This window comes from Schistocerca gregaria, chromosome 1 (genome assembly GCF_023897955.1).
Source record: "Schistocerca gregaria isolate iqSchGreg1 chromosome 1, iqSchGreg1.2, whole genome shotgun sequence".
Classification (NCBI taxonomy): Eukaryota; Metazoa; Arthropoda; class Insecta; order Orthoptera; family Acrididae; genus Schistocerca; species Schistocerca gregaria.
The window spans coordinates 661885306-661957394 of NC_064920.1; the positions used below are offsets into that span (position 1 = coordinate 661885306).

The window sequence follows — 72089 nt, forward strand, 5'->3', positions numbered from 1 at the left end:
AGTTTTATGAATTTTTGCGTGCAATGCAGTCTAGAAATGAACAATTTTAAAATCTACAAATCAGTAAAAACGTAGCACAAGTTATTAGTTATCCACTATGTAAGGTTCATACAAACAGAATATAAGTGGCTCAATCAAAATGCCTTTACCTCAAATTCTTATGATGTAAATCCTCTTGACTTTTAAATTTTGTGTTACAATTTTTGAATACTTTCTTCATTAGGTTTACAGTTATTGTTGTTTTTCAATTACGTTTGTCCCATTAAAGTTTGTTACATGCTTGTTATGGCAGATGTACACAGAACAAAAAGAATGAAATTCTAATGACATAAAATAAATGTTTTACAACAAAGGTCCTGGAAAAAAGATTGTCAGTGGAAATGTGCCTTCAAGAGGATGTAAATTACATCAAAGGATAGTTCCTCCACTTATGCGACATTTAAGGATGTGAGTAATTAAAAAGTTTTGCATACACATTTCGCCAAGTAATGAAATCATATTCCAACAGTGATGGTCTTAATTTTCATTATCTGCCTAGTTGCCAATAAAATAAAATTTAATTATTAGAATCTTAAATAACTTCATTTCTCTTTTCTCATCACAGGGTGTTCTGGCCAATGTTTGTGGACGGTTTCCACCATTGTCCATTGACTGACCCTGAAATTTGGATACAATTCCCAAACTGTGACAGTGTAGGAAAAGAAAGAAAATTAAATAAGTGGACTTTGTCCCTAGAAAGATAAGTTCTTTCTTTGATGCAAAACGTTCAAGACCCTACATGAAGCTCTAAGTGTTTCATCATTGAACAACGGCGATTGTAACCTGTTGATGCAAAATGTTCAACATGCAACATGAAGCTCAAATTGTTTCATCATGGAACAATGATGATCGCAATCCTGTTGAAATTGGCCTCCAGTGAAATAATGAATAACACTTTTGATTAGTTGAGAATACAGGAAAATGAGTTTCAGATATGTGTACTAAATAAAACAGCTCTACAAATTAAGTAATTACTCAAAAATGGCTTATACGTGAGCAACACTTACAATATATTACCAACCAAGATGGAGACAGAGAATCAAATGATACAAATCTTGTTGTGACAGAATCACAATAGTAATCTTCTTTTGTTTTCAACATTACATGATAAAGACCTGCAAACAGCACCTTAGAATACGCAAATTAATCTCTTTACATTATGTAATTTAGTGTTATTGTGTATACAGATATCCCTCTGATGTGGTTGAACTAACAGTATGGCCATCTAAGCTTACAGACACCACATCCAGAATAAAATTTATCGAAGAATCTCAGGTCCATTCAGCGTAGATAGAGGGATCAGACAAGGAGATGGTTTCTCATTGTTTGTATTCAATATTGTCTTGGATAAAATTATCAAACAATGGGAAGAAAAAGTAAAAGAATTCAGTTGGGTAGAATGTGTGCCTAACAAGATAATCATAAAATGGCTGGCAATGTATTTGCATATGGCCTGGCAACATTCAGCAACAGTAGACAAGAAGCACTAGAATACTTACATGAAGTCTCTGTGAAAACAGGTCTACAGATATTGTACGAGAAAATGCAACATATGCAAAGAAAGAACAATAACCAAGGCATGTACACAAAATATGGAAAGGTTAACAGAGTGGAAAAATTCAAATAACTTGGGGAATATATACAAATAGGAGGAGTAAACAAGGCATTCAGCATACAAAGAACAGAAAACTTCAGAAAGTACACAAACTGACATGGGTGCACTACAATAATAAAAGATTTCAAGACAGGCTAAACTCAGGCACTACAGTTCAGTTGTACTACCAGAAGCTCTCTCCATATCAGAAATGGCCACAGTCAGAGCATAAGGCATCACAGAGACACAAAAAGCGAAATGTAAAATCCTCAGAATATTTTTGAGCACTAACTGGAGATGGTACACGGTTGAAGAGACCTACCAAAGAATTATCTAAACTCACAGGCATGATCAGAAAATGCTCACTAATATTCTATGCTCACATACATAGATTGAACAACAACAGACTCACAAAAAGGACTTTCGATATACTAAACAGTTCAGTTAAAAAAACAACTGGTTTCAAGAAATAGAAGGAGACGTAAATCAAGCAAGGATCACTATTGAAATGACAAATGAAAGAGAAAAATTCAGAAACAAAACTATGAACACGAAAAGATATAGAAGAAAGGAAGAAAACAGGCACAATAGGAACAGAGTCGAGGAAACAGGAATGCAGCTAAAGAATGAAGAGATTCTGGGAAGACAAAAAGAAGGAAATGAAGAAAAAAATGAATAATCATGTAACACTGAAGTGAAACACATTTATGGAGGAAAAAATGTAGAACTACCAAAGATATAAAAATATATGTGGTGATTTCAATTTCTTGAGGGGAAGGGGGAGAGGAGGAAGGGGATGGTCATGATTCCCATGGAACTCTCTTGGCTCTGGTGCCGGATAATGGGGCCCCAACACTTGATCAATATTCTAAGACAGGACACATGAATGGTTGTAAATAACATCTGTGGTAGACTATCTGTATTTTTCCAGTCTTCTGCTAATGAACTGAAGTTGCCACCTGCCTTACTTTCAACTGAACATGTGTGGCTATAAATTGCCTGCACAAGTTGATCGACTGTGAATTATTAATAGATGTTCACATCTCAGTCCATACTCCGATCTCCTATAAAAAAAGTAGGCATAGGCAAAGGAAAATAAAGTTTGCAGGAAAAAATATAAAAACTATCAGAGAATAAATCTACATTAGATGGAAATATCTCTTGAATGGAGCTCAATATACGTACCATGGGACTAACAGATCCTTAAGAGACCTTTCTCTGACATATCAAAGTCTTCATCAGGACTGAAAGACGATAGACGTCGTAACTTACATCGCTTCCATTATTCAGTGGAATACGAATGAATTCAGTGCTATTGAAGAATAATCTCAGTTTCTTCTCAAGGCCATAATTTAATTCGTTTTTACAGGAGACACATTATGCAAATACCAAAACATCCGTGCATAGGGCTACAATATGCGCTGAAGGAATGACATTGATGGTCACAGGGCCAAAGGTAGGATTTACTACTGAGGACGTTCTCCTCACTAGTAGCATTTACAAATACAAATGTTTTATTCTACCGATGAGCATTTTTACATGCAACTGATGTCGTTGGTATTAACACAATAATAAGAACAACAATAATAATATAAACTTCAACATGACAAATGTTATGAACTACAATATAATAATCCAAGATGGATATAATACATATTTGTGCAAATGTAAATAATAGCAAGACGTTTCCTAACATATCACTTACAAGATAAATGAACTACATAGTTCAGTGAATGACAAATAAATAATCAAACAGATAATTAACAATAAGTACATGAAACAGTAATAAAATAGTTGCACAGTGTGGCACAGTATAGTTTGCAGTTAATTTATAGTTGATTCTCGTAAGGAAAGTTGATCATGTGTCACATACACAGGGAACTCTTGAGCTGAGTAAATAACTTTACTTTTCATCCACCTCAAAAGACAAGTTTTAAATTTATACCGGCACTGTGTAGGCATTTTCAGGTAATTTGTAGAAGTAGACAGGACCAAGATATTTGTAAACGTTGTGTGTCTTTGAAAGCCTAACATATGGCATATTAATTGCATGTGCACTTCTTATTTTATGATCATGAACTGTTCTCCTTAAGTCACATTTACTCAGATTCTCTTTAACGTAGACAGTGCAATTGTAAATTTACAGGCTTGGCACTGTCATTATATTTAGTTTCTTAAAATAATCTCCATATTATTCATAAGGGCTAAGTCCTGCTATGCACCTTATGGCTTTCTTTTGCTATTTAAACACTAATTTTGAGCCTACAGAATTGCCCCATAGTAGTATTCCATAGCTCAGGTGCGAATGGAAGAATGTAAAATATGCATATAACAGAAGTTCTTTGCTGACACTGCTCCTCAGCTTGTATAGCAGACATATGACAGATGCCAATTTGTCACATACCATCCCTGTGTGGGCATCCCAGCTCAGCTTTTGATCTACATAAAATTCTAATAATTTTACTGTTTTGTTACCATGACTGGGAGCATTCAGAGTGAATACAATAGCTTCAATTTTACTATCATTCTTCTGCAGTATATTTGCCTCAAACCAAATCGTGCACCTCTCCATTGCCACTGCCATTTTTTGTGGCACATTTTCACAATTGGTATCACATGTGATGAGTGTTGTGTCATCAGTAGTAGCACTGCATCATGTAATACCACTGTGGGTCAATCATTTATATAAATAATGAAAACGAAAGGTCCAAGAACAGCTCCTTGAGGTACACCCTTTACAGCTGGTAGACAATCTGACATTTGATTATTTACCTTATAGAGCATTCTCTCTCACTCCATAGTTGTAGAGCTATTTAATGAGACTACTGTGGGAGACCATATTAAGGTCAAACAGTGTTGTACAGATGATATATTTGTTTTCAAAGCAATTGTATATTCTTGCTATCATACTCCCAATTACTTTGTCTGTAGAAAGGCTGGATCTGAAACCATACTGTGTGGAGGTGAGTATATCATTATCTTCAAAATAATTACTCATCTGTTTATGCATGCAGTAATCTACTAGTTATGATATTGTGGGTGTAAGTGATGTTTGTCGATAGTTACCTGGAGATGCTATATCTCCTTTCTTATGTGCTGGTTTAACTACAAATATTTTAATCATTTTGGATCATTACCTTCATTTAAAATTTTGATGAAAATTTTAATCAGTGAGGTTGCAATTTGATTTTTGATACATTTGATAACATAATGAGAGACCATTGTAATTCTCTGCTCTAGAATTACTGAGCTTAGCTACTGATTTATTGACCATCTTCTCAGTTACACAAGTCCATTGAAAGTTGTCTGGATGCTTACTGTTCATTTTTGGCAGCAGTGCCTCTACTTCGCTCAAATTCTCCATTATGCTGTTATCTGACTGAGGACTGACAAAATGTGCATTTAGAATATCAGGTGGAGTTGGTGTCTGGAATACTTTATCATCACAGTTACTTTCTGTTTTAATAATTTCCCATTTACCAACATGTTACAAGCAGTTTCTATCAGAATATATACATCACTAAAACAATGGTATGGCCATTTATACCTAACATTTCATTGCACTATAGGCTTGACCTGAGGTTCTCTGAGAACCTCCTCAGACAACTTCCCCTTGCATGATATACTTTATCATCACAGTTACTTTCTGTTTTAATAATTTCCCATTTACCAACATATTACAAGCAGTTTCTGTCAGAATATATACATCACTAAAATAATGGTATGGCCATTTATACCTGACATTTCATTGCACTATAGGCTTGACCTGAGGTTCTCTGAGAACCTCCTCAGACAACTTCCCTTGCATTACTCTTCTCTGGCGATTTTAACGCACACATGCTATTTAACCCCGTCATCAGAGTTGCGTTGTGAAAGCCTCATATGCAAAACAGACATCTGCTTACTGAACAGTGCACAAGGATTTTGGCATTGCAGTGGAGTAGGTATCACCAGTTGGTATCTTTCTCCTTACCTGCTCTTGTGGCTACAGACAAGTGGGAGGTTAATAACGATTTACATTCTAAGGACGACTTACCAACATGGATTCCATTCCTGAAGAGCAGTGCCTGACTATGCCTTTGTCAATGCTTGGTAGGTTGGACTTCACATCGTGCAGCCTCTCAGCTGTCTATCAACAATGAGACAGCATGCAAGACATGGTCACATTACCAGAGCAATTTATGAATTTTCTGAAGCATCCATCACAATATCATCCAGTCACCATAGAAGACCATCTGTCTTGTGGAGGCACTTGACTATTAGAGACAGACCAGACTCACTGTGGAAGTACAGATCCATCCCACCAGCATAACTACTCTCAGTCATTTGAACTGCAAGAGCACAGTTGTGCACTGTCTTAAGAGTAAGAAAAGATATTTAAAAGAAGTCCTTAATTCCATTAATCATTCTACACCCCTGCACAAATTTCGGATTCAACAAACAAGGATATCAAGCTGCAGTAGTACACTTCCTCTCTTAGGGAATGGTATCTGGCTGAGTATGCCAAGATATGGGTCATGCATTGGCAAAAAAAATATTATACCTGCCTCAGTCAGATATCATCACTGTTCCACTCATTGTTGAATCATAGAAGTGAGAAAGTTTTTCTCCACCAGCAAGAAAACATTCAACCGCTCATTCTTCCACATAGGAATTGAAATCTGTTACTCTTCATATTAAGAGAAACAGCCAGAGAACCGGAATAAATTCATTTTTTCAAATTGAGTCATCTGGACGCTAAAGATTCATTTATCACTTACGTAGGCAGTAAGGTGTACAATAATGAAGTCTATGTTGGCTAGCAGCTAAAACAGCCAGACACTCTAATCAATGGAACTGAAAAGGCATTAGAATACCTTAGAGAGCGATTCTTCTTGAAAACCTAAGAGACGGTCGTATTTTTTTTTTTTGCTTTTTCTTTTTCTTTTATCTTTAATGCCAACCTGGAATACTAGTATTGCTTGTTGCATATAAAATGATCATGTAAGCAGATAACCCATGTGTTGTTGAAATTCCTTGTTACAGACGTTATCCCCCACTGTATAATATGTGCACTAGTGATTGTAATAATAATTTAAAATTATGACTGAAATATACATTCCTTGTTGTGCAAAATCGCCAAACAAAATTGATAGTGTGTAATAATATCATAAAGGAAAATGTGTGAGAAAGAAGAATATAGGCTTTCCTTGGAATTAAGTATAAGCTTTTGATTTTAGTGGTAATGTTTATTCGTTTTAAGTACAATCAATAATCTTCTTACAGTATTGTCATGTTCCTCTTGCTAAAAAGCATCATTTCAGAATTTACTTTCTGAAAATCACGTCTATTTTGAATTAAAACAATCGACATTTTTGCTGTGCCATACTCAATACTTCACAAAAGAAATTTTGCATTGAGAAATTACATTCTCAATTGTCTGATTGTGAGTATTCCTCGATGTAAGTATGTTGTATATCAGTGCACACTCAGATGCGAGTGTTAATCCAGTGACTGTAAGTAGAGAGGGCGAGTTTCACACAAGGTTTTAAGGAAGAAATCTCTGTTTTGGCCTCAACAAGATAGCAACTACACATATGATTTTGAGCATGTGTAATTTACCCAAAATGGAGGCTTTGCGTACAAGTGCATTGCTTCCTGGATTCAGTTCTGGTCTTTTGCGCTGTTTAGCAGATGACAAGCAGCTGATGCCATCCCTCTTTCATAATGTATTGTGGTGTAGGTGTGCTGTAAGGTGATTTATGAGCAATAATGTCTGCTGACTCCAAAGAAAGCATGATGAAATTTATAGATGATTACAGTTAGAGAGAGGTCATATGGTATGACACTTCTAAAGATTATTTAAATAAAAATGTGAGATGTGATTCCATGAGTGTCAAACATTACATAAAACGTCACCAATCATATTACTGTAATGAATCAGCATGGGGATGTAGTAAGGAGAGTATTCATGACACGAGTCATGGAGCTGTGATACTAGTACGAAAGGTACTTCAAGTACTATCCTCTCCTGCAGATCCTGCCTCCTCTGCACAGAGTACGAGATCTGTCCTTACCCACCCATCTGACATTGAGTGGCATGCCAATGGCATATCTAGGCATCCTGTACTGAGTGGACAGGGACCAAGGAGGACTTAGAATGTTGTATCAACCTCCCTAACCAAAAAGTTTCAACTGCTGTCTTTCGCTGAAATTGAGCCAGTGGGACTCACCCCACGTGTTTTGGTGAAACCTGTTTTATCTGGTGTCGACAGTTCAGACACACAATGAATGACGATAACACTTACAGAAATGGCAGCAAGTGACAAGAAAGGACACTATGTGCAGTCAGTGTGTATGTCTGTGGGCCTAATTCAACATATTTGAGAGGCTTTTCTTACAGCCATTGAGGGAACAGGATGCATGCAGCTGCAGATTATGGTACATGTTGAGACAAATGATGCCTGTCTTCTGGGCTCCGAGGTCATACTTGGGTCATTCCAATGACTGCCAGCGAATGTTGAGAAGACCATCCCTCTACATGGAGTTTCGGCGAAGCTCATAACTTGCAGCACTTCCCTCAGAAATGAGCACGATCCTTTGCTTCTGAGTTGAGTAAAGACTGAAGCAGAGACTTCAAACGTTCTGGGACAAGCTAGACTGTGACTTCCTGGACTTGAGCCACTGGATTAAGAACTGTACGGTCCCCCTAAATGGGTGAACTGTGCACGACACATTGGAGGCTGTTACTCAGGTAGCTGACTGTGAGTGGCATGCACACAAGTGTTTTTTAGATTATGTGGACCTCCATCCAATCCTGATAATGATAGCTGTAGGAAACGCAGAAGTGTCAGTGTAAGATCAAAATAAATGCCTCCCACAACTGAAAATGAAGTTCTGATTGTGGAAGAACAATACACAGTGATAGAAGTACATGGTACAAGTCTTGGCAGCTGAAAACAGAAATTGCAGGTGACGGTCCATGACAGTGCCTTTTGAATGGCGTGCTGCAGTCGATGTTCGGTAACATCCATACTAAAGAAGCAATAGCAAAAGCAAATATCTTCAGTATAAAGGGGAGGGTGATACTGAAGATTCCACGGCTGTCCCTAGACCATTGAGGGCCACTAGAAAGAGAGGCACACTTAATACAGAGCCCTGTGGGACCCTATTCCCTTGAATATGGGGGTACTATGGGAAGTACCAAAAGGAACCCAGAAAGTTTGGTGCAACAAGAAGTTACGGATGAAAATCAGAAGCGGGCTCCTGAGACCCCACTCATGTAAGGTAGCAAGGATATGATGTCGCCAAGTGATCTCATAGGCCTTTTGGGGATCAAAGAAGACAGCAATGAGATGTTGACGTCGGTCAAAGACTGTCTGGACGGCAGATTCTAGGCAAAATAAATTATCAGCAATGGCACGGTCATAGTGAAAACTACTGTGTGACGAAGCCAGAAGGCCCCCAGACTCAAAGAGTCAATGCAGCTGCTGGCTGACTGTTCATTCGAGCAACTTACAGAGAACATTGGTGAGACTAACTGGGTGTTAGCTGTCTATCTTTAGGTGATTCTTACCCAGTTTCAGTACCAGGGCTATGGTGCTCTCTCATCATTGAGTTCGGAACTCTCCCTTGCTCCAGATATGGTTGAAGATGGAAAGGAGGTGACACTAATGATCCACTGATAGGTGTCTGACCATTTGGATGTGGATGCTGTTTGGCCCTGGGGCTGTATCAGGGTACGCCTAGGGCACTAAAGAATTCCCACTCACTAAATGGGGCATTATAGGACTCCAGGTGCCGTGTATTGAAGGATAGCTACAATCACTACATCTACTCTTTAAGAACACAAAAGGCAGGCTGATAGTACTAAGATGCAGAGACCTGAGTATAATGTAGAGGAAAAGTTTGGCTACAACGTTTGTGTCAGTGAAAACAGCATCATTGAAAGAAATACCAGGTACACCTGGAGGGGATTAGTATACACCAGGTGTCTGATCTTTGGCCAGAGCTGTGAAGGTGTCATATGTGGCCCGAGGGTTGAAACATACCATTTCAGCATTATTGCTTCTGTCGTTTTATTAGGTGGCGGACCCAGACATGAGATGTTTTAAGGGGATAGGATGTCAAATTGGCTGACTTGGAGCAGAAGAGGCACCACATGACATTTTAATTTCCACTGCCTATAATTTTACAAATAAATTCATAAAAATTTGTCAGCATGGCCAAGAAGGATTCAGGATTCACACTCATAGCAGTGGAAGTTCAAAAACATAAAGAAATATTTCTTTACATGAGAAATTTTATCGTTTTTTTTCACTTACTACTGGCTGCATTTGTTGCTATATTCACACTTTTCTTCATAAGGAAGAGAGATTCTTTGATGAATTTTGCACAGCATACAAACCATACTTACAGGTGTATGAAACTCTAGAACTTATTTAATATGAATGAATGAATGAGCGCTTACATTTTAAACTTAAAGTTTAGAAAAAATATAGTTAATTATCTCAATTTTTACCACAGTTTTTAATAAACTTGTGAAATTCTAAAGTTTTGCATCAAGGAGTTTGTGTTTAATAAGCATACCAAGTTTGATTGTAATAGAATGTTTATTTTGGATGTAACATGTTCCAAGTACAAAAATTTGTGTTTTGCAGAAAATGGCTGTTAAAGTTTCTGCTTGTATTTGGCATTCTTTTATAACTGTCCAGCATTATAAGCAGGTTCTTTTTCATTTTCTAAATCAGTTTTATTCTTTTCCACATTCCTATGGTGCACTCTTCTTGATTTTATCACCTCCAGAAATGATTGATCTGCTTTCACTACATGCTCTGTGTCTATCGCATACAAAGCTATGATGCAGTTCACTTCGAGCTTAATTCCTGTTTTCTCTAAAACATATTTCCTGCTTTGCTCACTATCATTAAAACATGAAACTGCATCATAAACACCAATAGCAAGTGCAGTTCTTCTCACAAAAATGGTATTTGGCAATCTTTTCCATACACATTGGTTAAAACTTTCATTTGGGATTTGGGTACCGCCATGAAGACATTTCATCAATAAGTTTTCATTTGCAAGGTTCCTGAATATAGGTTTGATGGCTTCCTTACAGCAGTTGGTAGAGAATTCCTGTGACGATATTCTTCACCTCTAGCCACTGACCTTCAGTAGCTACACTGTGATTCACTTCCTCTTGGGCCTAAATTGTGGACAGAGATATTGTCTGTGGACATTTTATGGAAGTATAAGGTCCAAACTGCTTGTTTCATATTTTCAAGTGTGATGTGTTCTTTCTTGTTGCCAAGCCATAACATGTCTGTAGCTTGTCAGTTTCTGCATCTGTCAGTCACCTCTCACTTTTATTCCCTTCTCATCAGGTAACTTTTTTCCTGAGAAATCTTGTCTCAGCCTTTTAAGTCTAGTGCCACGTCTTTTCTATATATGCCCCATACATTCTAACATCTGCACAATAGTCTCAGCTCCATATGTAGACATTTTTGAAACTCAAGGAAAGCTTTACTATCACCACCACCAAGGTACTTCACATATCGCAGGCCACGGGAGGCAACAGATATGGTAAACAAGCTGACAACTCCCTGCACGTCCATACCACCACTTGAGCCTTTATAGTTCATATTACATTCATGATCTGGAATCCCTTTCACACAACTGTGACAAAATTTGCTTAACACTTCAACATATGGTACTTTGCCAGTGTCCACAGATGTTGTTGTAACATCATCATTCAATGAAGTCTGCCCTCTTTTTTGCCAGGTACCATCAAAAGCGGTCACTATGTCCCTGTCACCATCATTTTCGATAATAGATTCTTCTGCAGTACTTTTCATTGATGATTCTGCAACTTCTTTTACAGGCCCGTCTCTCAAATTTTGTTAGAGGAGGTGGAAGATTCATCACTGCACAAAGTGTTCTTGCTGCCTTCTGTCCTCTACCAATACAGTGCATGCCATATGCTACCCTCAAATACACATCATAACCTTTGTTTACGATTTTAGATTTAATGCAGACCGCACCAATGTTGCATTTACTCCATATCCCAAAAGTTTGTAGCAAGGACTTTCCTGGCACTCTCATCTTCAATTACAGAAACACACTGCATACCAAAGCAATGCTTGCACATAACATTGTCCAATATTAACTGTGACAGTATGTTAACATCGACAATAATATTACATGAAACTTCAGGTATGACGTAATGGATAGGAAGAAATTACAGTGATACAGGCTTGAAAGACGAACAGAGCAAGCCAGAATACCAAAATTGATACTGGAGTGGGAACCAGAGGGGAGGAGGAGAAGAGAACGACCTATGACCACCTGGCTCCAAAATGTACAGGACACAATGAGGAGAATGGACGCAGAGGAAGAGAACACACAAGATCGAAACACCTGAAGCAATATTTTGAAAATATAGTTTAAGAAGGTTTATTCTTCATACAGTAATTTTCGAGTCAATTATTATGATGTTGGAGATACGCCTCTGTAATGAGAGAAAGTTCAAAATAATAAAAAAAAAATCTGATTCACAGACTCCATTTTCATGAGCACCAAAAACAAGTTTCCTTCTAAAAGCACTCAGCAATGATTTGTTTACCGGCTCTGAGAGGTTGCATTCTTGAGCTACTGGTGTAACATTTATTGTAGCACCCTTTGCTGGGTATCTGTTGCCCTGGTGACGTTGTTTACGGTTGAAGCAATAAACTCTAGGCATCTTGTGCAATAATACGCCACAAACGAACACAAAACAGCACAGCCAAATGAAAAACGTTTCTAAATTCTCAACACCATACTGCAGGGATTAAAAACAGAGAACAAACAAAATGAGAGATCAAAACATTGCTTGTAGATATCAGCAGAGAAAGTATCGATATCAATAGTCCTTTGTTTCAAGTACGACAATCTCTGGCGCAAATATAAACATTCGAATACTACAGAGCGAAGTACACTTACATATTACACAAGAATGCTGTCCAAAGGGGGTGTGGCGCTGCATCTTGGTACACTTAAGATCAAATAATGAGCCTTATAATGTCTCAAGTATGTATGTTTTAAACATCAAACTATTCAGGGAGATGTGTGCTACAAAATAGGTATATTTTTGAAAATCTATTTTTTAAAATTTTTGATGTCCTTCCCCCCCCCCCCCCTCCCAAAGGCAATGAGGTGCTCAGTCGATCGCACTGGAGTGTCGGCCTGTGATCTCGCAGTATCTGAAGGAATGAAGGAATAGCAGATCACTAAGTCGCCTGCTGATAGAATGGCTGCCATGTCAATGCTTTCATGTAGTGAGGTGCTCCGAATGACTGTGGAGGTGAAAACATACCAGCCAGCATCTGGGTGGGTGCCCAAAGGAGTGACACAGAGGGAGGGACAGGAAGATTAGGGAGTGCTCGCTAACACACAGGTCATTTTAAAGAGACAGAGATCTGCCATAAGGTTTTGACGTCTTTATCACCACCAGTAGTCGTTATTCCACCCCACAGAGTGTTACAGACACTGAAGTCACCAAAGATTAGGAAAGGTGGGGGAGCTGAGATATTAATTCAGACTATATGTTCTGAGGCACTCCACCATCAGGAGGGAGAAAAACATAACAGATGGTAAAATCTTGAAATTCCCTTACTCGGGTAGCCACAGCCTCCAAAGTTGTATTAAGAGATGCAAGTTCATTGTATACAGAATCCAGAACATATGTGGACGCTCCACCCGACACTGTATCACAATCGGCATGATTCTTAAAATAAACCTAGTAGTCATGAACAGCACGGGTCTGCGTTGCTGGAAATAAAGTTTCTGGAGGGCAATGCAGAAAGCAGGAGATGAACTGAAGAGATGTCACAGCTGAGCCAGATGGTGGAAAAACCATTACAATTCCACTGGAGACTAGTGCTGTCAGTGTACTGTGAGAGCAGGAAGGGAGCAAGGAGGCAGGTAATGTCCCAGGGTCACTTGGTGCCACCAGTTGAGAGGTGATGTTATCAACATACATAGGATCTGAGAAATGTTGTGTGTTGTGATCTATAGCCTCAGGGGCACTGGGATGGCTGCTACAGCCACAGAGCCAGAATGTATGGTTTCTGATGGCGAGGGGACCACTGGAATTTCCTTCATCTTATAGGACTTCTTTTTGTCTTTCATTTCCTTAAGGATTTGGGTGACTGGGAGGGATCCGCTGAATTAGTTTCAGGGACTGAATAAGAATATGAAGCCCTACAACCAGGGGACTGTGATGCCTTCCATCAATAGCTGGTATCCAGTTGCAGACTGGCAGAATCCTTGGATGGTCGTAGTCCTAGGGACCCCTTCCTGGTGTGAGAAGCTGGAAGAGAGTGAAGCGTTTCCAGTGAGAGTGAAACAGGGTTGGGGACGAGCCATTGTTCCCAAGGTGGGTGTGGGGAAGGGAGGAAGCTGCAGGTGGAGATCCCCAAACCCTCAAGGGGGCATGCATAATCGGGCAGCTCTGAAGACTTGTTGTAGGATGAACAATGGAGGAGAGTACCATCAGCAGAGAAGGTGACATTTTCATAGCTTGAGTGTGTGATATTGTCATGCATACAGAATGTAGAAGCTCATACTTCTACTTGGCCTCAGTTTGTCCAGAGTCTTATATTGCTGGATTTTTTCTCCCTGAAAGACAACACTAACTGTTGAGTAGGGAGAATGATGCTTTCCACAGCTGATGTGGACAGAGGGAAGAGTGCAAGCAATGTCTGTGTGCAATGATCATCCACAATCCCTACAGATTGGGCTGCCTTCACAATGTGAACATATGGGTCAGAATTTCATACATTTGAAGAACAGCATAGGGGGGTGGACCCTACAGTTTCATTTCACATTGGTAAGCCATAATCCTGACCATCAAAGGCCAAGATGGTTATTTGGCCCCTTAGGGACATGACGGACAAAATGTACATCTTGTTGCTCAAAGTTGGTGCATTGTTCAACATACGACTGCAAGAGTGAGTCACAATGGAAAATGATGCCTGGAACTTGTCCTCAGTAGCCTCTACAAAGAACGAAGACTTTGTGACCAAAACAGAATCCCCATCTCTCCTTGTAGAAACAAGGGAGTACTTCTCTGTTTGTTGTTTAGCCTAACATTCCTCCCACAGGGTAGCCAATGAAGGAAACATTTTGCAGTCATATCTATCTGCATTGAGAGAGTTCTTTCCTTCTGATGAGACTGCTAGGGCCATATGACCACCAGCAGGAGAAAGCTTCATCTGCTCATGTACAACTCATCATCCATGGTGCCATCTTCTCTGAACAGGGGCACTTCCTATGGATGCTACCCAGCCTCAGCAATGGCTACCTGGCCAGTAATCTGTTGCTTTGACCCCCTGTACTCCAGTCATGATGGGCACATGCTTCTTGGACTACATTCGGTGGTTTCAGCTCAGTCACCAACAATGCGACCCCTGCGTGGTCAGGAGGCTACCACCATGCAGATAGTTGATAACTCTCCCGCAACAGGATGGCTACCATGCTGGGTTTTGGGCATACCAACTAACTGGAAAGGAAGGGTGCACAGGTGGAATGGCACAAAAGTGCAATAGGCACCACAATGGGCGACTTTCCCTGCAGAATTTGCACTTCAGAAAATTTTGGGAAAATGATGGCATGTCAAACCAAACATTGAGAACCGCGTATTTATTAATGAAAAAGCGTAGAGAGCACTTGACGTGGAATGGAAAACTAGGATCCTAAACCATGCAGCAGGTCCAAACAGTGTCTGCACCACAAAGATCATCTGATGGGAAGGATGAAGGGGAAAGGGATAGTGGAAGTATAGGCTTCCAGTACACATAGAGCAATAGTGCTGCAAAAGGCTGGCAGGCCATTGTAGCCAAGCATGTATCCACAAAAAGAGTTGTGAGACCCCTAGGGGTCACATGACTGCAATTGACTGCACATGATAGAAAGTGTGAATACACCTTGACATGATCATGCCATGACATGATGGTGCCATGAGAGCCAGTGTGAACTGGCCACTATTCAAGATCCCTAGATCAACGAATACAATAAGATTCTAAAATCTTGGAACAGTGGCTTTTCTGCAAATTATATTTACATGCCAGCTGTTGGTTAGGTTGACATAGCAGACAGCATTTTCATCTTCCATTTCTTTTATAAATGTGTTTATAGTACCTTATTTAAGGCTCCATAAATAATAATGTGCACATGTATGAGCGAAAATCTGTGCATGCAGTATATCGCTGCAAATGTGGTATGTTCACATGACCGAAGTTCCAATCCACAGATCGCCTGCCATCTGTCGGGGCAGAAAAGAAATTTCAGTAGCAAGCGACCACACTCTCATATAGTGATCTCAAAGTTTATTTCAGTTATTCAGAAATGGCAGCTATTCTATTACGGTCTGTGTTCAGAACTTGTGTTGTAAAAAACAACAAGCAAAAGAATGTCAGAAACAGCAAAATCACAATGTTCTACATAGTGGCCACCTTAGCAAAGGTCGTTTTTACACATAATTTTACTTCACAAGCTGTGGGGCGAACTCGACGACTGAGATGGAGGATGGATTTGGAATCGTATAATTATCTTCCGACACTCATAACTCTCAGTATAATATTTAGAAAAAAACTTGTGTAAGGGGAACAATTTCTCCACATGAGTGGCTGATGGTGATGTTAAAATACCTGCCAATAGGACCTATAAGGATCTAGAATTTGCTATGCAGTTTCGAAATAAGCTTAGAGTGAAATCATACCCAACACACATGAGATATTTACGCTATCCTTTAGGACGATTTCATGAAGGCAAGTAAAGTATTGTGCCTCCGTTCTGAAAAGTTACAGATGACATTTTTACAATTTGAGATGTGTTTGAGGTACACTATATTCTCAGTCGTTATATACGTGGCCAATGAGCTATAGTTCAGGTAGTTTCGAAATCGAGATTATCAGTTCCCTGACTGAAGTCAACCAGAAACTTTTGCACTGGAATATTAAATCTCATTCAGAACTCTAGACAAGGACTCATAATATATCTGGAAAGTTTTACCTGTAGTATTTGTGATAGCGAATTCTACAGTTTACCTCCAAATCACTCTTGTTATGAACCAAAAATCACATGAGGAAGTAAAAAAGTGTAATAATAACTATGTTCCTTAAGGCACTGTTTCAAGATGTTCCACTGTCAGCTTAACGCAATATCCTGACTGCACTCTTAATTCAGATCAAATACAGAGCTTTTTTTTCTATACTGTCACACCTCACATTAGACTATGGCATAGAACAGCACTGAGTGAAATTATGCTAGCTGTCCCCAGGCACCAGATCAAACAGATTTCGTTACTTTGCTTAGGTTCTTGCGGTAAACAGCCCGCAACGAATGTTTTCTTTTTAAATGTTATACCGTTTCCCTGTTTGCCATAGGGTCAACCGCTCGTGATTTCCCTGTTAAAGAATTTTAAACAGCTGCCTTCTTATCCATATCGCTGTATTCCCTACTTTTAATTTTCCACGTACATGTATGACTCCTATAATTTTCGACAAATTCGACAATGAACTATCTAGAACACTAATGTGTATCTGCCTCTTTAAAATTCACTTTGCAAACATAGAAGAGAAACACCTGAGTTAACAAACAGCTAACTCAAACGTGTTTTAGCGACAGATTTGCAACTGTCTACTGTCCAGACACTCCAATATCTCTATGCAGATGTGATTTGAATCCACAGATTTGAGCAAATTCCGCTCAAACCTTAAATTTCAGCGTCCATATGTGCAGACGTCTATATGCGCAGATGTGTTGTGCACAGACAATGGCGCAGACAGACCGTTGTATTCGGACGGGCACTAAAAAATTGATGTCTGTGGAAACCCTACGATTTACTATAGAAACACTCTGTTTCGATGATTGAAAGAAAGAATAAAAATCTTCGGAAAAATAAATCGTCATGTCGATGTACTTCGTCGTGTTCATATTTATAGGATAAATGTTTATTTTTACTCCACGCTTGTAATTACGGGAAGTTAGGAACAACGAGAATTTCTGTGGGAAAATCTGTATAGCCATTAACTTTGATTTCGCTATTGTCAAAGACCTTAGTTTGTTGTTATCGTTGCCAGGAATTGGGGAAGTTGTTGTATGTTGTTGTTGCAGTGATTTGCGTGATTGTATCTGACAGATCATTTTAAGAACATATTGAGTTTAAAAAATGGCGACGTTAGCATTGATGCAGCGGAGGGCAAATGTGAGTAGCAAGTTCCGTGAGAAACTTGTATCAATTAATGTTTTTCCATGTGTGTTTCAGTTTGAGTGTGCTGTTTTCGTGCGTAAAGTGAGTGTTTCATTAAGATATTTTGTTAATATATTAGCGATTATTATGTTATACGTGACCGCATATTATTGTGTTCGTCGTTTTCAGCCTTGTGAGAACATTGTTGCTTAGCTCACTTGTGACTTCGCTCGCCTCATATTGGATAATAATGATGAAGTCTTTTTCTCATTGACTTTTAATAAAGTATCACTTGCAAATGATCTTGGAAATTACTTTCACCGTTTAATGTTTTTTCGAGCTGATGGCACCTCCATGGAACTGGTCAGCATAATGAAGACCTAGCTGAGTAAATAACGAAGTTGCACCACTCAGTGGGGTTGGAAGCAGAGATCATTTTTAGATGGTTTATTTTTCTTCTGCCGACAAGTGCTAATCATCACTGATAAGATGGTAGACGCTTTTAATGCAGAAGGTAGTAACACACAAAGAATGAACGATGCCTATTCCAGGGCTGTGCTGTTACTTTGTTACAGAAATGTCAAACTTTGAAGATAGCTTGTACATTTATTTAGAAAATCTGTTTACATGACTAACAAAGTTATTATTCCAGGTGCCATTTGTTTTAGACCTTGAACAATTAGAGACTGACTCGATGGTCATCCTTATTTCTATTTCTTTTTCACCCTGTCACTGTGAATTTGCACATCATGTTTCATCTCAGAATCAAAGCACTGCCATATGCATATACGTCCATTTACATAGTTGACAAAGTGACTATCAGAATATATCAGATGCTAAACTTGTCGCAAATGACTAGGTCGTACTGCACTGTGAACTCACAGTATTGTTTACTTTCGCCACACGCCCAGCATGAAACACAGAAATGGGCTAAAGTAACGAATTGGACCAACCCCCTTCCCTTGAATTTTGAATGAGGTGATAAGACTGGTCTGTAGCACAGCCCGAGATTTCGGTTAGGCTGGAAAGTGACAGTTTGGTTGTGAGTTTGCAAAGCCAACAAATGCGAAAGCAGAAAATGTGTTTGTGGTAACAAATTGACCAGTGCTGAAGTGTAATATTTATAGCTGCACCATACTGAAAAATGTAAGGTAGTATTGTATGTAACATTTCACACATAAATGTGGGGAAGCAATTAACATCAAGCATGTTGTGGGGATTGGTCCTTAAACTTTGGACTGCTTTTTAGTGCTGTGTGGTGCACATGTACATTTTTTAACAGCTACATGTGATTTTAATTGGCCTCTGATATCATAATTTTGTTGCATTATTGTTACTAGCCGTAAGTTATCACTGCCAGATAAATATAGGGATCTTCCAGAGTTCTTCATACATTAAGGTCTTCAACATTTTGCAACAAATTTGTCTTGCTGTTTGCCCCCTGCATGTCAGTCTGTTTTCCATTTGGTTGTCCTCTAGATTTTTTCCTAATCAAAAAGATTCCAACACAGAAGCTCCTTATTCCTTATCCCATCCTGTAATGTTGCTGTATTGGCAGCTCACTTCCAGTTCAGTTTGTTTAAACAGTCTCTATCTAATAATCAATTTCTGTATTGTCTCCTATCATTTTCTGTGTGGTTTTTGTTCCTTCCTGTTATGCTCAACCTGCTTACATTATTTCCATTGCTCAGTGGGCAGCCCTCAATTTTTGAGATGTTTGAGCACATAATGCCCATATTTAGCTTTAGTTTATGAGTTGATATTGTCAGTATACACTGGTTGTAGACTTTCTTACATTCAAAATTTACCTGTGCTTTTGAATACTATGCAGAATTTCCCAAATAAACTTCAAACCATTTTTATTCACATGTTTATTTCTTTTAAGTGTGTGTGTGTGTGCGCGCGCGCTCGCTTTCAACTACCTTAAGTGTAGTATACAGATTTGTCAACTATTTTGATAACTACATGATTAACTGTTGCTATTCTGCTATTGGCATACAGTTTGTTTATTATTTTTGTCATCCTGTAGTTGATATTAAGGCCTGATGTCATATTTGCTTTCTTCAGTTCTTCCATCCTTTGCTGAATGTCTTCTGGATCTGAAAAAAAAAGGTCATCTGCAAATTGAAGATGGTTCGTGTAAGATCCATGTATGTGAATTCCTACCTCATCCCATTTCTCTTTCAAAGCTGCAGAAAATAGTTGTGGTGAAATGGAGTTCCCTTGTGTAACTCCTTTCTTAGGTTGGCTGGTTGGTTTGGGGGATTGGACTTAACAGCGAGGGTCATCGATTAGGAGGAAAAGGGAGGGAACCATCATGGCATTTACCTGAAGCGATATAGGGAAATCATGAAAAAGATAAATCAGGATGGCCAGACGCAGGGTCGAACCATTTCTTCCTGAATGCAAATCCAGTGTGCGTACCACCTTGTTCAGTCTCCTTTCTTAATTCTGACACTTTCATCCACTACATATAATCAGATGAAAGCTTTAGCTTTGTTGCATAACATTCTGTTGCTTGGTTCTTTTCATATATGCTAGTATACATCTTTTTGAATTTGTCCCTGTGCATGCTCTTTGCAATTGCAGTGAGGTGGCATTTGGTTTAAGACATAAGGGCATTGCCTGAACAATTCCTTGGTAGAAGCTGTAAAATTATGAGATATATTTGCTTATTAGTTCTCAGCACTGTTAGTTCCTTCCTTGGGGAGGAGAAAGGGATAGGTTGTGGAAGGTTAAAGAGTAAGAGCAGGATACTCACACCCTAGGATGAGGGACCCACTTGTTCTGAGAATGAGGGGCAATGAAGCTCTTTATTAGGACAGGATAGTGTCAGTTACTTTTATATATGTGTAACAGCGGCACTAAATTTTTTGCCTCTTGAAGGTATGTATTGATAAACAATTTTATATAGAAAATAAAACTGATAACCATTTGATTTATGAAATATTGGAAGTGCTATACCAGCGTGAAACTTGAAACAAAAAGGACTATCCTGCCTTTAATTAAAAATCCTGTGTGGAATCACTGGCAGTTAAAAGGTGGGTGCTGTCGTGATTGGTGAGGCAAAATATGAGAAAATTCTGACAACAGACTTCCTTTACTGCAATAATATGTCTTGTGGAACAAATTTAGCCAGTACATAAAGCAGTGCACAATATTCAGAACACATATTTTCTCTCAGAATGACAAGCAGAGATAGTTGTCATTGTGTTTTATCAGTGGAAAAGACAAAAAAAGAAAAATGAAGTTTCATTTGCAGCAGAGTGAAAACGTCATTCTGGAACACCCCCAGGCTATAGCAACAGGAGTGCTAGTTCTGCAAGTTTCGCAGAAAAGCTTCTGTGAAATTTGGAAGGTAGGAGACGAGGTACTGGCGGAAGTAAGGCTGTGAGGGCGGGTTGTGAGTTGTGCTTGGGTAGCTCAGTTGGTAGAGCATTTGCCCATGAAAGGCATAGTTCCTGAGTTCGAGTCTCAGTGCAGCACACGGTTGTGATCTTGCAGGAAGTTTCATAATAGAACCAAGCAGTTTAAAGACTGTTGCAAAGTTTATAATGAGTCAGGTGGTTTTATACAGTTCAACATACCTCTATTTAAATTTGCCCCAATTTTGAAGTGGTTACCCCAGACAAATTACTAAAATTTTTAAAATATCAAATCATTTCATTCTTAAAAGGGTCAATCCATGAAAGGAAATGATGTGAAAAATTCAGGTTGTCTGGGGTAACCACTTCAAAATTGGGGCAAATTTAAATAGAGGTATGTTGAACTGTATAAAACCACCTGACTCATTATAAACTTTGCAACAGTCTTTAAACTGCTTGGTTTCTATTATGAAACTTCCTGCAAGATCTAAACTTTAAAATCACCCTATCTCAAAATCTATTGACATGCAGCCCTAAAATTTGTACCATTTTATTACAATTTCCTACAAGCTTTAGATGTATGTGCTAATTTGTAGTATTCATAACAAGCTGAATTTTTCCAGAATAAATTATTTCTAATTTTGAAAATTTCAAAAATGGAATTAATTTTTTGTTTAAAAATGTGCATTAGAGTATTTGTTAATGTGTGTGCCAAATTTAATGATGGTGTTCCAATGGGAACTTATTAAAATATATTTTGTTTTACTGGTAAGCGCAGCACCTGGTGCATAGTCTGTAGGGAATTGGACTTGCTACTAAGATGTGGTAAGTCAAAAACCTCTTAAGGCTGCAAATCATTATCTTTTGTTTACTGACAGTCAGTTTAATACAGTATTAGAATTATTCACTTACATTTAATTTCACATTTGGCTTTCCCACATTAACTGTGAAAAAATTTTAACATACATAATAATAATACATGCCCAAAAGACATTTCACTAATTGACTTACTTATACCTTAATTTTACGAATACATTAATATCATTATTATTGATTAAATGATTATGTAGCTGTTATTATTTAACTGTGTGGTAATTGAGTGCCTTGAGAAGAGAATTTTTTTTACTCATCTTTGACAAGAAAGATGTGACCCATTAGCAGTCTTATTTGACTCTCAGATTATGTATTACATTTTTCTTTCAAATGACATAACCTTATTCTCCCAAGCAGCAGTGTCAGATTATTGATGTAACAATACCTCCTCCTCCTCCCCCGCCCTACCCCCACTGCCCCCTCCCCCGGGGGCTCGCTGTTCTTTGGCAGGTTTGTGCTTGGCTACCAGAGGCCCCCAGCCTTTGCAGCATCTTTTCCCTTCCTTGCTACATGTTTGTCCTATTGCTATTCTTTTTCCTTTCCCTTGGGCGATATGTGTGGGGTGTTTTTGAAATTAGTTCTGCATTTTCAGTAGCCAGTATCAGAAAAGTCTCTCCCTCTTTCTCATTCCTTTCTTCTTTCTTTGTTCCCATTCTCCTGTCCTTCCTCTGCTTCGGCATTTGAGGTTCCTCTTTTTCGTCTTCTCCTCTGTGTGCTTCTGAAGGCCGACCCATGCATCTGAAATGGAACAGGTATCTGAGTAACGCATAACTCCCAGCCCCGAGTCGACAGTTAGGGCTCGCATCTACTCCCTGGTACAGGCTAGACCCAGGGAGGGGTGATTGCCTGAGCTACTACCTTCCCAAATTGTTGATTGGTTCCTCCATCAGGTGTTTGGAAGTATGACCTGGGTTGTGTGCAACACCTGCTTGGGGGGGGGGGGGGGGGGGGTGTCCCAGTTGGAAGTTGGAAGGAGTGTGCCATTGGAGGTAATGGCAATCGGGGTATTTTCTCGCAGTGAACCAATCACCAGCAGAATCAATATCTACTAAAAATAAGCAGAATGAGGCTAACGATTCAGACCCTCCCACAGGGTGTATACGACTCGGAACAACCGGGAAATCCGTGAAAAGCCCGGGAAGTTTTTCATCCGGGAGAAACCCGTTAATTTTTCGAAATCCCGGGAATTTTTCATTGTTTTAGCTTTCAGTTAAATTTTTGTAATTTTGACTTTTAAGAATCGATTCTCTAGCAAAGAATGCCACTCTATCCTGCTACTGGACAATGATACTGTAGCAATATAATATAAATGAGAGGAAAAAAATAAAACTTTAGTGGCAAAGGAAATGCGCAGTTTACAACAACAAAACAGCATGCACGCACAAGCGTCTGCAAATAGCAAAAATATGTCAAAGATTGTAGGGCGAAGACTATGTCATTCTTCGTAACAATAAACCACTTGCTATGAGCATGACGTCACAACTGTTCACATTAGGTTTGTTTGACCAATTATCAGTTGCCACTACCTTCTCTCGCTTCCTGCTACTTGGAGTTTGGCTGTTAGCTGTATTGGCAGTAGCAGCAAGCAGCCAAATGCAAATGAGAAAAATTTTTCTCACTCGCCCTAGCTGCCAGATTCGCGCATGCGCAGAGTTGTCTGAGTTGTAGTGGGAAGGGGGTTAGTCTCCAAGTGACCTACAGCTCCCACGTTAAATGAAAATAAAATGGATTTCTGTGGCCGGGAGCTATCAAGTGAATTAAAATACATTCACATACCTATAGAGGGCAAAAATATAGTATTAGTTTCAGTTTTCTGATTTTATTTTATTTCCAAGTTAGTAGCAGTCAAGCATTAATCGCCTTGCAGGTTAATGAAGTTATTTTTGCAAGTTTGCTAAAGAATTTTGGCTTTATTAATCTTTCCACTGAGGCAATCATTTCATTTGAAACGATGTGTTTCATTCTATAGTATTGGCTAATTCCAACTGTTAGCTGAATTTCAAATGGAATTTCAAGTGCACATTATAATCTTTTGCCATGTATAGCATTCTGCCATAATAAAGAACCAAAAATGAGTTCGTAGAATATGAAAGCTTAGCTTTTCTTGTGCATATACGGTACTGTGTTCATTAATGTAAACTGTTAACTTTTCCTCTTGTGTGTTCGCGCCATGTAACCAGTGATCTTGCTATTGGCTTACTATAACAGCCTTCCCGTGTCGCCGAGCGGTTCTAGGCTCTGCAGTGTGGAACTGCGCGACCGCTATGGTCACAGGTTCGAATCCTGCCTCGGGCATGGATGTATTTGAGGTCCTTAGGTTAGTTAGGTTTAAGTAGTTCTAAGTTGAGTGGACTGATGACCTCAGATGTTATGTTCCATAGTGCTCAGAGCCATTTGAACCATTTGACTATAACACATGTCCTATGCTCTGAATATCTACTGTCATCGGCTGGTGAGATCTCGTGGCTTGAGATATGACTGGCTTACTAAAGGACATCGCAACCTCAGTTTCAATGCTCCGGAAACTAACATGCTGTGTTTGGTGCAATTCGAATTTATACTTTCTCTATATGAAAAAATGCAGCGTATATGTTGCTGCAAATCAAAGGTCTTTCCAAAACTTCTCTCTCTCTCTCTCTCTCTCTCTCTCTCTCTCTCTCTCTCTCTCTCTCTCTCTCTCCCCCCCCCCCCCCCCCCCAGAAAGTTTTACGCGACTGTATAAAACGTTAACCATTCAAAGGATTGATAAGTTTTACAGTTGCGAGGGAAAATCTACAGAAAACCTACTGTCTCTTAGCACAGGAAAAGTGTATTTTCGCCCAGGAAAAAGCATATTTTTTAAACTAGATATCCGGGAGAAATCCGGGAATTTTTTTTCCTTGTCCCCGCATACATCCTGCTCCCAGCTGAACATGGTTGCTTGTGGTTTCACATACAAAGCAGTCAGTCCTTTGCTACAGTAAATCCATTTATTATTTAGAAAGGTGGTGATGCAGTTGCTGGCCCTTTGAAATCCTGCTGTTGTTAACACGATGGTACTTTGCTATTGGAGACTACTTCTGATTCTCTAACAGAACTGCTAGCAGCTTCACGCCTCCAAGGCTATCCTGTTTATGTTGAGGCCCATCAAATGCTGAATTTTTCCTGTGGTGTTATTTGCACTAGGATACTTGATGGTCTGAGCGAGGCAGAAATCCAAACTTACCTCTCTGATCAGGTTGCCATTGCAGTCCATCAGGTGATGAGAAAGGTAGATGCATCCTTAATACACACACACACTCTTTTTGTCACTTTTGATAGAACGGTGCTTCCATTAGAGATCAAAGCAGGCCATGAAGTTATAACTGTCCGACCATACACTCCGAACTGCTACCAGTGTCATCGTCGTTACAGCCGCAATAAGTATCCTGTCAATCCCCTCCTCCCGCACACCATTATCCCATGTTATCTTGATGAATGAGCCATCCAAGAGATATGGGTGAAGGAAAAAGTGCCTTACCCAGTTGTTCACAATTTGCGGCTAGTTGGAAACCCTGTGGTTTACAGTACTGTGCTTGCTACGTCCCACTCCACAAATGACATGGCCATGCAGACATGCGAACTCAAATACGGCACTGTGGTTATAAAATCACCCAGTGTCATGGTAGCATCCCCATCTCCTTTTATAACTTTGCAACAAGTCACCAAACTTTCGACTCAAGGTGCAAAGTCATCTGCTACACGACTGGCAGGCTGGAAAGGAGAAAAGGTGTACTCCCACAAAGACTTCTTACATCCCTACAGCCAACAAACATCTGAGTCTTCCTCTGCCAAATTGAAAGGCTCCAAGAAATCAAGAAAAGGCGAGTGGTCTTCTCCTTTGCCGACTTGGAGATTCTCTCCAATGGTGACACCATCTGATAACTTTGCCCGGCTGACCACCATGTCGCCAGTGCCCACCACTAGCCGTTTTTCTGCCCTGGACTCCATAGATCGACAGAAGGAGAATTCCGACGCCTCAGTAGATTGCATGGAGCAGGATCCTCCAGCCTCTGTACCCTGCAGTAATGAGTTTTTGAAGGCTGGCACTCAGCAGCCGCTGAGGTGGCACGCCTTCGTTTTTTCACTGCTCCCCTTTCCTCAACATGACTCTCCTCCAATGGAATGTTCATGGCCTTCAATCCAACAAAGATGACTTACAGCCACTCTTGGAATAGCAGCATCCACTTGTTCTCAGGCTCCAGGAAACAAAATTGCATCCTCAAGACTGTTTTGAGCTCTCGCATTTCCTCCTGATCTGCTTTGACCTTCTGCCCACTCCCCCTCCCCCAAGAACAGCATTCCATCTCATGGGGGAGTTGTGCTGCTTATCCAGGATGATGATCATAGTCATCTCATCTCCCTAACTACCAAGCTTCAAGCTCTTGCAGCTGCATTTTCCTTCCTCACCTGACATTTTCCCTTTGTACTGTTTACATCCCTCCATAATTCGGTGTCACCAGGGCAGACTTCCTCCAGCTTATTGGGCAGCTCCCTCACCCCTTTTTTGCTATTCAGTGGCTAATGCACACCATCCCCGTTGTGGTTCTCCCAGAACCTGTCCACGAGGTGCCCTCTTGGCTGACCTCAATTGATTTAACCTCATCTGCCTTAACCCGGGAGCACTCACTTTCCTTTCAGACTCCAAGCACACCTATTCCCTTTGGACCTCTCCTTCTGCACTGCCCAGCTTGCCAATCATCTCGAGTGGTTCATTCTCTTAAGTACTCGAGTAACCATTTCCTGTGTGCTATCCATTTGCTGACTACTATCCACCTTCATGCACACCCAAATGACAGCTCTCTACAGCTGACTGGAGGCTTCACTCCTCCCTGGTGACCTTTGATGAACAACATTTCCTCAGTTGTGATGACCAGGCAAAATATTGTACAAACGTTATCCTTACTGCCGCAGAACGTTCCGCTCCTCACACTTTCTTTTCACTGTGCTGTGTTCTGGTCCCTTGGTGGCCTGAGGCGTGCCGTGATGCAATTTGCACACGGTGATGTGTTCTCCATGATTTTATCCGTCATCCTACTGTGGCAACCTGCATTCATTCTTAGGGTTATCAGATTGCTAACTGCATTTCCTTCACTAGTTCTTTAAACAGTTTCACTCCCTCGTACGTCAAGTGGGCTAACCTGTGTCAGCTCTCTGGGACCAAGATCCATTCCCCAGTTTATGGCTTGACAGTAGCAGATGATGTCATGGTGGACTCTCTTGCTGTCTCCATCACCTTGGGCCACTGTTTTGCAGAGATTTTGAGCTCCACCCAATATTATCCCGCCTTTCTCCATCATAAACAAGTGGAGGAGGCTCGAGCGATACCCTTATCTTCTCAGAATTGTGAGTGTTACAATGTCACCTTTACTCTGAGGGAGCTAGATTATGCTCTCACTTCATCACAATTCTCTGCCTCATGGCTGGATGATGTTCACATTCATATGTTGCAGAACCTGTTTCTTGTGGACAAACATTTTCTCCTTTGTACGCACAATTGCATCTGGGCAGAAAGCACGTTTCCCAGACGCTCGCATAAAGCCACTTTCATACCCATACCTAGGCCTGGTAAGTACAAACACCTTGGTAGAGCACTTGCCCGCGAAAGGCAAAGGTCCCGAGTTCGAGTCTCGGTCCGGCACACAGTTTTAATCTGCCAGGAAGTTTCATATCAGCGCACACTCCGATGCAGAGTGAAAATCCCATTCTGGAAACCTTCCTTTTAGTCACCACCCCATTTCTCTCACTAGCTGTGTTTGCATGGTGATGGAATGTATGATTCATGCCCGGCTGGTGTGGTGGCTTGAGTCTTACAATTTACTAACTCACTTTGTCACCCCCCTGCGGGTTCGGGGGTAAGAATAAGCCCGCAGTATTCCTGCCTGTCGTAAGAGGCGACTAAAAGGAATCTCCCAAGTTTCGGCCTTATGTGATGGTCCTCACTTGGGTTTGACCTGCCATTTTCAAAATTTCCGTTGTTAGTGCGTGCCATTTGGGGAAGGACGCCTTACGTGGTGTTTTTCTATTGGTCCATCGTGCACCTCCATCTTGCATGCTATCTATTGTCGTGTGGAGGGATTTACACCCCATGTCTTCTGGGTTGCCTCCTCATCTTGTGCGCAATCCCCTTCTTAGCGCCCAAGACAACTGTGGACCCTTTCAACACCTAAAATCCAGCACGGTAGCCAGTCCGTTGTGGTGGGGTCGTCATGTACCCTCTTGGTGGTAGCCCCCTGACCACGCAGGGATCGCACTACAGATGCCAGAGCTGTTTCCTCCCTATGCATGCCAAGGAGTATGTGCCCATCTTGTCTGGGGCACAGGGACTCCGGGCAATGGGATATCGGCCAGGTACCCGTTGCTTTGGCTGGGTGGCACCCTTGGGGAGAGCCCTCATTCGGAGTAGGTGGCATCTGGGCGGATGTGGCGCAATGAAGCGCAATAAATCTCACCAAGCTGGTGGTCGCACAGCCACCAGCGTCTCTAAGCGAGGCAGAATTGAATTCGATGCTGCACAATATGATCCTCAGTCGTTCCCCTCGTTGGCTGCGCCATGGGAGGGACGCAGATCTAGTGCCAAGCAGGAGCCTTATGTACCACAATACCTTGTCTGCAGCAGGACTGATGGTGACTCCTTTCTTTCGACAAAGCCTATGTTTTTTGTGGAACACCTGGAGGATAAGTTTGGGGAAGTGGCGGGGTTGTCTAAAATGAGGAATGGGTCCATCCTCCTCAAGACGTCCTCCCCAGCCCAGTCACAGGCGTTGCTCTTGTGTGATAAGCTGGGAGACGTCCCTGTTACCGTCACTCCCCACAGTAGCTTAAATATGGTCCAGGGGATTATTTACCATCGCGACCTCTTGTTACAGTCCAATGACGAGCTGAGAGCTGACTTGGAACGACGTGGTGTGCATTTTGTCCATCGTGTTTACAGAGTACCCAAGACCAACAGGGTGGCCACCGGTGCCTTTATCTTGGCCTTCGAGGGTGCTGTATTGCCTGAGAAGGTCAAGGTAATGTTTTACCATTGTGACGTCAAGCCATACGTCCCTCCCCCGATGCGGTGCTTCCAGTGCTGGAAGTTTGGGCATATGTCCTCCCGTTGCCCATCCAGCACCACATGTCGAGATTGCGGATGCCCCTCTCATCCTGATTCTCCATGTGCGCCTCCGCCTGTCTGTGTCAACTGTGGGGAACATCACTCTCCATGCTCGCCGGACTGCCCCGTTCTTCATAAGGAGCGGAAGATTATGGAATTTAAGACCCTAGACCGGCTTACTTATCGCGAGGCAAAACTGAAATTTGAAAGGTTGCATCCTGTCCCTCTTCAAACTTCTTATGCTGCAGCCACGTTATCGTCGCCCTCGCGGGCGGCAGTTGTCGCCTCCTCTGTGCCGCCTTCAGTAGGCCCTCAGGGCCGTACATCTCTGTCTGCCCCCCTCGTGTCTGGGGGCAAGCGTTCCTCTGTTGCCCCCTTAGCAGTTGGGGGCAAACCCCCTTCTGTCACTCCCCCCGCACATGCTTCGGGAGTGACATCTGTTCCAAAACCAGGGGGCTCGATCCCTCCCCCTCCTCCTCTGCCGGCGTCGTCTCTGCCGGCTCCTCTCTCGCAGAAGGGGTCCCTCGGGGCCCTCCCTTCTTCCGTTTCTTCTGCTACCCCGCCGGATGTCAGCCAGTGGCTGAAGGTTCCTCCACCTGCTGGTCGTAGGGCTTCTGCGTCGTCGTCAGCCTCTGACGCTCCTTCAGAGAAACTCTCCCAGCCCTCTAAGCCAAAGGACAGACGCGAGAAGAAAGAACGGAACGTGTCCAAGAAGAAGGACGCTCCGGCAGTTTCAGTACCGCCTGCTGTCAATAGTTCTGGCTCTGGGGATGCGGTGGAGATCCTCGCCTCTGCCACGGATCTCGCCCTCACGGAACCCTCGGGGACCTCTCCTATGGACACAGCTGACTCTCGCCCAATGGCGGCCGTTGACTCTGCGGCATCGTCTGCCTCTTAGTCGCCTTCACGCCCTCCCAGTCCCTTCCTGCTTCCATTCTCCAGTGGAATTGCGGCGGTTATTTCCGCCACCTGCCTGAGCTCCGGATGCTTCTAAGTGTTTCCCCTGTTCTCTGCATTGCTCTTCAGGAAACTTGGTTTCCAGCAATGCGGACCCCTGGCCTTCGCGGTTATCGGGGATACTATAAGAACTGCGCTGACTGTCAATGAGCTTCAGGTGGAGTTTGCCTCTTTGTTCACCACTCTGTCTGTAGCTCGCCAGTACCCCTTCTGACGCCTTTAGAGGCAGTCACTGTCAGGATTGAGCTCTCGCCGGCTATTACTGTTTGCTCTGTTTACGTTCCTCCATATGGGCAGCTCCCCCGACATGTCTTGGCTGCGCTGCTGGCTCAACTCCCGCCGCCATTGCTGCTTCTGGGCGATTTCAATGCCCACAACCCTCTATGGGGTGGGACTGTCTCCGATGACCGTGGTCACGCTGTGGAGCATGTGTTGGCTCAGCTTGACCTTTGCCTCTTGAACACCGGTGCTCCCACGCATTTCAGTGTGGCCCATGGCTCGTTCTCGGCCATCGATCTCTCTCTTTGCAGCCCCAGACTTGTCCCATCCCTTCACTGGAGAGTGCATCCTGACCTGTGTGGTAGTGACCATTTTCCCATCTATTTGTCACTGCCCCAGTGTCATTCTTCTGGGCGCCTGCCCTGCTGGGCTCTCAACAGGGCTGACTGGCCGGCTTTTACTTCCGCTGCCACCATTGCTTCTCCCCCACAGCGTGACATTGACGAGGTGGTCCGTGTCTTGACCTCGTCAATTATTTCTGCGGCCGAGATTGCCATCCCCCGCTCTTCTGGACTCCCTCGGAGGAAGGCTGTCCCCTGGTGGTCGCCGGAGATTGCTGAGGCTATTCGCGACCGTAGGCGGGCTCTCCAGCGTCATAAGCGGCACCCGTCTCTGGAGACCCTCATCGCCTTTAAGAAGCTCCGTGCCTTGGCCCGTCGTCTTATTGCACGGCGTAAGCAGGAGTGCTGGGAGAGGTACATTTCATCCTTGGGCTCCCGTGTCTCCGCGTCGCTCGTGTGGTCCCGCATCCGGCGGATTTATGGATACCAGACCCCTATGGGTGTCCCTGGAATCTCCCTGGACGGCGCTGTCTGCACGGACGCTGCCACCATTGCTGACCACCTTGCCACGCACTTTGCTAGGAGCTCTGCGACTGCAACTTACCCTCCTGCCTTTCGCTCTCTAAAGGAGCGCGCCGAGCGGACGCCGTTATCATTCCACACACGTCGTTCTGAAAAATACAATGCTCCTTTCAGCGAGAGGGAATTCCTCGCTGCCCTCGCCGATTGCCCTGATACAGCGCCAGGACCGGACTGCATCCACATGCAGATGCTGAAGCATCTCTCCGGGGACTGCCAGAGACACATCCTCACCATCTTTAACCGCATTTGGAGCGAGGGCGTGTTCCCGTCGCAATGGCGAGAGGGTGTTATCGTCCCCATCTTGAAGCCCGGTGCGGACCCTCTGGTGGTGGACAGCTATCGTCCCATTACCCTCACCAACGTTTTGTGCAAAATGCTCGAACGTATGGTGGGGCAGCGTTTGTGTTGGGTCCTTGAGTCGCGCGGTCTCCTCGCTCCATCCCAGGGTGGCTTCCATCAGGGCCGGTCTGCTGTGGACAATTTGGTGCGGCTGGAATCTGCTATCCGTACGGCCTTTTCCCGCCGTCAGCATCTCGTTGTATTTTTTGATCTGCGGAAGGCATATGACACAACATGGAGGCATCACATCCTTTCTACGTTGCGCGAGTGGGGTCTTCGTGGTCAGCTCCCAGCTTTTCTTCAAAACTTTTTATTGCGCTGCTCTTTCCGGGTGCAAGTCGGTGCCGCCTCTAGTTCATCTTATATACAGGAAAATGGGGTCCCGCAGGGCTCGGTGTTGAGCGTTTCCTTATTTCTAGTGGCCATTAATGGTCTGGCTGCAGCCGTGGGGTCGTTGGTGTCTCCTTCTTTGTATGCCGACGACTTCTGCATCTCATTCAGCTCAACGACTACAGGAGTCGCCGAACGCAGGCTGCAAGCAGCCATTCGCAAGGCGGCATCATGGGCTCTGACTCATGGATTTCAGTTCTCTGCGGCCAAGACTCGAGTTATGCACTTCTGCAGGCGTCGGACGGTCCACCCTCATCCGGAACTTTACTTCGACGGTCACCTACTTGAAGTGGTGGACAATAGCCCCTTCTTAGGACTCGTCTTTGATGCCCGGCTCACATGGGTTCCTCATATTACTCAGTTGAAGCAAAAGTGCTGGTGGCACCTCAACGCCCTCCGCTGCCTGAGCCATGCGTCTTGGGGTGCAGATCGCAGCACGCTGTTGCGATTGTACAGAGCCCTTGTGCAGTCCAGGCTTGATTATGGGAGCCTGGCCTATGGGTCTGCATCACCGTCAGTGTTGACGTTGTTGGACCCCATACACCACTGTGGGGTTCCGCTTGCAACTGGCGCTTTCCGTACGAGCCCCGTGGATAGTCTGCTGGTGGAGGCCGGAGTTCCCCCGCTGCGGATTCGCCGCCACCGACTGCTCGCCGACTATGCTGTCCACGTGCATTGCTCACCGGGCCATCCCAATCATCGCCTGCTTTTCCCTGCCAGGGTCCTCCCTCTGCCCAACCGGCGACCTAGGTCTGGGCTTTCCATTGCTGTCCGTGTCCAGTCCCTGCTGTCGGAACTGGGGTCGTTCCCTCTTCTGCCGCACTTCCGGGCCTGTGCACCCATGCCTCCCTGGTGTATGACCCGTCCGTCCGTCCGTCCGCCTGGACTTGGCACGGGAACACAAGGACTCGGTTCCGCATGTGGCCTTCCGTCACCGTTTTCTTGCGCTCGTCGCCTCATTTTCAGGCTGTGAGCCTGTCTACACTGGTGGTTCCCTGGTGGATGGTCGTCCTGCCTACGCTTTTGCTCACGCTGCCCATGTTGAACAGCGCTCCTTGCCGGCTGGCTGCAGTATTTTTACTGCAGAGCTGGTGGCCATATTGCGCTCTCTTGAGCATATGCGTTACTGCTCAGGTATGTCCATCATCATCTGCAGTGACTCCCTGAGCAGCCTCCAGGCTATCGACCGCTGCTATACCTCTTCTCCTCTGGTATCCTTTATTCAGGAGTCTGTTTTTGCCATTACCCGCTCTGGTCGTTTGGTGGTCTTTGTTTGGACGCCAGGTCACGTTGGCATCCCGGGGAATGAACGTGTCGACAGGCTGGCCAAAGGGGCGGTCGACGCCCCCACTTTGGCGATCGGCCTCCCGGCTCATGATTTGCAGCTGGCGTTGCGCTGTAAGGTGCTTCAGATATGGCGTGACGAGTGGCGTAGCCTGACTTCTCCGAATAAACTGCGGGCTGTTAAGGAGACGACCGATGTGTGGCGGTCCTCCCTGTGGGCTTCTCGCAGGGACTCTGTCATCCTGTGTCGGCTCCGCATCGGCCATACCTACCTGACGCACGGACATCTTTTGCGTCAGGAGGATCCCCCCCTGTGTCAGTGTGGGTCCCGGTTGACAGTCGCCCACATTTCGTTGGAGTGTCCCCGCCTGCGCACTCTCGGGCAGACTTTTAATCTCCCGGGCACGTTGCCTTTGGTTTTATGTGACGATGCCTCCATGGCTGACGACGTTTTAAATTTTATCCGTGGTAGTCCTTTTTATGGTTCCATTTAGGGGGGACCTGTCCCTTTCCCTTTCTGTGTATCTTGTCCTCGAGTGTCTCATTGGTTGCAGATTTTAATGTGTGTATTCGGATGGTTGAATCTTTCCCAATTTTTGTTCCAATGGTCAGTCAACCAGTCTCCGGCCCTCTTCTTTTCTTCCGTTTCTTTCTGTCCAGTGTTCGTCTGTACTCTTCTTGTCTCTAGTGTTCGCTGCCACATGGGTGTTCTTTCAGTGACTGGGGGGGAGGGGCGTCTCCTCCCCCCTTGGGGTTTTACTTGTTCCGTAAATTTTGTTTCGCCTGTTTTTGGAATGGGGGACTGATGACCTTAGCTGTTTAGTCCCCCTTAAACATCCCAACAACAACAACAACACTTCGTAAATTTATGTCATGAATGGATTTCTGTGGAACTTTGGCCATATTTTTTTATTTGGAGAAAGCCTATGCTCCTGCTTGAAGACTGATATCCTTCATACACTCTACACTTGGGGCTGCCATTGCCTCATGCCCCGTTCCCTTCAGGAATTATTTAAAAGACTGAGTTTTCAAGGTACGTACAGGTTCCGCCTTGTTGGACACCTTTATCCAGGAAAATGGTGTGTCTCAGGGTGGTTCTGTCCTGTGTGTTGTCCTCTTTGCTATCACCATTACCCCTATAATGGCCTGTCTGCTGCCGGTCATTTCCGGCTCCCTTTTTGTTGACAATTTTTCGATCTGTTGCAGTTCACCACAAACTTGACTTCTTGAGCAGCATCTCCAGCAGTGTCTGTCACCTTTACTCAAAGAGCATTGACAATGGCTTTCATTTTTCCACTGACAGAATTGTTTCTATCACTTTCTGGTGGAGCAATTGGTTTCTTCCACCATCTTTACATCTTGGGTCTGTTGCTCTTCTGTTCAGTGAAACTATGAAATTCCAGGGCTAATGCTCGATAAGAAACGTTCTTGGTCCTCCCACATGTCTTACCTGGCTGCCTGCTGTATACGGTCCCTCAGTGCCCTCCGTGTCCGCAGCGGTACTTGGGAGCGGATCAGACCACCCTCTTCTATTTATATAGGTCCCTTCTCCATTTGAAACTACATCCCTCTTACTCCATCTCAATATTATTCACCATTGTGACATCCATTTGGCCACTGGTGCCTTTTACACTAGTCTGGTTAAGAGTCTGTATGCAGAAGTTTGAACTATTGGTATCATACTGCCATGGCTTTCTCCTCAGCAGATACGCATTCCATTTATTTGCCGTGCCTGTCCACTCATACTATATCTCTTTCTTCAATGTTTCCTCTGGTCCCCAGTATGGGGCACAATTCTGTTTTCTGTTACGTCTTGGAGTTTGCTTTTGGCTCTTACTTTGGCAGCTTAACTTCATGCTACATGCCAGTTTCCCAATGGGTGTGAATCCTTCACCACCTTGGCTTTGTGTTGCAGTCTGTGTTCACTTGATCTTCATTCACTTTGTAAGGACACTACTCCTGTCTTGTATATCACTGTTAAGTTTCACGACCTTCACTTGGAGCTTTTTGATAGTACCTTTGGGTACACTGATAACTCTGACACTGATCATGGTGTCAGGTGTGCCTTCGTCATTGGCACCGATGATTTTCGGTATCTGCTTCCGAAACACTGCTCAGTATTCACAGCAGGCCACGCAGTACATGTGGCGACACAGGCTTTTCATCTGCTCTGACTCTCTCATTGCCTTTTAGAGCCTCTGTGTGCTGTACACCGTCCATCCCTTAGAGCAACGGGTTCAGGAAGGCTGTCAGTTGCTCACTCTTGATGAAGCCACTGTGATGTTTATGTGGGTTTCTGGTCATGTCGGTCTGACGGGAAAAGAGGCTGCTGATGCTGCTGCCAAGGCTGCAGTCCTCTTACCTCGGCCAGCTACTACTTCTATTCCTTCCAATGATCTCTGTGTTGCCATTTGTCTGTAGGCGGTGTTACTTTGGCATCACCACTTGTCCCCCCTTCATGGGAATAAGCTCTGGGGAATCAAGCTTCTCTCAGATGCTTGGATGATCTTCTCTCAGCCCTCCATGAGGAGAGCATTATACGTAGGTTGGTCTTTTTAGCCATCTCCATTTGTTAAGTGGTGATCTCCCACCACTTTGTGCTCATTGTCCATAACCTTTGATGGTTCACCATTTGCTGAGGGAATGCCTTTTTTTTATCCACTTACATTCTCTTTTATGTTTTCTGTACGAGTTATTGGCCGTTTTTTAATGATGCTTGGGCTATTGACCGCCTTTTAATTTTTATCTGTCATAGCAATATAGCAAAGGAAATTTAATCTTTAGTTCAGGACCTCTGTTTCTCTATGGTGTATTTTATGGGCCTTTCTCCAAGTTCCTGTTTTTAGTTGTCTTTCCTTCTGTCAATTGGGCTTAATGTGTAGTCATTTTTTAACTCATTTTTTGTCTTCGTGTTCTGTGGTCCTGACATGGACGCCAATGATCCTAGTTATTTTTGTGCCCTAAAACAGAAGAAAAACAATACATTCATTTCCAATTACAATCTGAGGCTTTTCACAGCTCTTCATCTGATAGTCTACGTATTCTTTTAGTGGCAGTTGCAGTATTGAATTTACAAAGTCTGGAGTTCCTTACTGCATTAAATTTATCCGGTTTTTTACACCTACATTTGTACTTTGCAAACCACCGTAAAGTGCATAGCAAAGGGAATTTCCCATTTTACCAGTTATTATGGTTTCTTACTGTTCTATTCGTGTATAGAACAAGGGAAGATCGATTGATTGAATGCTTCTGTGCATACTGTAGTTATTCTAGTCTTGTCCTCTTGATCCCTGTGTGAGTAGTACATAGAGGGTTCTGCTATATTCCTAGGGTCATCATTTAAAGCTGGTTCTTGAAACTTTGTTAGTAGCCTTTCTCGAGTTAGTTCATGCCCATCTTCAAGAATCTGTCAGTTAAGTTTCTTCAGCATCACTGTAACACAGTCCCATGGGTCAGTCGAACCTGTGACTACTCGTGCTGTCCTTCTCTGTGTACGTTAAATATCCCCTGTTAGTCCTACTTGATATGGGCTTCACACACTTGAGCAATATTCTAGAATAGGTTGCATCAGTGATTTATAACCAATGTCCTTTGTAGACTGATTGCATTTTCCCAATATGCTACCAATAAATCGAACTATACCACCTGCATTACCCTCGACTAAGCCTAAATGATCATTCCATTTCATACCCCACAGAGTGTTACACCCAGGTGTTTGCGTAATTTGACCAATTCCAACAGTGTCTCGCTGATATTGTCATAAGATACTGTGGGTTTTTTTTTTTCCTTTGGTGAAGTGTACAGTTTTACATTTTTGAACAATTAAAGCAAGCTTCCAGTTGTTGCACCACTTTGAAATCTTATCAAGATCTGACTGAATATTTATGCAGCTTCTGTCAGAAAGTACTTCATTATAGATAGCTGCATCATATACATGTGCGTCATCTGTATGTTGAATTGGCAACTGTGAAGGTCACAAGATACATTCTTCTGTAATTTCAAAACTGTTGTATGAAGTATAAGTGAAGATACCTGTTAGAAGTAATTATCACAGTACATGTTACACCTTTATAGAAAATGTTATGTTATTGTGATATGGGCCTAGAAGGTTAGAATAGTATGCACTGAAGACAGTCACACAGTGACCGAAATCAATCTTTAAAATACAGGATTTCAATCTTCAAGACTGATGCTGGCATTTAACCAAAATATATCTGCAAAAAAGTTTGTGGTTACTATTAGTATTACCTGCAAGGGTTCATCATGAACAGAAAGGGTCCCAACACACTTCCAAGGGGCACACCTGAAGTTACTTCTACATCTGTCAATGACTCTCCAACCAAGATAACATGCTGTATCCTCTCTACCAAAAAGTCCTCAATCCAGTCACAAGTTTCACTTGATACCCCATATGATCAAACTTCTGACAATAAGCATAAGTGTGGTACTAAGTCAAATGCTTTTTGGAAAACAAGAAATACTGCATCTACCTGCCTATCTTGATCCAAAGATTTCAGTATGTCATGTGAGAAAAGTGGGGTTTCACATGATTGACTTTTTCGAAATCCATGCTGGTTGGCATGGAGAAGGTCATTTTGTTGGAGATACATTATGTTTGAGGTCAGAATATATTCTAAAATTGTACAACAAATTGACTTCAAGGATATTGGACAGTAGTTTTGTGCATACTTCTACCACTGTTCTTGTAGACATATTTGATCTGTGATTTTTCCCAAGAACTGGACACACTTTTTTGTTTGAGGGCTCTTCGATAGAGTGTAGTTACAAGAGGGACTAACTCAGCCATAAATTCTGTATAAAATCTTGTACGGTTTCCATCTGGCTGTGGAGCTTTGTTCAGTTTTAATGATTTCAGCTGTTTTTCAATACCACTGGCTCTACTACTGGTTTTACTCATCTTTGCAGTGGTACAAGGATTCAATTGGGGCAATTTTCATGGGTTTTCCTCTGTAAAGAAACATTTGAAAACTGAGTTAAGCACTTCAGCTTTTGCTTTGCTAAAGTCTCAACACTAACTTTGGTGCCACTAACAGCCTTTACATGAGACCAGAATTTCTGTGGCTTTTGTGAAAGATCATACAACAATATTCTGCTATGGTACTCATTGAAGGCATCAATCTCTTGACAGCCAACGTGCTTTATTCAGCCGCTTTCTATCTGTAACCCTAAGCGTTGTCGTGTACCTTTAATGTATACCATGGGGAGTCCTTCCCATTGTGAACTGTTCTACTGAGTATGTATCTATCCAGTGCACACTCCTGTACATACTCCTCTACATACTCCTGCCCTGTACTGAAAGTTTCAAGTTCCTCATTGAGATATGACGCTACTGAACTTTTATATAGTTCACTGAATATTTATATTTCTGCTAGTTTCAGTTGTCCTTTGTTCTTTGGTAATCATTGCTGCCACAGTCACATTATGGTCGTTGACACCAATTTTGATGTGGACATCCTCAAAGAGATCAGGTGTATTTGTTGCCATTACATCCAATAATTATCTGTTCTGGGTTGTTTTCAGAGAAGGTATTTGGTAATGTTTCACAGGATATCTTATGACTCCCACAACTAGCCAAACTGTAACTTTTTCAATTGGTTGTTTGATGATAAAAGTCTGCACTGATTATGACAGAATGACTGGGGAACTTATGCACATGTGCACTGAGGTTTTATCTAACATTTTGGGTTACATCCAGAGATGAGCCTGGTGGGCAATAGAAGGATCCAGTTAGCATTTTATGCCCACCCCTGATATGAGACTTGAACAAACAGTCTCACATGCAGCTTCAATTTATGTCATAGTGGAATTGAATTTATTGCCTATTGTAATAAATACACCACTTCCATTTCCCATTTGCCCATCCTTCGATATACACTTAAATTTTCCCCAAAAATCTCATTGCTATCAATTTCATTACTCTATTAGCTTTCTGTGTGTAATATTATGTGCACTTCATTGTGAATGCTTCAGCAGTTAACTGTTACAATTTTAATGCTCTCATGCTTGGGAGGCATTTCTTTCGATCTTACACTGATACTTCAGAGCTTCCTACAGCTATGTTACATGAATTGGATGGAGAATCACCTAACTGTAAAATTCCTTGTATGCATCCCACACACATTGTAGCAGCCTCTGATGTGTAGTGCACACCTGACCCATTTAGAGGGACCTATGGCGCAAGTCCAGGAAGTCGCAGCCTAGATTATCACAGAACGTCAAAGTCTATCGTTCCACTCGACTCAGAACCAAGAGGCCAGGGTTAGTTCTGGGGACAATGCTTCAAATTGTGAGCTTTGTTGAAGCTCCATGCACAAGGTGGGTCATCTCAACCTTCTCTGCCAATTGCTGGGATGACCCAAGTGTGACCACAGGGTCTAGATGACAGGCATCATTTGTTCCGGCCTCTGCCACAATTTGCAGTTGTTTGCACCGTATTGTCTCAGTGGCTGCTGAAATTGCCTCTTCATGTTGAATCAGCCCCCCCAGGCACATACACTGAGTGTACCCGGTGTCCTTTCCTGTTCCTTGCTGGCATTTCCCTAAGGGATAGAATCATTTGCTGTCTATTTGAACTGCCAACAATTAATACACTCTCTACCCTTTTGTGTCTTGTGTCCTCTTGATACCGGACAAAACAGTTTTCCCCAGGAACAGGTGAAGCAAATCCCTTTGGCTCAATTCCACTTTCAGTGAAAGACAGCACATCAAACTTGTCGCTAGGGGGATCGATACAACACCCTGAGTCCCCCCTTGTTCCCTTCCACCCTATGCAGAGGAGACAGGATCCCCAGCAGAGTATAGTACTTGACGTACCTTTGGTACCCTTACCACAGGTACATGACTCAAGCTCTTCCAAGACGACAACTCGTAGCGCCTGCCAGTCAAGAACAGCATTCACAGTGGGCTGCATTTTATCTGGTGCAATGTGACAGTGAACATATAACTTTAAATTAAGCCTGCAGATTATCTTTTAATTTGTTGAGCTAAAAGAGTTGCTAATACCCTATAAGAATTGAAGCAAATACACAAAATGAGATTTCTACCAAAGCAATAGAAAACCTGAGGTAGTAATTACTAGTTTCCTACAACTTTTTGAGGTTGATTATAGTTGTTAGCAGACTCAAAAACAAATTTAATTTACGATAAATGTTGATAATATATAGGGCTACTCCTCTTTAAGGAAAGACTAGATGTAACACAATATGTTAGAATATCTGCTACTGTAACTAAATCACAAATGCAGATTTACTACAAATTAGATTATGCACAGGACAATGGTAGCTTCTGAAAATTCTCAAAAATGCACATTTATTTGCACTGATATACAGTGAAATTCAGGGTTAATCTCTTCTTAGGCTGTAATTGTGAAGGAAAATCGCTGATTTGATATTAAATAAGCTATGTATCTAAAACATTCGTACCATTAACTTACAAAATTTTGTAAGCTCCATAAAATTCTCAAAAATTACGTATTTCTCATGTAATTCTGTGATGATGAAATTAGAGAATGATTATTTTGAATGAGTATAGGCCTACTATTCTCTAAAATTTTAAAAGAACACAAATTAGTTTATGCCTGCAATTGACAATAACAGTAAGAGTTCGTTGGGGTACATGCAAAAGTTCAAAATTTCACACTGTATCACAGTACAGACAATACAGTCAGTGAAAGGTTATGCAAAAGTGACGCAAACAGTAAAATATGCGAATCTAGAATTTCAAATTGTCACACTAATCTTGTACATGCAGTCTCACAAAAAAATTCCAAAGTCAGCTTTTATAAATAAGTAAATATACAAATCGCAGGGCTTTTTCTCTTAGCTGTGTCTGTGCCAGTGTCTACATTGGCATGTTGAACACTGCAGCATGAGTTTAAACAGTCAAAAATCACTAAAATGTCCAGCACCAACAAAGCAAGTCTTATACGTGTGCGGCTAACAATGCAACTGGTTCTTGGTTAAGTAAAAGAAAGAGCTGGTCACAAGGATGTATAAATAGAAAGTTTAATTCTCTTTTTTCTGCTCTTGATAGCACAGAAGCCATCCACCATTTGTTGACATAGTCACGAGCAGCTAGTCCTGTAATCTGTTCAAAAGCTGCAGCATCTACACCCGCTTTAATTTTATAAATGTCAACATCCCTAAAATCAGAAACAATTTTTGCTTCATCTTTGGCTTTACTCATAAGAATAAATGCATGATACTTTTCTCTCTATGTGACTGCTGTGGCTTTAGATAATCTTTTAGCTAAGCTCCTTCTTTTATGCTGCATCTCATCACTTGTCACAGAGAAAAAGTGACTGATGGCATGTATGCTTATCACACTCAATTGGAAGGCAGGTAATATTTGATCATGTTGTACTTCCTCAGGTGACAAAGTGGCACAAATGTGCTGGTGTCATGAAATAAAATGCCTAATTTCCCAACAGAATGTTGAACTGCACATATTGGAGTATGACAAGTACACTGTTCCAATTTGTTAGTTGTGCTTGGTACTTGTCGTATTCTAACGTATGCCTTTCAATGTTTTATGGGTGATTAAGCATATTAAATTGAGACACCTGCACTTTTCTTGTCCCCCGATCACATGTGCTTAATGTGTTATAATGCACACTGCAACCTGGTCCTCTTTCCCACGTTGCCAATTTTATCTCTGCAGTTCACCCTACTGAAATGGTCTGCAGCTCGTGGTCTCGCGGCCGCATTCTCGCTTCCCGAGCAAGGGGTCCCGGGTTCGATTCCTGGTGGGATCAGGGATTTTCACGTGCCTTGAGATGACTGGGTGTTTGTGTTGTCCTCATCATTTCATCATCATTCATGAAAGTGGCTAGACTGGACTGAACAAACGTTGGGAATTTGTATGGGCACTTATAACCCCACAGTTGAGTGCCCCACAAACCAAACATCATTATCACCTACTGAAATGAATTCCTCTCAATAGAAGTGATTATTTTGTTTGTTGTGCCTATCTGCGATCCAGCATCTCTGATATATATTTTCTGTGTTTGTTACAGTAGATGTATGCATTTGTTTTACAATGTGTGTACTGTACTGTTGTGTGTTTTTTCAACATGTCAGGGCTGAAATGTAAACACACTTTTTCATTAAATGAAAAGTTAGCACTGCAAAAAAGATTGAAGGAAGGGGATAACAATGCAACAAAGATTGGAGGAAGGGGAAGCACTCCGAAAAACTACCAGGGAACTTACTGTAGGTGTTTCAACATTGAAAGTTGGAGAAAAAATCGAAAAAATGTTGAATCATGTACAGTGACAATAGATGATGGAAATGCCCTTAAAGAGTCACAAAACATTGAAAAGCCGTAAACTTGCACTGCTTGACAACACATTGTGGATGTGGTTCCACCAAGAAGGAAGGAAAGGAACCTCGATATCTGGGCTCCCTATCAAAGAAAAAGCAATAGCTTTGCCCAAAAAACAGAATCCGGAAGTGAGTTTGTAACTAGTGAAGACTGAAGGCTGGATTCCTCACTGGAAAACCCGTCATGGCGTTCAGTTCATTTGAATTTCTGATGAAAATTATCTGCTGATGCTGAGGTGGCTAATGAGTTTTCTTTGAAGTTTCAAGACATTGTCAAACAGCATGACCTGTTACCTTGCCAAGTCCATAAAGTGGATGAGACAGGCCTGAACTATAAATGCTGCCAAAGAAAATGCTCACCTAATGCTTGGACTGTCCCACACTAACTGACTAGCAAATCACAGTGTAGTCAAGGAACACATAAGCACACTCTAAGCAAACATAACAATATTATATGTAGCAACTACGTGAGTTGAATGTCACAAACAGGTATCAGTGGAAACTTTCCATAATATATCATCTCGTAAATGACTTGAACTAGAATCCTGCAACAAACACCACTGACATTCTACTTTAACCTACTCGTAGTTTGTTAATGTCAGTAGACATTGTTCCATTTAAAAAAGTGTGTGTTTGCACAAAAAATGCATTTTCTAATTGTTATTACAATCTGTTTATTGGCTAACAAGGGAGCCCTTAACTTCCGGTCCATGCTGTGAAAACCGAACATCAGTAGCGCTTTCAATTTCCTTAATATCTGCAGTGTAAGCTTTAGGTGATTTGCCATGTGTATTGTGTAACATGAAGGCTACACAGATTTGTTCAAAACAAATTTAGAGGGAATGTTGTTGCACGGGCTGACAGTGTCCAGTTGATTTCTGCTGCACAGCTTAACTTTTTCAGAGATTCCTAATGAATGTGACAATCACCCTTCATACAGTATGGATTTAGCCATCTTTTATAGGAGGCAGAATGACACGGCACAGTGATTAAGACTCCGAAATCACATGTAGGTGGAATAGTGTTAAAATATTCATGCACCCTTTTAGATTCAGGGTTCCTTTTGTTTCCTAAATTAAATAATATTTAAAATTAATCGAATTTTCCATCAGTGCTTGCTAAAAAAATGATTATAATATTGAGAAAGAAACAGTTCCTAATGCCCCACAAATTTTGCAAATCATTGGAAAGTGTTTTCTTTTTAATATTACAGAATTTACTTTGAAGACAAGGATTTTTTGAATCAAAGTATTTAAATCGTATATGACTGATTCATTTATGCTTCTTGGTTAATGAGTGAATGACAGTGCTGTCATTAGTAAACAGATGCCTAGCATTATGGTTAAATATTACTCAGTTAAAAGTCTGATTAGGTAAATAGCAAACAAACAGCCACAAATTGTATAATCAAAATTTGTAAGTAACTTACATGTAACACAGTTTACATTATCATGGCTGTTGTGAAAAAGAGGTACTGACAATACAAACAACTAATTCTCTGTCATTAATGTTTTTCCAACAGGTTCGCCTTCCACCAGAAGTAAATAGAATCCTATACATAAGAAATTTGCCTTACAAAATTACAGCTGAAGAGATGTATGATATATTTGGCAAGTATGGAGCAATAAGGCAAATACGTGTGTAAGTAATACATACATTAGAGAAAGTAGATACAGGCAAGAATAATAGTAACAGTAGCAGTGATGTAATGTGGCCACTTGAATGGGAAATAGTGTTATCTGTTGTTTCTTCTGTATTTTCACAAAAAAATTTAATTAAAATATGGTTTAGGAAATATTTTTGTGTATTACATGCAAAAAATGATGGTATTATATAAATAAGCACTAAATAAAGGTTAGTTTTTGGGGACCAAAGGTGCTTATCATTGGCAAAGTGGGTGAAGGGATTAGATGAAATGAGACTAATCATGGATAAATTTAATTAGGAAATGTCTCAGATTTGTGGGTTACTAGAGAGCACACAACAGGAAAATGTACATGTAAATGGTTATTAATTCATACCGTCTATCTCAGTCTTCATCTTGATATCACATGTCTTGCACCTTCCAGTACTGATTGACTTGCACCTTACGATGCTGATTAGTCACTGTTACCACCTTTTGTTCCATGTGTAACTGGTTATTAATTCATACCGTGGTATATAATAACATGAAGTTCAAAGTGTAAGCTGGCAGGCAGTGGCAGGAACTTGTGAATTGCAGAATAGAGAGATGTAAAAGGAAAGGGAGACAGCAACAGGGTGCATAAACTTAAGTTGAATTGCCAAGAACTATGCACATGTTGTAGAGTGAGTTAATGTGTGAAGTTTTTTTGCACTAGTATTGGTAAGAGAAACAAAATTGCAAACCTTGTGAGACAGATGCAGAAGTCACAGAGGATGCTCTGGACATATATTTTGTTTGTTACTGATGGAAAAAAGTAATATGATATGATTGGCTGGGAGGTCCATGAGGGACTTTCAGCTGCTTGGTGCATGTCTTTCAAGGACTAAAGTGTATGTTATATATTCTACTTACTTATAAGTTCGTATTTTATGCTGCCTTTTGATAGGAACTTCTGTTGTTTTTCCATTAACTTATATAGCTACATTTTTGTTTTTATATATTTATGAGTGTCGCCCAGAAAGTAATGCTTTGCGTGTGGTTTTTTTTTTTTTTTTTTTTTTTTTTTTTTTTTTTTTTTTTTTTTTTTTAAAAGCTGAAAACAATGCTACGAATGCAAAACTTTACATATGTATTATCTGAAGTCTCCCGAGCGAGTGCGCATGCCGAGTTTCTATCACTTCCAACAGATATTTTAGCTGCAGGAAAGTTTCAAAATGGCGTCTGTAGGTGATGTACATTACAAGCAACGTGCCGCCATTGAATTTCTCACTGCAGAGAAAGAAACTATGGGGAATATTCACAAATGCTTGTGCAAAGTCTATAGAGCATCTGCTGTCAACAGAAGTAGTTAATTGCTGGGCACGGAGGGTGAGGTCATCAGAAGGCGGTTTGGTGGAAGTCCACAATTTGCAGCGATCGTGGAGACCATCCATGGCTGTCTCAGCTGACATGTTGCAACGAGCTGCTGATGCCAGTCACTAGAACACACACATTGTGACTTGGCAGCTGGTGCTGCATCTGTCAATCACCAAAGGAAGTGAAGATGCACAAGTCTGTAGACTGCTGAACACATCACAAAACAGAGTTGAACAGTGTTACCCCATCTACCCTACAGACCTGACCTATCCTCCTCGGACTTCCATTTGTTTGGGCCATTAAAGGGTGCCATTCGTGAAAGACACTTTGAGGACACTGAGGAGGTAATTCACACAGTGAAGCACTGGCTCCGCCACCAGGACAAGGATTGCTACAGACAGGCCTTACACGCCCTTGTTTTGTGCTGGAGAAAGGCCATAGAACAGGATGGAGATTATGTGGAAAAACAGGCTGTGTAGATAAAACACCGTTCTTTCATGTGTGTAATTCTCATTATGTTCAATAAAGAATTGTTGAAGAAAAAAAAATTAGGTGCATTACTTTCTGGACAACCCTTTTAAAGTATTAGTAAAGTATTGTGTCATAAATTACAGTTGAATTCATGCCATCTGTTGATGCTAATGGTGATGACGATGTCGATTATGGATTTTATCTGACTGCCTCAGCTGACTCTTAAAAGATTCATTCTGTAAAAGCGCTGTGATTTAATCTTTGCTAACCATAAGAGAATATGTAATATGTTTGTAATTTTTTTCACTTTGCTACAGGGGAAACACACCTGAAACGAGAGGAACAGCATTTGTGGTTTATGAAGATATTTTTGATGCAAAAAATGCATGTGACCACTTATCAGGATTCAATGTCTGTAACAGATACCTTGTTGTATTGTATTATCAGGTAAAGTTTTATTTAGCTACTATACCCAAACAGTTAAATTTTCATTTTATGGAAAAGCTGATATTTTCAAATTTGCTTCTCTGTTATGTCATGATTTAAAATTAGTTTTTCCCAGACAAAGAATGAAAATTTTAAGTTCAGTGTAGGGCAAAAATAGTATGGATGTAACAATAGAAGAATGTCCAAAGCGCTCCTAACCTGAATTGAACCAAAACTAGATCCTCAGCTTGGAAAATATCAGTGTAGCTTTAGAAAAGGTGATTGTATATGGTACAAAGTCTAAACCTGTGAAATTCAGTGTAATATAGTTGAAACACAGTGAACTAAAGAAAAGTCACATTCTCTGATCAGAAAGTTAATAAGACATGACTGCCTGTCAATCTAAAATTTGTGGAACAGTTAAGCAAAGAATTTAAAATAGACATAAGGGAACTATGAAGTGTTTGCCTATCACCATTACAATCCAATTGAGCGCTTGGATAAAATGTGAGTAATGGATGAGTGCAGGAAAACTAGTCACCAACTAGAACTTAGGCTCAAATGTGTGAAAGTGGATTATCTAATATTTGAGGATTATGGCTCTGATTATTGAAGACATTGTTGAAGCAAAAAAAAAAGAAACAATTTAAAAAATTTCAAAAACTAACCGGGAAAATTGACCTAAGAGTTTGACATGAAACAAATTTTTATAACAGATTTCAAACCAGCTCTGGTTGTGACATAAAAATGGACAGTAAGAAAATATTGAAATCTTCAGAAAATACATTTCAGGTGGCAAAAAATAGTTGTAACAAGGCTACAGTAATGATGAAATGGGCACATGCTACACATCAGCACACGTAACTATCCAACACAAGAGATCAGATCAGTAGAATATAAAATTAATTTAAAAATATTGGGACAAAGATAAAGAGTGTGACAAGTAACTCAAAACTCAGTAAATAAATCTGAAGGCAGATCCATAAAATCTTAGTTATAGTGTGTATGTAAAGAATACAGTTCATGAAATCCATTGAAGGAGTGGACACAAGCAGGCTCACACACCAGATTCATTCATTCTTGAGAAATACCATTACAAGAACCAACTGGCACAACAAACAGAGAAATACCTTAAGGAATTAAATTTGCCAAAACTGCAAGACTGGGATACAGTTAGCAGTGTTACAAAGAAGGGGTTTGGAGGGGAAAAGAGGATGACTAAAAAACATTATCCACAGTTGTAGCCATGGAAACATATTCAGCTGATGTGCATGAAAAAATCTGAGATAAATAGAAGACCAACAGGGCTGAGGTTTCAAGGGCATAAGCAACCAATTTACAAAATGAGGAGGAGAAGAGTAGTAAAAATTCAGGGCAAATTATTTTTTATACTTGGTAACTTTGTTATGGTTCAGTGGTTGTGTGCCTGACTATGGATTTGATACCGAGTTAGTCCTAGGGTTTTTATCTGCCTCTTTATCATTTCTTTCACCTTTGACAATGTTTGTTAACATAAAAAAATGCTGAGTTGCAATGTGTTTTGGAGTCCATGCTAAACTGCATAGCCCCATATGATTGGCTGGGTAACTCAGTTCAAAGGTTGGAGAAATGCAACACTATACCAAATTCAATAGACCATTCCTAGTAAAGCACTATGGTGATCAAACTAACTTTTAGTTTGGTGACTGCTTTACCTTTCTCTTTGTTGCAATTGTTAGTAACCACACTGGATATCAGCATTTCATTGGAAATTGTTTGCAGCCTTCACAGCTTCTATAAAATGCATGAAATTGTGCTGAATTTAGATTTTAACTTCTTGCATACAATAAGAATTTGCCAAAAATTTCTCCATACCAAAAAGTTTTTGAATGTTGGATCATGGGAACTACAGTCATAAGCTGCAGGAAATTCGTATAGATAATTTTGAAATACTGTGTCTCGACATATCATAAATTTCTTTTAGTTTTTGTAATGATAAAATATTGTATTTTTTGAGAAAGGGCTGATTATTTCATGCCATTTATTCTGTTTCGTTTGTCGTAAATGTAACACAATACAAATTATCTTCTAAACCTCCATTTGTAACATGCTGAGATTTTCATTTTACTTGCTTCATGTATCTTATTTCCACATTAGGTCACACTTGGTTCATTCTTTACCTCCCTCTGTATTATAATTTTCTTGTCACTAGACTTTCTTCACTGTGGCAGCAATTTATGAATTTGAAGGATGCCTATTGGTGTCATGACATGTTTTCACTGTAGGCCATATGTACTGATATTAGTGAGATTTTTCTGATGAGAGACCAGATTTTAATAATTCCATCTTTGGGCTGATGACTTGTTTAATGTTGCAATGAAGATCTCTACAACATCTATAATTACACTACAATGGAAATACCATTTCACATTTTTCGCGATTCTGTGCCATAAATTCATACCCCCTGAGAAGAACCCACAAGATCAGTGCAAAAAATTCCCTAATCTTACATTTCTTCCTAATAACGTTTACCTTGCTTTTATGTTCTTACTTGACATCGTGCTTGACTTCATCCCATTTTCTTTCTATTGACATTTGACGTGAGTGAATGAGTTACAAGTGGAACAAAAGAGAGATGGTTCACACTGTGCTGAGAATATTATAGGCCATTGTGGAGAGGTGATACTTGAGGGAGATAATCCTGACATACCCACAATCAGCTGGGCCAACACAACTTGTAATGTTTAGCTTCACTGCCCAATTATGACACAACTACTACTAGTTTTCAGCAGCAATGGAAAAACAGGATGTGAAGTGTTATGGACCGAGCCAATAAGTGATGAAGGGGCCCAGCCACCGCCTTTCCTTTTGCCACTTGGAACTCAGTCTCGTCTTTTTGCACGTATTTCTGATGTACTGTATTCAGGAACAGTATTGATCATCAACCTTTTAAATTCAAATATTGAATTGTGAAGAGTATGCTTGGTCAGAATAAAGAAAACATTGGCCATTTCTGGCTAGTGATCTCCTATTGGCTGGCAACCGTTAAGTCACCCAAGAGCCAGCAGAGCCACCACATCACACTAACCCACATGAAATGAGTTTATGAGCTGGATGTGTGGAGAGGGGGTGTGGTCCTTCAATGATGGGAGTGCAAGTAACAGTGAAAGCATATTGTGAAGTGCTGGAAATATACTTTTCGTGCAGATCATGTGCTATGGCAGAGATGTCACATGGAAATAGAACAAGGGTTTTGCAAAAGCACAATTTAAATACTTTCATGTTCAAATCTGACATGATACAGTTGCAACAGCTACATACACTACTCCATACATACTTTACACACACACACACACACACACACACACACACACACACACACACACACACACACACACACACAATATCATTAACATTGGTGGAAGGCATGAAGGCAAACTAAACGCAGGCAATACACCAGAGGTCACTGTGTTCGCATAACCAGGGTATGTTGCACTGTCATTGGCTACAGAAGAGAAATGCACACACCCACATGTTAGATTCTGACACTTTCCACCATACTGAATAGTTTTCATTTTAGTTCACCATGTTGATCAATTTTTGCTTTTTTCCTCCATGCACAAAGGAAAAATCTCTCAAAAATAATTTTTTGATCACAGCATATCTGAAAGTAGCTCTATTATCTTGTACCTTGATAAAAATTTCAATTTTTGCTGAGTTTTTACTTGCTGTTATACATTTGTGATTTTTTAAGAACAGATGAAATTCATTAAGACAAATTATTGTATAAACATTGTATTGTACATTTAATTTCCTTCACTTATACAGATATTATACACTGTACTGGAGAGAATCACAATTTTTAATCATATATGCCACTTACATACGTTTCTGCTTATATTTTGGGTGTTTTCACATTTTCCTCAATTCTGAATTTTCCTCAGTTTTGCATTTTTTTAAAGTCTCGACAGCATGAAAACATAAAATAGGGGTTCCACTGTATTTATTTTCTCTCACAAATTGAACAATTATTGTTGTACCCCATTGTTTATACTTCTGTGTTCGTACTAAACCACTCAAGTCCAGTTTAATGTGATTGTTTTTTCACTTGAAAACATAGCCGTGCTTTGCAGTGACAGATAGAAACAAAAACTATTTCCAGTCATACTAATCATTGGTCGCAACAGTCAGTATTTTGTCTGTTGCTGTGTTTCCTACTGTAAGATTATACTTGTTAAAGTAGAATATAATTTTGAAACACTTAATTATAAGATCTGGTATCATAGTGATGGATATAAAAAATACTGGTTATAATGTTATTTTGTAAATTTCAGTCCAACAAAGCATTCAAGCGCCTGGATATTGATAAGAAGAAGGAAGAGTTGGATAAGATGAAAATGAAGTATGGAATTAATACAGAAGAGAAGAAGTAATCCTACTTCAGAAGTCAGTGAAACATGCACCGAAACATTTGTGGAAAAGACTCTGTAAACCCACTATGGGGATACATAACTGAAGAGCTATGTAGATAATTATATATACTTATATTTGTACATATCAGAGAGAGAGAGAGAGAGAGAGAGAGAGAGAGAGAGATTACTACCTTAATGATGTTAAATATGACATAATATTAATGACTACTAACCAAGTTGAATTCATTTTCAGTAGTCATTTGATGGCAGAATAAGAACACTTTTATGTATGAGTAAATTACTTCGATATACATTTTTGGAATACAATGAGACAATTAGTTGCACTTCTTTAAGTGTAAAAGATGTAACTTTCATGTAATCCTGCTGATATTTGTAAAATATAATATTTAAAATCATGTTTCTGAGTTTGAAGTATTGATTCCTACCTTAAGTGGTACTTAATATGATTTTTCAATGTAATTTGGCAGATTTGAAGCTACATGACTTCACTTCATAAATTATTCCTTGTTCCATTGGTGGTTTGTGATTTATTTCAGTACATAATCCTTTTGTCACAGCTGCTCTGTAGTTTGTATAACTTGTTACTCACACTTTCGTTGATAATGGTCCATTACAGTGAACTGCTATGCCGGGCACTATGGAACATTATGGGAATGTATTATTGATGTGAGAGCTGAATACTTGGACAGATAATGAAATAGGACCAGACAGGATAGTTCACGAAGTAAGGTGGTGCAAGGCACTGTAGTTTAGATTTGTGAAATGGGAGCCTGTGTATGCTCATGCACAATGAGAGCCCGCATATAGGAAGAGTTTATAGCTTGGATTTAATAAGCTGTATATGGTACCTGCGTAATGTTAAATGGTGAGCATTTTAAGGATCAGTGACCAGTTCTGATTGGATAGAGGTTTGTAAAATACATTGTACTGTGTGGAAATTTTAATACTTTGAAAAAACTTCACTTATTAACAACAATCACACACACACAACAGTCAGTATCTCAATCATCACATTCATTTTGGGCCACATTCCACACAGTATACATGGCACCCCATGGCATTAAGCATTTATCCTTTCATTAAAATGACCAAGCAATTGTTGATAAGCTGGCTGTCATGAAATTCAATTTCAAGAATGGACTCATTCAAATCAGTGCCTGAGTAATACGATTCATTGTGATTCACATTTGTGTGACGGAAGATGCAAGGACTAATTCTTAAGGCTTAGCACATGGCAAGATGTTATTACAGGATTTTTTTGATGTGCTGACAGAGGAACTGTGGAATTGAACTCTTCAGTATATACAAAAGCAGTTGCATTATTTTTGAAAGAATATGGTTGCTTCATTGGAGACTAAGCAGATTTAACTGTTCTGTTGCTTCAAAAGGAAGCAAAATCAACTTGTTGAAGGATTGCACTGTATAGCTTGCAAGAAGGGGAAGGCTTATGAAAATGCAAGCACTTAACGGAAGGGATGAGAAGAAAAGACTGATTGTTGGGACCGCACTGGATGAGATTTGGAAACCTGAGAACTTAAAGGTAGAAGACAGGGTAATATGCAAGACAGAGATTATTGTTAAAAGTTTGTGCATGACTTAATAAAAGTGAAAAGCTAAGTGCAGTGTATATGAAGAGGTGGGGGGGGGGGGGGGGGGAGGGCGCAGAGCAAGAAATAGGTCAGAAAGTGAAAGATGTTGAAAACTAAAATGGAGTGAAGAAAGTAGTAGCTGTTGTGAAGAATGCTGAGATTGAAGAAAATTGAGTGCAGATGGGCGGCAAGAACCAAGGACATTTTGTAGCGCTAGTTCCCCCCTTTGGAGTTCAGAGTAACTGGTATAAGGGGGGAGAGACCAGGTGGCACATGTAGTGAAACAGGCGCAGAGGTCACAACTTTCATGTTGTAGAGCATGCTCTGTGACAGGATACTGTGTGTTGCTGGTATTATGAGGTCTGCTCAAAAAATTATGGAACATTCATAACTTCGTGCTGATGATGTGTTGGATTGAAATGCGGTTGGCATCCCTGCACACACTTGGGTTTAATGTATAACTGCCAGAAGTTTCATTGTTATATATCTGTTAGTTTATTGTTCAGTGCTGACTGAGTAGAACGTTTTGTAGCACATTTTGAGATGGCAGAGTTAGAGGAGCAACACACCTGCATTAAATGTTGTATGAGACACGCCAAATGATGCTGGAAGCATGTGGTGATGAATACTTTAGCCATACTTGGTGTTATGAATAGCTCAAATGGTTTCAAAATGGCCAGACAGAAGCTAAAGATGACCTTTCTTCAGGACATCCTTTGATGTCTAGCGACGACACTCATGTCAGGAACATCAAGGAAATTGTGCTTGCCAATCAAAGACTGACTGCTGAGAGATTGCTGAAGAATGTAACATTTCAGATGGATCATGTCCTGAAATTCTGACACAGCATTGTAGAATGCATCATGTTGCTGCCAAGTTCATCCCACAGCTCATGAGTCAAGACCAGAAAGACCTTCACCTAACAGCCTGTGAAGAGCTTTTGGATCGCGCAGATGAGAACGAGATGTTCCTTGAGAGACTCGTAATTAGTGATGAGACATGGGTTTACAGTTATGCTGTTGAGACCAAGGTTCCATCTCCACAATGGGCCAGGAAAATTACTCCAAGACCAAAAAAGCTTGCCAGGTCAAGTCAATAACAAATGGTTTATTTCAGAAACCAAGTGCCAAAATCAGAAAAAATGAGTTAATGGTGCCATATTTGTCTTTGAGGGTAATTGCACATTTCAGTGCAGAAAGCAGTCAAATATCTCCAACTGTTGTTGTCTGGCTTGACATTTAATTTCGTGTTTACATCAGAAACCAGTCAAACGACTCCGTTCAGCACACTGTAGGGACACTTTATTTCTTTGTTGTGAGTTGGTACTCTTGTTCTGAATCAACAGTAGTCAGATATTTAAATGTTTTCATTGTCATCACTGATCAGTTAGCTTGAGCTTTTCAAATGAGTCAGTTATATTTTCCAGTGTTCATAGGTTTGTGATAACAGTAAGCCTATATCAAAGTGAGATTTCTGCCAGTTCAGAAGACGAACCTCAACACAAAAGGAAATGAGGAGTAGTAAACGATGACTCATAAAAATATAATTGTATTCTGAATGCAAGGGTGAAAGGAGAAGGTTAGGTTTCTTACTCTGCCAAGGAAGTACCTACGAAAAAGAATCCCAGCAGTATCATTTGTAAGTGAAATGCAAATTGTTATTTAAACATTAACCAGGATGTTATTAATGAAACATGGAGATATTTTCTATCTCTTGAAAATAAAAACTGTCAATATATCTATATTCAGACTTTGATTGAGGTTAATGAAGTTAAGCGTAGACAGGGAAAACAATGTCCAGACAAAAGGTTGGGTAAAGAAAATGGTATGCATACTGAAGGCAGTTTTAAAAGAAATCACTCGTACAGATATAATGTAACGATTGGCGGTGTACTAAAACATGTTGGCAAGAAGGTGTTTACAGAAATCCATGGTAAATCACATAACAGATTAGGGAGAATTTGCCAATTATTACTTCAAAATACTACCCCTAAAGGCAAGAGGGACCAGAGCAGGAGTGGCAATGCTCTTCCTGGCAACATTTGTGTACGTATCTACAACCATTAAAAATTTGAAGTTAGAGACCCATTATGGTGGGCAACACAAAAAGTATTTGGATGCTCATTTAAATGTCAAAAAACTTAATGAGATGTTCATTAATGGCAACCCTGACTTAAAAGATACTGTCAAGTACAATTTTTCCCATTCTTATTTTCATGAAAACTTTAGGTGCTCATTCGATCGACCACAGGTTGATGTGTGCAGTCAGTGTGAAAGCCTAAATGCAAAATTGAAGGATAAACCATTGGATGATAATACTAAACATATGGCAACTGCAGGACTCATTGTACACAAGAGGGGGCCAAAAAAGTTTTATATTAGCATGAAAGAAGCATCTCAAAATGACGATGAAGAACCACCACTCTGTGTTTTGATTATATGCAAAACTTGCCGCTCCTGAATATTCCTGTTCAGAAAATTTTTTACTTGTGTCAGTTGTGGATTAACATTTTTAGTATCCCTGATTTGAAAAGCTTCTCTTCTTTTTCTTCTTCTTCTTTGGCTCTACAGCTCATGTTGAACCTTGGCCTCTTCTGCATTTTCCTTCCATTTCTGTTGGTCCTTTGCCAATACTCACCAGTTTCTACATCCCATCTTCCTAAGATCTTTGATTACTCCATCTGCCTCTTGATTTGACCACATGTTCCGCCCACCTCAGTCTGGATGATTTCACTATCCTTCTGATGGGTTGGTCTTTGTATATGACATACAACTCATGGTTGTATCTCCTCCTCCATCTTCCTCTTTCACAGATTGGTCCGATAATTCGTCTAAGTACCTTTCTTTCAAATGCATCCGGTGTTTCAATATCTTTAGTTGTTAATGTCCAGGCTTCAAAGGCATGTGCAAGCACTGGTCATACAAGTGATTTATAGATAGTTAATTTAGTGGTATAAGTCAGGAGCCTTGAGGATAGAAGTTTTGTTAGGGCAAAATAGGCTCTGTTGGCTAGTATTAATCTCTGCTTAATTTCATGGAAGGTATCATTTAGATGCGTAATTGTCGAGCGCAGGTACTTGAAATGTTCAACTCTCTCAATTGTATAATTGCCCATTGCTATTGCATCTGGCATAATTTCTCTATGTGCTTTTCCAGCTGCCATATATTTTGTTTTTTGTTCTTTAATAATTAACCCCATCTCCCTACTAGCCTGTTCAAGAGCTGTAAATGTCTCTTCCTTTGCTTTTTGGGTTCTTGCTATTATATCTATGTCATCTGTGTAGGCCAGTATGTGCACTGATTTATAGAATATCATTCACCTATTCAGAAGGTTTGCATTTCTCATCACCTTATCCAGGGTGGCATTAAAGAGAAGACATGCCAATGCATCCCCTTGCCGCACTCTGTTTTTAATACTCAATGTATTGGACATCATTCCTCCTATTCTTACACTACCTTGTGTTGCGCTCATTGTCATTCTCACTAGCCTTACCAACTTTCTCGAGATTCCCTGTTCATCTAGAGCCTGATATAACTGCTCTCTATTTATGCTATCATAAGCTGCTTTGAAATCTATAAAGAGGTGATGCGTGCCAACTCCGTATTCATTTGTTTTTTCCAGGATTTGTCTTAAGGTGAATATCTGATCTATAATTGACTTCCTGGGAAGGAATCCGCATTGGTACGGCCCCGTCTTCCTCTGTATGATTGGGAGTATTCTGTCAAATAGTACATTAGAGAATATTTTGTATCCCTCTGTAATTGCCACACTCCATCTTATCTCCTTTCTTATATATATGGGACACACGATACCCTCTTTCCATTGTTGGGGCATTTTCTCCTCTTCCTATATTCTGGTGACCATTTTCAGAAGGCTTCGTTCCATTTCTCTCCCTACTTGCTTAAACAATTCTGCTGGAAACGATCTGTCACTGCTGCCTTGTTGTTTTTTCAAGTTTTTCATGGCAGTTTTCACTTCTTCTATATTTGTTGGAGTAGTGTTGTTGTCTGGGTCCTCTTCCCTATTCGTTTCTGTTGGATTCTGTGGTATAGTTATTCTAGGGTTGAGGATACTATCAAACTACCTGCACCATCTTTCGCATATTCCCTTCTCTTCACTTATGATATTCCCTGTCTCATCTTTTATTAAGCCTGTTTTACAACCAAAAGGTTTCTGTGCTGCATTCACCTCTCTATAGAATTTTCTTATTTCATTTTTGCTTCTCATGAGCTCCATTTCTTTGACACATGTTTTCATCCATTCCCTCTTTTTTTCTTTGGTGAGTCCTCTTTTCAATCCTCTGTTTTCCTTTGTATTCTTCTACTATCCTCCTCATACAGTGTGATTGCAGTGTCCTTCTATATGCTTTGTTCTTTTCTTCATTTACTATTTCACATTCAGTATCAAAACATAATGGTCTTACTTGTCTTGTCCCAATTCCAAGTATCTTTTTTATCGCTTCCCACTGATCTTCAATATCCTTATATTCTCCAGCATTTTCCAGAATCACAGTTATCTTCGCCTGATACTGTTCTCTAACTTCCACTGATTCTAAAGTTGTTATATTTCTGTGCCCTGGGTTGGACTCCTTTCACTGTGTTAGATATCCTTGCCCCCACCCGTGCCCATACCAGAAAATGATCTGTATCTATGGTTGGGCCTTCGAGACTCCTCAGGTCCAATTGGTCTGATTTGTGTCTCAAATCTATCAACACATGATCGATCTGGTTTACTGTCTTTCCATCCGGTGAGTTCCATGTTCCCTTATGTATTTCTTTATGTGGGAACAGTTTCGATCCTATTACCATATTTCTAGATGTTGCAAATAGTATAAGCTTTGTTCCATTCTCATTACTTGTTGCATGTTTGCTTGGGGGCCACTTATCAGTCTATAAATCTGTTCTTTCCCCACCTGAGCATTTAGGTCTCCGGCTATTATTTTAATATTGTGGCCTGGGCACTCATCATATACTCTTTCCAAAGAGTCATAGAATACTTCTTTCTCTTCTTCTTCAGATTCTTCTTTTGGTTCGTGGACATTAATTATGGAATAGTTAAAGAATTTTCCCTTTATCCTGAGAGTTGATAATCTTGTACTAATGGGTGTAAACCATATTACCAAATGCTTTAATTGATGGTGTACAGCAAATCCTGTCCCCAGCTCATGATTTCTTTTACTGCAGCTATAGAATATATTTGCCTCTTTCCTTTTTTAAAACTCCACTCCCTGTCCATCTAATTTCTTGTAGTGCTATTATACTTTGCTTCAGATTCATTATTTGATCCAGCATTACTTTCAGTGCTCCTGGTCGATATAGGGATCTCACATTCCAAGTACTAATATATGGATCTGATCTATGCCTTATATTTTTCTTCATCCTTATTTTCCCTCCTTCATTTACTTGTGTTCCATCCTCTTTGTTCTTTTCCATACCAGGTCCATCTTCCTTCATCCGTCCGACTTTACATTGTAGAAGTTTCCCAACAATTGTTTTTTACGGAGTGGGCTGTCAACCCTGCATCCAACCCCTACCGGGGGACGGGTGATTTTTAATCAGGGTTTTCTTCCCTTAGCCTTTGGAAACCCAACTCCCAACAGCAAGGCAGCAGTTGTTGTTTCGCTAGTTTTGGTCCACCGCGGGTATTTTATTTCCCCGGTATCCACCATATCTGGTGAACGTTCCCCAATCCGCCACCTGGGGAGGCACCCTATGGGAGACTAGCAACTCCACATGGGTGATTCGAAAAGCAACAAGTCCAAAATCTACCTTTATCATCAGGGTGAAGGTAACAAGTCTTCAGATGTAGTGTGCAGTTTTTTATTGAATTACATACAGACTGAAATATCCAGTAGAGTAAAGAGACTCACTCTTTTTAGTGATAGTCCATCCGGATAGAACAAGAACCACACAGTTGTTAGGTTTATGATGAATCTCTGTGACAAAGGGTGACTTGACAGTATAACCCACAACTTCCCTGTTCGTGGTCACTCATATTCTCCGTGTGACAGAGACTTTGGGGCTATAATGCATATCGTGAAAAAAGAGGATCGAATTTATACACCAGAGCAATACATGGAGCTTATACAGAAAGCCAGTAAAACAAATAGTTTTACTGTACACAAAGTTTCCTTCCAAGATGTCGGAAGTTTCAAAACATGGTGACCTCATGAATACAAAAAGCTTACAAACTCAGACGAAACTTCTGGTAGACCAAAAGGAGAATTTCAAGATATCCACATACAAACAATTTTGTCACAATAGCAATATACCTGGAAAAGTGGCAGTAAAGTCACATATTGATGGAATCATTCAGTCAACTTTCACACTACTGAAAACAGAGCTTGTTACTGACTTACCCAATTTGGCCTGCCCTTCAGGAAAAGTTAGTTTATAAATAATATAATATATTAGGCAACTTACACAAAAATTTCTGTTAGGCGTAATTATTTTCTTTCTTTCAAACATTTACCTAAAATATTGTAGTGCAGTCTGAAATAATATATTTTCTGTCCATTCTCCATTTGTGTTTAGGTCTGAGCTCTAATTCTTTCATTATTGTTGTAGGTTCCTATCAATATCCAGAAGCTGCGAGACCTACATGCCCTAAGACCTTACCGGGTGGGGTATGAAACATTTTATGACGGCATTTTACAATGGCTTTTACGGAGGCAGAATGTGGTGTGGAATTTGTTTGAGGATTGAGTAGCTCCTACGATGATGATTGAAGTAGTTGATTATTTCATCTGTGTATTAGTAATGTAGTCTCAAGTTTATTAAAAATTCTGTCCTTTTCCAAATATAGGAGTTTTATTTGTAAATCCTAAAAACATGGAGAATTATACCATAAAACTATGTTTGCTCTACTCGTTTACTGCAGAAACCAGTTGAGTAAAATTTTTTTCGTTCCATTGACAGCAGTATTAAATAATCCAGAATATTTTTTCTTTCATACAATGATCTGCAATATATACTACTTTCAGAAAAAAATACCGAAGTCACTACAAATCATGTAGTATGATAGTAGACAGTTTTTGTGTTTCCCAAAATGGACAAACTTGGTGCTTGGCTGGTTTCTGAAATAAATGGTCCAATTGTCAAAGCCATGCTGATAGTTTTCTTTGACTTTGAAAGATTAGTTCATAATGGATTTGTGCCACAGGGACAAACTATTAATTGATGGTACTATCAGGATGTTTGTGATGCCTGCGAGAAAATGTGAGAAGAAAATGACCTGAAATGTGGCGAGAGAATTCCTTGCTCTTGCCTCACAATAGTGCACCTGCATATTCATTCCCATTGGCTTATGACAGTTGCACAAAAATCGAAATTACTGTGCTGCCTCATTGTCCATACTCTCCAGATCTGGCCCTTACTGTCTTTTTGTATTTCCAAAATTGAAAACCCCATTGAAATTATGAAGATTAGCAGTGACAGATTAGAAAAAAGAAGAAAAAAGAATATTAGTAGATGGCACTTCGCGCAATTCAGTATACTAAGACTACTACCGGAAGTGGAAATGGTGCTGGGAGTAGTGTATTAATTGTGGTGGAGACTATTTTGAAGGAGACCATGCACAATAAGTAAGCATAGAAAGTTTTTGCGAACAAAGTTCTGCAATTTTTTGAACAGACCTTGTACATCCTCTGCCTGCCTATGCTCAATAATTCGGTAGTCGTGCCAATGTAAAAGGCTGAACAGTGTTTACATAACAGCTGGTATAGGACATGTCATTTCACTGGTGGCTCTCCTGGTGTAGGTGGGGGCAGGAGGGTGCGTATGGCAAGTCTTGCAGCATGGATGTTCACAGGGGTAGAAGCCATAGAGTAGGGAGATGGGTGCAGAAGGAGTATAAAGTCTGACAAGGATAATTCAGAGTTTGGGAGGGCGACAAAAAGCTGTTCCAGCTGTGCTGGGCAAAATCTCAGACAGAATGGGTATCATTTCATGGCAAGATTTCAGAAAGTCATGGCCTTGTTGAAGTAGCTGATTAATATATTCAAGACCAAGACAATAGTGAGTGAAATTATTGTGCTCTGAAGTAATGTTTTTGGAGGTATAGCACTACCAAGATTGGATGTGATGGCCTGGAAAGTGTGCTTTTGAGCTATGCTGGGAGGGAAGGAGGGTAATGACATCCAGTGAAGGCTGGGGTGAGAATGGTGGTGCGTTGCTGGAAAGAGTGTGCATCTGAACAAATATGTTTGCCTAGAAGCCAAGACTGTATGGGAGGGAACATTTGACATGGAAAAGATGCCAACTGTCAAAATGTAGGTATTGTTTTTTGTTAGTAGGTTTAACATGGACAGAAGTGTGTACCTGGCCTTCGATGATGATGATGGGATTCGGAATAGGACCATGTGAAATTTAACTGGGAAAAGGTATTTAGAGATTCCAGGAATTTTAACATGTCAGTCTCACCTCGAGTCCATATGGCAAAGATGTCATCAGTGTATCTAAACCAAGCCAGGGTCTGAAGGCTTATGGATCCCAGAAAAGCCCCCTCCAAGCCACCTGTGAAAAGGATGGCATAGGAAGGAGCCATCATGGTTTCCATGGCCGTACACCTGATCTGCTTATATGTCTGCTCCACAGAAATGAAGTAGTAGTTATAAAGTTAATTAAGGTGAGCAAGGATGGCATAGGTTCGGAATCAGGTGGACAATAACAGGAAATGTTCAGCAGCAGACAGACAGACCATGTGTTGGGGGATGTTGGTATAGAGGGAGGTGGCATCACTGGTGGCAAAGATTGTGGGAAGAGTGGAATGGTCACGGGTTTCAGACGATTTAGGAATTCGTTGGTGTCTTCAATACAGGAGGGAAGTCTTTGTACTGTGGGTTGCAGGGTGCTTATCAACTCAGGCAGATATGTTCGGTGGATGGTTTGAAGCCAGCAACTATAGGACGGCCAGGTTAATAAGGTTTGTGGATCTTAGGAAGATGTAAAAGGTGGGTGTGAGTGGTTTGGGGGGGGGGGGGGGGGGGTGAGAAGGTCTATGGATTGAGGTATTAGTCATTGTGAGGGGCCTGAGGTTTTAAGGAGGGACTGCAGGTCAGTCTGAATCACACAGATGGGATCTTGATGACAGATGCTGTTTGTAGAGGTGTCAGACAGCTGGCAAGTCACCTTCACTAACATACTCCTGTCACTCAAGTAGTGCAATGGTAGGTCCTTTGTCGCTGGAAGGATAATAATGGAGTCATCATCTTTTAGGGAACGCAGAGCTTGTAGTTCTACACAGGACAGGTTAGGATCATGTTGTAGGGTTGTGAAGCAATGCCGGATGTGAAGAATTCTGTGAAGGCTTGCATTGGATAATTTTGAAGTAGTAGTGGTGGATAAAGTTGGGATTGTGGTCGAAATTGTTCAAGGCAGTGTTCAATGTCAGGTTTGCTGTTTGAAATGTTTCCAGTTGACATTGCATGTGAAGGAAAGCAGGTCCTTCACCAAAGCAGCATGATTAAATGCAGGTTTAGGGCTGAAAGTGGGGCCCATGGATAGTACAGGTAATTCAGAAGGGGAGAATGCTTTAGACAAGAGGTTGAGAACATTGTACTGTTGTGACTCGTTCTTTGGATTATGAGTTGTTATTGGACTGGGAGGGGGAGGTGGTGGCAGTGGTAAAGGCTGTGGGATGTTGAGGAGGTTGGCCAAACTCGCTTTATAGGAGAGGATGGTGGTTGATGGAGTGGCTGTTTAGGGAGCAGCAGGAGGACAGGAAGGGAAACACTATTGTTGAGGTAATTTAGGAGAAGGTGGGATAATTTTTTAAGGTGAAGTCTGTCATGTTGTTGCAGCTTGAAGTTGGCATGACGGACAATACCATACAAGGAAATGTAGATAACAGCAGGCTATTGTAGAAGGAAAGAAGTCTGGTGGAATGGAAATTGGCATATAGGTCACAGATTAGCCGGATACGTGCAACAGATTGCTGTATTTGAATATGTAAAAGAGGCAGGTGTAGAGTAAGATTAAATTCAGAAACAGGGAGTTTCAATGTTAGACCTTAGGAAGAAACTTCAAGCTACAAGCAAGTTTCAAGAAACAGAATGTGGGATCTCAGTTTTGATAGTGCAAAAGCATGTCTTTGAAAATAACTGATTCACATGTGCGATGGGATTCATCATGGCAAGTGAGGACAGTTTGTAGTGTTAGGAATGGTGGAGACACAAAGAAACGAAGCAGAGGGTGGAAAAAGATAGAAAAATGGTAGAAAAGTGAGGAAAAAATTTGAAAAAATCAGAAAAATTGGTACAAAAATCATAACAGACAATGAGAATTTCTCACTAGAAAAGTGGCCTATATGATACGAAAAAATGATTGGAAAAGAAAAATCAATAGGGAAAGTCATGAAAAGAGAGATAATTTTAAAAACTGGGCAGACAGAAAGAAAAACTCATTTTCATGTAAACTACTTTGTTTGACAAATGAAGTAATGTAGGGACGAGCAGATAAAGTGTATCACACTGGCTTGGTGAAAAACAAAAGCACAACAAAGCGAAAGAATTATGTATAAACAAGATAAGTGGAGAGTGGGAAAGAAAATAGCTGTCAAATTTGCAAATAATTTGGTGAAGATGATCGGCAGAAGGCCTTGCAGTGCAGTGAACCATAAACAAATTGTTATATGCAAATTTGTAAATAACAATGGATCCATCTACATGCATGGAAATCAGTACTAGAAAAGATGCATGGGCAAAGTGTTGGTTAATCTGGATGGTAAAGATAGATAAACAAATGGACTACCACATAAGGTAGAAAGCAGATGACAATTTGAACAAGGCGGGCAACAACAAAGACTGACAAGAGGGTTACATAAAAAGGACTGATGGCTGCATGGGCTAATGTAACAATGAAAATAACTAGTGTTTGACAATGCAACACAACTGGATAGATAAAAATTCTACTAACCAAGATGTGGCAGGAGAACACATACATAAAAAATAAGGGTTGCACTTAGCTTTTCACTCTTATTAACTTGTTCATGAAGATTTAGCAGTAATCTCTGTCTTGCATATTACCCTGTCTTTCACTTTAAACTCTCAGATTTTCAAATCTTGTCTGGTGCAGTCCTCGACAATCAATCTTTTCTTTTCACCCCATCTGGTAAGTCTCCCCTGACCCAGGGCTCTGAGTGATTTTTCAGAACACTATCCCTTTTTTCTAAACCTGTGTGTGTGTGTGTGTGTGTTTTCTCCTGCTGTCAATTGGAAAGTAGTTTTTTACATGTACAAGTACATTAGATTGTCAAAAATTGATTGTCTTCATTATTATAGGCAAATAAAATAGAAAGAAACTTCCACATGGGAAAAATATATTAAAAACAAAGATTCCAAGACTTACCAAGCGGGAAAGCGCCGGCAGACAGGCACATGAACAAAACACACAAACACACACACAGAATTACTAGCTTTCGCCATCGATGGTTGCTTCTTCAGGAAGGAGAGGGAAAGACGAAAGGATGTGGGTTTTAAGGGAGAGGGTAAGGAGTCATTCCAATCCCGGGAGCGGAAAGACTTCCCTTAGGGGAAAAAAAGGACAGGTGTACACTCGCACACACACACATATCCATCCGCACATACACAGACACAAGCAGACATATTTAAAGGCTTTAAATATGTCTGCTTGTGTCTGTGTATGTGCGGATGGATATGTGTGTGTGTGTGCGAGTGTACACCTGTCCTTTTTTTCCCCTAAGGGAAGTCTTTCCGCTCCCGGGATTGGAATGACTCCTTACCCTCTCCCTTAAAACCCACATCCTTTCGTCTTTCCCTCTCCTTCCTGAAGAAGCAACCATCGGTTGCGAAAGCTAGTAATTCTGTGTGTGTGTTTTGTTCATGTGCCTGTCTGCCGGCACTTTCCCGCTTGGTAAGTCTTGGAATCTTTGTTTTTATTATAGGCAAACATGTTTGTAACGATTCATGAAATCGTTGAACCAACTCCATCGTGGAACTTTGTCAATGAATGGATATGTAATAAATGGAAAGGTGCATGTTGTAACCAAGTAATTTAGACAGCATTGTAGTTAAATATTTAATAAGTTTCTTATGGCCAATGGGCTTCCTCTCAATTTTCCTACTAACTGCTTCTTCCAAGGACAAAGCAACAAAGCCCAGAGGTCATTGTATGCACAGAAAACTATTTTGCTATCTTTTTTACATCTTAATCTAAATGATTACTCAGCAATTCACAATTAAGCGCTGGGTAGAGGGTACTTTAAACCACCTTCAAGCCATTTCTCTAGTATAATGATGGAAGCTGAAAAAATGGATTAAAATTTGTGTTGTGACTGGGACTTGAAAATGTGGGTTATTTGTTGTGCTATCTGTCTGACAGAGGGAAGCAAATTATTGTTTGTGGGAATTTCAGAGTAGAGTTTCTGAGAGAGAAAGCTTGACATATTACTCGGCTGTTTTAATTTGTTGTCAGTTACTGATTTTCCTACTCCGGTCGTACAGGAATGCAGTGCACTGATAGATAATGTTTTTGCAGACCAAGATAAATTTAATCAAATAAAAACTTTTCCTGTTAAGAATTGTCTCTCTGATCATGATTCACAGCTACTCAAATATATGACATAGCTCCATACTGTATCTCTCTGATCATGATTCACAGCTACTCAAATATATGACATAGCTCCATACTGTATTGCAAAACAGTCCTCCAAATTAATGATTTAATAATTGCAATTTTTAGGAGAGCTTGCAACTTGTAGACTGAGATGAGGCGTACAGGGGACCTGATGCTAATTTAAAATTTAACCTATTTCATAATACCGGCACTTTGTGAGTATATTTGAAAACAGTTTCCCTAAGAAAACAGTGCAATATAATTGTAAGAAACCATCTAAAAAGCCATGGTTTACTAAAGGGATAAAAAAATCTTGTAAACAGAAAAGGTATATGTATCTAATAGCTAAAGCAAGTAATCATCCAGAAACAGTGATATATAAACTATGATTCTGTATTAAGGAATGTTATTAAAATGTTCAGAAGTACATGCATTATGTCTGAGATAAGCACCTCTGATAATAAAATTAAAGCAATTTGGAATATTCTTAAAAGGGAAACAGAGCAACCGAGAGCACAGGAAGACTGTATTTCTATCAAACTCATTGAAAAGTTTGTTAAAAAAAGTCAGAAGTAGAAAATTTTTTAATGATCATATTTTTAGTGTTGTAAAGAAAACAGGATCCAGCTATTCATTAGAGAATGCAAGGCATTACATGGAAGAGACAATACCTAAGCAACTGATGAAACTGAAATTCAACCCAACTCTCCTACTGAAATTAGGAAAATAATAAATTCACTTGCACGGCGTTTCCAACAGAGTCCTAAAAAGCTTGTTCGCAGCAGATAAGTAGGATTCTTAGCCACATATGTAGGGCATTTTTCCAAATAGACTGAAATATGCTGTTATTAAATCATCACATAAAAAAGGGGATAGTCTAAGTTAACAACTATTGTCCAATCATACTTCTGAAAGCTTTATCCAAAACTCTTGAAAAAGTAATGTATTCAAGAGTAGCATCACATATTTGTAAAAATGATGCACTAACAAAATGTCAGTTTGGTTTTCAGAAAGGCTTTTCAACAGAAAATCCTAAATATGCTTTCTCTAATCAAATATGAAATGCTCTGAATAACAAGACATCACTCATTGGGATATTTTGTGATCTGTCAAAGGCTTTTGATTGTGTGAGTCATGAACTTCTTCTAGATAAGCTTAAGTATTGTGGTATGAGTGGAACAGTGCACAAATGGTTTAATTCAAATTTATTTGGAAGAATATAGAAGGCTGAAATTAACAGTACAGATAGTCTGCAAAAATCACCAGAGTCTTCCAACTGGGTAGGCATCAAGAATGGTGTCCCACAGTGTTCAGTCTTGGGCTCTTATTGTTCTTAATATATATTAATGACTTGCCACTCTATAATAATGAAGATGTAAATCTTGTTCTTTTTGCTGATGATACAAGTATAGTAATCACACCCAACAAATAAGAATCAGCTGAGGAAATTGTAAATAATGTCTTCCAGAAAACTATTAAGTGGTTCTCTACAAATGGACTCTCACTAAATTTTGAGGAAACGCAGTACATACAATTCTGTTCAGTAAATAACATATCACCATTGATAAACGTAGACTGAACAGATGTCTGTTGCTGAGGCAGAATATTAAAGATTTCTGTGTGTGTGTATTGATAGTAAATTGTATTGGAAGAACACATGGATGATCTGCAGGAACAGTTAGGTTCAACTACTTATGCTATTAGGGTTATTGCAAATTTTGGTGATAAAAATGTCAGTAAATCAGCATACTGTGCCCATTTTCATTCACTGCTTTCACATGGCATCATATTTTGGGGCAATTCATCAATCTTTGGTCATTTTCCAAATTGCATTAAAAGTGTGACAGATAGCCAACCAACATTTAAAAATAAATTAAAAGAGTTTCTGAATGACAACGCCTACTCAATAGATGAATATTCAGACATGAAGTAGTAACTGTAAAAAAATTATATTGCGTAAAAAAATATGCTAAACTGGCTCGTTAAACATATTATGAAATGTAATATCAATGATCCATGGAACAAGTATTAATGTAATGGATATTTTCTCTCTACAGACTCTGGGTGCACTAAAAGGCCATCTGGTGGTTGTACACGCCAAAGAAACCACTACAGCCCATCTAGAACTTCATTTTGTACCTATAGATGCCGGTAAAAGGGTGATATTCTGCTGGGTACCAAGGCACTTGAGAATGAACTACACAATTCAGCAACAATGGGAGACTAAAACATCTCTACAGTTACACACACCAGTGCCCCTTACATGTAGAGTAGTTATCTTGCATCATTAATGTTTTTTTTCCCTTTAATGGCTTTTGGATTGATACACAGCCATTTGTTTTTCAACTTCTCAGCACAAATTTCCACTAATTTTCCAAAAGTTAGCAGATGATAACAGTTTGGATCAGTGTCTTTCTGTACTGCAAATTATACATTTAGGTGATGTATACATACCAATGCAGTGCAAGTGTTCAGCAAGGTAATCTTGACATTTATTTGGCTGTAGTGTTGCTGCTGTTTTATTCCATGAGTATTGTGGAATAATTTTTCTGTAGTGCAACATGTAACAGGACTTTGCACTTGTTATTTTCACGCCATGGTGTATGATGTTGCCAAACACTGTGCTGCAAGCAGTGTGCCGTAGCAGTTAACATTGCTAGCTGGCCTGCCACGTGTCACCATTTCAAACCTGACCACTAACAATTATTTGTTATATAGTAGTCTTCATTTCTGGAAGGTTTTTGAAATTTCTTAAGTTTGCATATTCTGGCATATTCATTATTTGTATAAATAGCAGCTTTCTCCAACCAGGAGTTCAATTCTGTTAATGTGAGATTATTGGACTCTACCATATCCTTTGTTGCTTCTCGGAACATAACTTATGTAAGCAAGGATTATGATCTTTCATCAAACATAAAGAAAAAAAATAGTCCATGTGCTCCATATGGAACCCTACTGAAGTTCTGAGGCGCGGGTCAATGATGGGGGGCTTCTCATTAGAGCACTCAACAGTTGTGAAGCTTCAGTAGAAGAAGGCTACCTTTGATGCCCATGATTATGAAGAGGGTGTGAGAACATGTTTAGAATTTGAAGATCTGACAGTGCTGCCATACTGAGGACCACCGGCAAGATTTAGGATGCTCTAATTGGCTCTAATCAAAACATAATTCTGTGAGCTGTGCTGCATATCTTGTTGCATAGCAGTTAGTGTTTCTGTCTGGCTTGCTGTGGCTCTCCAGTTCAAACCAAACTGCCAGTAGTAATTTCTCATTTAATGTTTACTGTTACTGGAAGGTTCTTAAAATTTGTTATGTCTGTATGTTCTGGAACCCTCAATGTGTGTGTAAATAGCATCACTCTCCATCCATGAGTTCAGTTCCATTCTGACTGCACAACTGTGTTAATAATAAATATGCTTTCAATGCCAAATGTTGTACTTCAGTGACAACTCTTCTTTCAGGTTTGGACTTGATTGTGGTTATTACATGACAACATTATCTCTCCAAAAATTTCGATTTATTAGGATTTTAACAGAGTCCTAGACCATTATTGGATGTTTTGTTTGTTGCACTGAAGTACCTTCCTTGTCTTTCCACCATGAATTGCATAAAGTACGAGTTGTATAAAGTCCCCCTTAGATATTTTTATGATAGTCTTGTACTCTAGTTTATAAACTAATTTTGCATTATATGTTTTATTGTTCTAGGAAAGACAGTATTTAAGTGTTTTAATCTCACATTTTACATTGTAAGTTAAAATTCAGGCAGTCTGTAGTGCATTGTCCATTTCTTCTTAACAGCCAGATAGTGTACCCAACATGGTGGATCCACCCTCACAGCAGCGTGAGAGCAGGTGTTAATGTGTTCGTGTCATTTGAGGCAAAGGGCCAATGTAGGGCTGCCTGGCCTTACCTGTTTGCCCTGTGAGTGAACAGGTATTCACTCCTTCAGCAGGATCCGAGCAGGCACACATGGGCAGGGGTTTGCTGATTATCAGGAGTTCCAACGTTAGGTGCATTGTGGACCCCCTTAGAGAGATAGCATTCAGGGCCAGAAAGAAAGCCAGTGCACTCAATACGTCTGCCAGGGGGGTCTCATCTGAGATGGGGAGGCAGCTTTGCCTGCAACTATCAAATGTGCTGGGTGCTGTCATCTACAAGCTGTGGATTACCTCTGGCCCAACTGACACATGTTGCATGGATTCTGAAGCCATTCTCAGCCCATACATGCGGCTGATGTAAGTGGTGAAGGTGGCTGGCCTCAAATGCAGGGTGCAAGAAGAGCTCTTAATTTGCAGCATTGTTCTCAGAGCAGATTGGGACCTTTGGTTGGAGCCAAGAGGAGGGTCTCAACCAAAGGTGTCATCAACCATGTGATAGTCTTGGATGCAGACCTGTATTATCAGATAGGGAAGTGTAAGACTCTCCTTGACAGGTCTGGGGTGCACTACCCAAAGAAAGCAATCATTCGGGTAGGAGAGTACTTGTGGAGTGCACCAAACTGGGCTTTTTTAGGCTAGGCAGTAGTTTGAGGTACTCCGATGAATTCTTGCCACATCGTGTTCATATTAAAGACACTTTGACTGTCAAAATTTCATTTGTAATAAATCAGTCAAGAAGGTTAGGAGAGTGTTTCTGCTAGAAAGAGCAGATAAGCAGTTGTTAGCATCTCACTTAGAGAATGAATTGATGTTTCTTATTTACAGTAAGGAATTATGGGCAAAGTTTAAACAGACTGTAAATTATAATCTATAAAACTATGTCCGTAGTAAGCAGATTAATGACGGGAAAGACCTACCATGTTTTAACAGTGAACGTGGGAAAATGCTGAGGAAGTAAAGGCTGTTGCATTCTTGGCTCAAAAGAGAAGGTGCAAATGGTGAAAGGCAAATGTTTGTAAATATTCATGTGACTGTGAAAAGATCTGTGCATGAAGCATTCAATTACCACAGTCATACCGTAGGTAAAGGTCTGGCTAAGAATTCAAGAAAATTTTGGTCCTATGTAAAATTGCTAAGCTGGTCTAAGGCTTCCATCCAGTCACTCATTGATCAGCATGGAGTGGAAGTTGAAGGCAGCAAAATGAAAGCCAAAGTTTTAAAGTTTGTGATTAAAAAATAGTTCACAAAGGAGAATTGTAGAAACATACCTACATTTGACCATCGAACAGTTTCTCGTATGGACGACATAGTAAAAAGTATCTTTGGTGTAGATAAACAACTGAAAAAGTTGAAAACAGTTCAGTTGCCAGGTCCAGATGGAATTCCAATTTGGTTTTACAAAGGCAGCTCTACAGCAATGGCCCCTTACTGAGCTTGCACTTATCGTGAATATCTTGCCCAGTGCAAAGTCTCAAGTGATTGGAAAAAAAGTGCAGATGACTACTGTATGAAAGAAGGGTAAAAGAATGGACCTGCAAAATTACAGACCTATAACCTTGGTTTGCTGCAGAATTGATACACATAATCTCAGTTCAAATATAATAAACATCTTTGAGATCAAGAAGCCTATGTCCCCTAATCCACACAGGTTTAGAAAACTGCTTGTGTGAAGCTCAGCTTGCTCTTTCCTCACATGATACACTGTAAATTACGGATGAAGGGCAACAGGCAGATTCCATTTTTCTGGATTTCAGAAAAGCATTTGACATGGTACACCACTGCGGACTGATAATGAAGGAAGGAATAGGTCCCCAGATATGTGCGTGGCTCAAAGACATCTTAAGTAAGAGAACCCAACATGTTGTCCTTGATTACAAGGGTTCATCAGAGACAAAGGTATCACAGGAGTGCCCCAGTGAAGTGTGATAGGACTCCTATTATTATTTATACACATAAATGGTCTGGTGCACAGGGTGGGCAGCAATCTGGAGTTGTTTGCTGATGATGTTGTGGGGTACGGGAAGGTGTTGAAGCTGAGTTACTGTAGAAGGATACAAGATGAATTAGACAAAATTTCTAGTTGGTGTGATGAATGGCTGCCAGCTCTGAATGTATAAAAATGTGAAGTAATTCGGATGAGTAACAAAAACAAACCTATAATGTTCAGATACAATGTTAGTAGTGTCCACATGACACAGTCATGTTATTTAAATGTCTGACCACAATGTTGCGAAGTAATATGAAATGGAATGAGCATGTGAGAATTGTGGTAGGTAAGGTGAATGGTTGACTTTGGTTTATTGGGAGAATTTTGGGAAAGTGTGTTTCATCTGTAAAGGATATCACACATAGAATAGCCATTGTGACCTATCCTTGGTTACTGCTTTATTGTTTGGGATCCCCACCAGGTTGGATTAAAAGAAGACATTGAAGCAATTCTGAGGTGGGCTGCCAGATTTGTTACTGGTTGGTTTGAACAACATGCAATTATTTTGGAGTACTTTGGGATCTCCAATGGGAATCCATTGAGAAAAGACAGTGTCCTTTTTGAGGAACACTATTGAGAAAATTTAGTGAAACGGCATTTGTAACTATCTGCAGGACAATTCTACTGCTGCCAACATACATTACACATAAGAACCACAAAGATAAGATACCAAAAATTAGGGCTCATATGGAGGTACCTGGACAATCCTTTTTTCCCCTCACTCTATTTGCAAGCAGAACAGGAAAGGAAATGACTGGCAGTGGTACAGGTAACCTCCACCACACTCTGTAGAGTAACTTTCAGAGTACATATGTAGTGTAAAAAATGTTGTACACATTGCATAGACCTAAGGATGTGGAAAGAAGATGAATCAGTAACCTTTTGAGACAAAATAAAGGTGGAGGGGGGGGGGGGGGGGAGATGTGCAGCAGAGACATATTAGAAGTCTCTGGGTAACACCAGAGATAAATTAATTTAATTGAGAAAAGAAGAAAGTATAAAAATGAAGCATATGAATGGGAATACACACATCTAAAAAATGAGATTGCCAGAAGGTGCAAAATAGGTAAGCAGGTAAGGATAAAAGGAAGACAGATGTTGCCTACAGGGACCTTAAAGAGACCT

General features: G+C 40.5%; 1 protein-coding gene across 1 annotated transcript; it reads left to right on the forward strand.

The window, feature by feature from the left end:
- The first annotated feature begins 17648 nt into the window (after window positions 1-17648).
- Window positions 17649-51332, forward strand: LOC126362121 (splicing factor 3B subunit 6). The gene is made up of 4 exons (XM_050007853.1): window positions 17649-17855; window positions 44171-44289; window positions 46417-46546; window positions 50839-51332. The coding sequence occupies exons 1-4, from the start codon at window positions 17820-17822 to the stop codon at window positions 50935-50937; spliced, it is 384 nt and encodes a 127-aa protein (XP_049863810.1). The 5' UTR covers window positions 17649-17819; the 3' UTR covers window positions 50938-51332.
- The last annotated feature ends 20757 nt before the right edge of the window (window positions 51333-72089 follow it).

What these genes read in the sequence shown, in the direction of transcription:
- LOC126362121 (XM_050007853.1), top strand. Translation starts at nt 17,820, where the DNA reads ATGGCGACGTTAGCATTGATGCAGCGGAGGGCAAAT. An exon ending in GCAATAAGGCAAATACGTGT is followed by an intron (nt 44,290 to 46,416) that starts GTAAGTAATACA and finishes ACTTTGCTACAG; the next exon opens with GGGAAACACACCTGAAACGA. An exon ending in TTGTTGTATTGTATTATCAG is followed by an intron (nt 46,547 to 50,838) that starts GTAAAGTTTTAT and finishes TGTAAATTTCAG; the next exon opens with TCCAACAAAGCATTCAAGCG.